A 72,089-nucleotide genomic window follows, 5' to 3' on the forward strand; every position below is an offset into this window, starting at 1 on the left:
TGAGCTTTGTGGCTCCTTAATGGCAGAATAATATGGAAGTGATGCTGTGCCAGTTTCCAGGTCCAGACTTTAAGAAACTCTTTCTTCTTCCTGCTTCTTGGAACCCAGCCACCATGGTGTGAGGAAGCCAAGCAGCCTGCAGAAAGGCCCAGGTGGAGAGGAATTAAGGTCCCCCAGCTCTCAGCCCTGGCTGAGACCCCGCTGCCGGCCAGCACCCACATGCCAGCCAGGGGCCTGGGTCATCCAAGGAATCGACCCTCCAGCCCCAGTCAAGCTGGCCCAGCTGACGCCGACCTTAATTGCGAGCCGTCCCCACATTGCAGATTTGTGAGCTAAGTAACCAACTGTTGTTACTTTAAGCCACTAAGCCTTGGAGTGGTTTGTTCAACAGCAGTGGATAACTATAATAATGACATACTGGCTCTGTAACCCTGGGCAAATTATTCAATATCTCTGACCCTTTGGAGGAAAACAGTGTTTTGCCTGTGGTCACAAATGCCTGAACTTGAATTTCAATCCAGGCTTGCCAAGGTCTAAAACCCTCGCTCTTCCCCCTAAAAATAATCAAGCAGATTCCTTCTGACCTCAACATTTCATGATTTCCCACCAATGAACGCATGCAGAGATACAATATCAGGAACAAACAAGGTCAAAGTCTTCAGATTCCTGCGAGTACCTTCACCACACCTAAATCCGTGCTCCGCCAGCCCCACAGTGGGCAGTCTGTAAACACTGGCTTCCTGGACAAATCACTGCATTGCAGCCCAAGAGGCTTCATGCTTCTGTTGGTGCTGGGAAATTTCAGAGCACAATTCCTGCCCGTTTCTCCCCTTTGCAGTTTGGCTTATAATGTAGCATCCTGGGAACGGTGCTTCCCTCCTTGCTGCACATGGATGTTGCAGAAGCCTGACTTACGGGTTTCTTAGCAAAGTTTTCTGAAATGTTCGTTCTTTTTCATAGTCATTAAAAGCACAAGATTTAGAGTCAAACAGATCTAGGATCAAGCCCTGAGTCTACAACTGACTAGCTTGGTTGCCTCATCCGTGAATTGGTGTTATTTCTAAATCTTACCTAGCTTTCCAGCTGTGACTCGAGTTTAATAGTTTCATCTTCACTGGGAAGACTTTTCCATCCTTCATTCTTCCAAACTTGTATGCAGGTCAGGCCAACAAACGCACAGGAAACCTGCTCTGTGCCAGGCCCCATCGCAGATGTACCAGAGGGGCATCCTGGTACAGAGTAGGTGCCCCCAGCATCCACCATGGGACCTGGCACAGAGCAGGTGCTCCCAGCATCCACCATGGGACCTGGCACAGAGCAGGTGTCACCTTATAATAATTTCAGTTCTCTGATCCATGACTTAGAGGGGAGATGCCAAAACCTGAGGGGGGTTGTATCAAATCCAGATGTTACCTTGAAGGAACCTGCTTTTCTTATTCAACAGCTGAAGGAGGAGTACAGAAGTCAGATATTTCACACACACACACATAAATACACACAGCAAAGATCCACACTCTCTTCCTCAATGTGGGGCCACTGCTTGGAGACAGCTGAGCAAGGGGCTACATTTCCACCCTCTTGCCTCCAGCCAGTGATGCATTTCACTTGTGGGCTGGGATTCTTAGGAAGCTGATGTACCGTCCCCACTATCTCTTTCCCTACTCCCAGGCTAAATTCAGAACATCATAAACCTCAGTGGACTGAGAGCCACACGACCAAAGGAGCCTAGATCCCAGAGGAAAACGATTTATGCGTCCTAGGGCAGGGACATCAGACCTTTTCCGTAAAGATCCAGACAGTAAACGGGAGAGATGAGACTCAAATCCCAGTGCATCTGACACAGAAGTCTGTGCTTTCCCCCAAAACCAGGCCATCTCCCTCTGTCATTTCATGTCACCGAATGACACACCTGCAACCCTGGCTGCCTGCCCTGCCTGTGAGGTTAATTTCTCTACAGCTCAGGGCCCGGCTGGAGGAATTCCCCACCTGCTCCAGTGACCTGTAAGGGCACAAGGAGGCTCCAAGTCCTATTAACTGCATCGGCTTCCTCTCTGGGGTTGAGAGAACTTTATCAACCAAGCGTCAAGTAGGGGACAACAGCCAGTGGAAAAAGGAGAGAGTCATAAGGGACGATCACTGAATAAGAAGGGGGCAACACAGAGGAACCTGGCCTCATTTATGTCCTCAAAAGATGCTGCTTTCTCGGCTAAGATTTTCCTGAGCAAATATGGAAAAACAGTTTGGAGCCCATGCAGGGAAATTACTACTAGGTTCCCACAGCTCTTTGCAGGTTCAGCTACGTGATGAGCCTGAAGAGAGAGGCTGGATGTCTCCCTGTTTCGACTCTCTCCACCTGGCCTCGAGGAGACTTGCCCCCAAAGGTGAAAGGAATTGGAAAATAAACTTACTAAGAGCCAGACAGTGATTTCAGAAAACAACCACCAAACCAAAGTGAGCGGGCGATGGTGGGTGGGGGCCATGGGGCAGGCAGAAGGGGCTAAGAGAGGCGCGGAGATGAAGCCCAGGGTCCTGCTCTCCGGTTCCTCTTTGCTCTTGCTCCCCACACACCTGCTTCTCTGCTGACTGCAACATGACGGCAATGGTTATCTCACTTCAAAGCACACGGATAGCTCCGTGAGTTCACAGCACCATCTCTAGAATCAGAGGAGCTGAGTTTGACCCTGGCTCCATCAAGTACTAGCTATATTTTGAGAAAAGTTCTTTATCTTGCTAAGCCTCATTTTTTCTGTTCTCCAAATGGAAGGCATAATACGCATATTTGCAGGGCTGGTCTAAAGAGGGAAGGAAATAGCATTAAGTGAAAGTTCAGGGCCTTTGCTCTTATTGTTCCCTCTGCCTTTCTGTGTGGCTTCCTCCTGCACTTCCTTCAATTCTCCTGAACAGAGAGACCCTTTCTGACCACCTAACTGAAAATGCAACTCCCATCACTCTCTGACCCCCTTCTTGCCTTGATTTTTTTTGTCACAGCTTCATAATCAACTATTAGATATTTATCTGTTTGTCTATAATCACACACACACACACACACACACACACACACACACACACATGTAAGCTCCTTGAAGATAGTGCCTTTGTTTGCTCATCACTGTGTTGCCAGTGCCAAAAGGAGTCACTGGATGCAGTCTGCATGCAATAAATACATTGATGTAATAAAAAAAATTGAATATATACTCTGAGCATTATGCTGGCCCAGAATGCTGCTTCCTTTTCACTTCCAGCTACTTGTTTCAAGGAAATAGGAAGGCAAGGAAGCCGACCAGTACTTACAGAAGAGCCATCCAATTTGGATACTGAAGTCCAGGCAACCCTCCTGCCAGCCAGCTCTAAGGGCACAGGTGCCTGCAAGAATGATGCCTGTGTGCCTGGAGTACCCCACTCTCACTGGCCTTGGGTGTGAAACAAGTTGCATTGATATTTACACATAATTTTTTTCTTAGCTACTGAATTTAATTTTAAATTTCCTGAGAACTGTATTACATCAGCTGTTCTCAAGCTCCACCAAGCCCTAGATTTCCCCAGTCGCCAGGTAGCTGCAGAGGGGGAGAGAGGGACCCACCACGGGGAGCTCCCACGAGCCCTGCTTCCACCACGAGGAAGTGGCAGAGTCCAGATGAGAACACAGCCCAGTCTGACCCCAGAGCCCACAGTCTTTCCTCAGTACCTCCTCCCTAGGGGTTGGCTTTCCTAAAACCAAACCTGATCAATTAACTGAGAACTTGTTTCATTATTCTAGCGGCTTCAGTACTGAATAGGTAAGATCTGTTCCTCAAAGCTACTCATATAGTTTCCTGATGAAAGGAGCAAGTGGGAAATGCAGGCGTAAGAAAAGATGGGAAGGGTCTCCAATCACGTACAACAGAGACCCCAGGCCCAAGGCAAGCTGGGGAGCCCAGGATAGCAAAAAGGAACTGAGGTGGGAATCAAACTTTCTGAGCTCCTAATCTCTAAATAGGAATAATGCTTGCCCTTCCTGTCTCTGGGGATGTTATGTGAATCAGTGAATAGTGGATTTGCAGGCTCTTTGAAAACTTTAAAGTACACTCCAGGAAGACCTTATTATCTTGCTTCCATGACTGATAGTCTAGTGATTACTGCAGAATTTCAATAAAGGGAGAGCCTAGGGGATGGCAGGCTCAGTGGGGCCCTGGGGATGGCCTTGAAGTTGTACTTGAATAACAAGAAAATTGATTTTGTTTATACTGTAGGTTTTTCGGAGGTATCTTGAGGGAGCAGATAGAGATGAAGGGGAACTCAAACCCCAAACATCCCTTGACAGCCCTACTCTATGTGAGTTTAAGCAAATCGGTTGAATGCTGCGTGCCTCAGTTTCCTCACTTGAGAAATGGATTGATATTTAAAGCCACAATGACTCTGTAAAAGAGGTTTTGAAAGAAAAAAAATGAGATAACAAGTTAAGAAAACTGAAGAAAGGGTTGGGTTTTATTGGAGTCAGGGCTCCTTACTCTAGATGGGGTCTCTCTTTGGTCGGTGACTTTTTTCCATTCACCGCCTTCTGCGTGGTTTTGGATATGTGCTTGTTAGTTTCCAGTGTTGGTATAAACCAGAAGCCAAATAGCCCAGGTTCTCAGTCATCTCCAGAAGAGCCACTCACCTGCCCCTGCTACTTCTCTGGCTTTTCTCTGGGTAGAACACAAAGATCCCATCATGCCCAGGAACTTGGGACTGGTGGCAAATGCGTGTTGAATCTCATTGTGGAACAGGGACCCCAAATTCAAGGATCACAGCTTCTCTGAACCATAAGGAGAGGGCAGAGATCCACTATCAGCTGAACTGGGAAGAGAAGAAACAGGGGTTGTCACAGGCTATAAAATGACTCATATCCCACATATGTACCCTAGGAGTGACCCATGGGATTAGATCTCCATGGAGGTTTGAAGCACTCAGACAACAAAGGAAAGAAGATAATAAATCATTTAAAACTCTGTCCCACAGAGTGTGCAAAAGCTCCATGGGATTCCCAAGTTTGTAGACCAGCTGGACAAACACCAGTGGAAGATGAAGGGCCAAACAAGGAAGGTTCCATACCAGCTAGACTCTTTGTCAAGGTCTCTGGCTCTAGCTGCTCTGGAAGACGGTGAAATGAAATCTCAAGGATTCCAGATCAACCAAGGATGCAATGAGGTCTTCCTCTACTAGGTTGGGTCAGATACTTCCCCCCACTTATCTGCCCTTTATCCCCAGGTGGGGAAAATCTACAATGGGAACAATGGACATTACTGAGTAGCCACTCTGGGCCAGGCTATGTGCAATCCAGGTGTGAAACACGCAGCCTCAATCCTCGAGGAACTCATGGTCCCTCAGAGGCCGTGACTAAGGATGACTTTTGCCTTGAATGTGTGTCCAATTGCCTTCCTTCCAAAGAACTTCCTCCAGAGCATCTGATGATTATTTACAGGCTGAGCAATCTTTTTTCCCCTTAAAGTAAATATGGCATCATTGCACTATAAGGCAAAGGGAACATCAGGCGAGGTGAGTGCCCACTCTGTTGGACTGTCGGAGGCAGCTGAGCCAAAGTTAACAGGGCCCTGTAGACGACTGGCCCTTTAACATACCTAGAACGCATGAGATCATTCCCCTTGATTTCATATGACTTGGGTCCAACCTTAATGTTTCAGGTGCAGACATCTTATCTTCCCAACTAAACAATAAAACTCCTTGATAACAGGGCCAAGTCTTTTATTTTCACTTGATCTCACAGAGCCTAGCATGGTGTAGCCCAGTGTAAAAACATCATAGACTTGGACTTGAATCCCGCTTAAGCCTCTCCAAGGGTGTGCAACCTTGGAGAAGTCCATCTGTCTGAGACAGTGTCCTCATCTCTAAAGTTAGGAAAATAGTACTACCTGACAAGGATGTGACTAGAGGTCAATGAAGTAACAGAGAAGAAGGGTCCACTCACCTAACAGGCGATGCTGGATGGTTACATAAAACTTGGGGCTGCTCTAGACAGGGAGGGTATTGAGCAGTATTGTACCTACGTCCCTGTTCAGTGGGAAAAATCTTTTCCAGCTCTGACCCTATTGGACCCATTCTGACAGAGATTCTTACTCCCCAAAAGTACAAAGCAAAAGACCCTCTTCTGCACTGACATATAAGGCTAATCAAAAGCAACTAGGAAGAGAACCTTAATTCAAAAAGACACCTGCACCCCAGTGTTCATAGCAGCACTATTTACAGTAGCCAAGTCTCAAAAACAGCCTAAATGTCCATCAACAGATGACGGGGTAAAGAAGTTGTGGTGTATTTACACAATGGAATACTACTCAGCCATAAAAAAGAATAAAATAATGCCATTTGCAGCAACATGGATGGACCTGAAGAATGTCAGTCTAAGTGAAGTAAGCCAGAGAAAGAAAAATACCATATGATATCACCTATATGTGGAATCTTAAAAAAAAAAAAAAAAAAGACAAACCTATTTACAAAACAGAAACAGACTCACAATCATAGAAAATAAACTTATGGTTACCAGGGAGGGAAGGGGGTGGGAAGGGATAAATTGGGAGTTCAAGATTTGCAGATACTAATATATAGATAATAGATAAACAACAAGTCTATACTGTGTAGCACAGGGAAATATATTCCATATCTCATAGTAACTTATGGTGCAGAAGAATGTGAAAACAATATATGTATGTTCCTATATGACTGAAGCATTGTGCTGTACACCAGAAACTGACACAACATTGTAAACTGACTATACTTCAATAAAAATATATAATAAGTAAAAGATAAATAAGCAGCTAGGAAGACCACCTTGCCAGCAGCCCGAGGACATTCAGGAGGAAAGAACAAGCTAGAGGACTGAGGAAACAGACAGGTGCCAAACTTCTGCTCTCAGATCCAGTCCCCACGGGTTTCTGTCACTCCCTCCCTCCCCTCTCACCTTCTAGAACATTTTATTTCTCTTCTGCCAGTAATACTCTGCCTTTACAATGTAAACCAATCTAGCCATGCTGGTTTCTTAAGCTTTGTCACTCTATTTGCTGTCCTGGTTTGACAGCACGGAAGTCCAAAAGTGAGCAATTCAAGGCAGAATTCTCCTCTGTGATGGGCGGGGGGTGGTAATAAAAGAGGCTTTGAATGATCGTATTCCTTTTATTCTCCTCTTGCCCTGAGGAATCAAATATCCCAGCCCAAAAACCAGGACAGACAGAAGAGGATCAGCAGAACCAACTCTCTGATAAAGGAAGAGGAACACAGACGAGGGTGAAAAGCTGAGGGCCTTCGCCATTCCCCTGAGAGGAAGTTTGGAATCACTACTTGTACTTATAATTCTTGTGTGTCATTATGAAGCAGTATGTGGAGCTGTATATCACTCTTATTCTACAACAGAGACTCAATCTTGTCAAAATGAGGTTTTTTGGCTTGAACAGTATCCAGAAACGAAGTCTGGTCTAGTATTTTGGGCAGGTATTTTTTTAATGCATTTTTCTCGTGAAATAATTCAAATTTACTTAAATTTACACACAAGGAGGAACATAATACAATGATGCCTTTGTACCCATGACCTACCTTGATCAGATGTTAACCCTTGGCAGTTGTTACGGACTGAATGCTTGTGTCTCACCAAAATTCACATGTTAAATCCTAATGTCCCATGTAATGGTACTAGGAGGTGGGGGCTTTGGGAGGTAATTTGGTCAGGAGGATGCAGCCCTAATGAATGGGATTAGTGCCCTTATAAAAGGGGTTCCAGACAGCTCTCTTGTCCCCTTTCTGTCATTTGAAGATACAATGAGAATTTGGCAGTCTGCAACTTGGAAGAGGGTCCTCATCAGAACCCAGCTGTGCTGGCTCCCTGATCTCAGACTTCCAGTCTCCAGAGCTGTCAGAAATTATTTTCTGTTGTTTACATAACACCTAGTCAATGGCATTCTGTCACAGCAGCCTGAACTGAGACAGCAATGTTTATTTAAGATCTTCTTTTTTGCAAAAATGCTAATAGATGATAGGTCAGTAGATTAGATAGATAGATAGACAGACAGACAGACAGATTTTTTTTTAAAAAAGCAGATATAGTTGAGGCCCTCTGTTTATCCATTTTCAATCCCATCACCTCCACTCCCACCTCAGAACTAACCAGTATCATGAATTCAGTATTATCTCGCTCATGCATGATTTATACCATTTGTTATCCATATGCAGTACATCGTTTTGTTTTGCATTTCTTTAAAATATATATAGATGGTATCCAACTCCATATATCACTTGATAATTTGCTTTTTTCATAGAACATTGCTTTTTATTTTTTTTATGCTATATTTTCATTTCTAGTTTCATTCATTTTCATTGCTATGTATATTCTGTTGCATGGGGGGAAATGGCATAATTTACTGTCATTCTCTTGCTGGGCATTTGTTTCTGGTTTTTCACTCTTCTTAACAACAAACATTGTTGTGCACATCTTCAAAAGGCCATCTTAAGGGAGTGGTTCTCAACTTGTGGTCCCACCAACAGTAGCAGCAGCACCTGGGAACGTGTTAGAACACAAATTCTCAGCTCCTTCCCCACACCCACTGGATTGGAAACACTGGGAGTGGGGCCCAGTGACGTGTGATTTAACAAGACCACCAGGTGATTCTGAGACAAGCTGTTCTGGGGTGTATACCTAAATGGGCATCTTCCACATCACTGAATAATACTAAATTACTCTCTAAAGGGGCTGGGGTTGCCCCAACTCTGTTCCCACCGGCAGTGTCTGAGAGTTACGATATTTCTCATACAAAGCCAGCCCTGGGTGACACAGCCTCTGACAGTTTTGACCATCTGAGGATTAGCATCACATCAAACGTTATTGACCGCATGGGTTTCCTTTCCTGTGCATGGCATCCCTTCACTCTTCTGTTGAGTTGCTTCTCTTTTTTAATAATTTGTAGAAATTCTGTGTTTTCTAAACATGCATCCTTTTTGCTATACAGTCAACATTTTCCCAGTGTTTATAACTTGGCTTATGCAGCATCTTTAACTTGTATGTAATGAAAAGTACCTCTCTTCCCCTGTGCACTTTGTGCTTTTGTACCTCAACTAAAATGTATTCTCAAAGAGTCTAGGTTTTGCTTTCTACACTTAGGTCTTTAACACAACTGGATTCAATCTTTGTGTATGCTATGAAGACAGATCTAGTTTTAGTTTTTTCCCATATTCATAATGTCCTTCTGCATTAATTGATAATGTCCCTTCTGTCATATATCCAGAGTAAACATTCAAAACATTTAACAACATCAGGGGTGTTAACCAAGGGTTCTCTTTTCTTAATATTACTTACTTATGTATTTTCCCTTTATTTCTGGATAAGTTTTGCTGAGGATTTACCAATTTCATTATTTTCCTTTTTTTTTTTTTTCAAAGAACAAGCTTTTGGTTTTGTGTCCTCACTAATTTTCTGTTTAATTAATTTCTTCTCTTGTATTTATTATTTCCCTTCTGCTTCTTCATAAGTTACTTTATTGTTCTTTTTATCTATTTTTTAGTTGAATACAACTCACTTATTTTCATTTTTCTCATTTATATAAATGCAGTTAAGCTCTTATTTCCCTCTAGACACCATTTTAGCTACATGAGGCAATTTTTTTATTTTAGTACATTTATTATTGTTCAGCTATAAATATTTTATTATTATGGCTTTTACATTATCTTTATTCAGAGTTATTCAGAGTTGCATTCTTAAGTTTCCCAATTAAGTTTCCCATTAAGTTTCCCAATGTGTGGAAAGAGAGAGAAAGCAATGGTGTTAAATTACTATTTATTATTTAAATTACTTCCTAATTTAATTATGTGATGAAATATTGTAGTCAATATGATATAAATTATTTGAAATTATTGAGATTCCTTTTTTGACCTCATAATCAAATTTTACAAAGATTCTATCTATACCTGAAAAGAATATATATGCACTTGTTGTGCACAAAGTTTTTAGATACATATATGCACATTTTAGATCACACTTGCTAATTTAATATTCCAAGTTGCTATATCATTTCTAATTCTCTAACCATAAAGCAAGCAGACAAAAATTAGAAATGATATAGTAACTCTGAATAACTGTACTGCATTTCGAGAGAGTTCCTATATTCTATCTTCCAGTTCTATAATTCTTTCTTTTCCTCTGTCTGGTCCAGAGTTCATCTCATTCATTACATTTCTTTTAATTTGTTTTTAAATAAGTAATACACTCATATGGTTCAAATCCAAGGTTGCACAGGATAAACAATGAGAAGTTACCCTCCCCTTTCTGCCTCCTTGCCACCACCCAGTTCCCTTTCTCAGAGGCAGCCCATGTCTTCCAATACTTTTATTCTTTCTGATATATATACTCTATTCATATATGTGGAAATGCATGCACACATGAGAGTGTTTTTTCCTCCCTTTTATACACAAATATTGGCACACTATGCACACTTTTCTCTACTTTGCCTTCGTTCACTTGAGAAAATATTGTGAGGACTGTTTCATATCAGTATACGATGAGCATCTCCATCTACTAAAGGGCTTCATAGTGTTTCATGGTATGGATGAGCATGATTAATTCACAAGTCCCTGTAAAGGTTGTTTCTGTTCTTTTGCCATTAAAATAATTCTGTAAAATCAACACGTTGTATACCTTAAACTTGCACAATGTTACATGTAAACTAAATCTCAACAAAGCTGGAATAAGCTATTTATTTATCTGTTAAATAACCTTGTGTACATCATTTTGAACATGCGAGGTTTTATCTGTAGGATATATTCCCACAGGTAAAATTATTGCTTCTAGACATGTGCATTTATAATCCTGCTCGTTTGAATTAAATGCTTAGGGAATGGTTTATTTTTATTTCATTAAACTTTGAGTAGATAATACATGCACGTAACAAAATTCAAAAGGAACGAAATAGTAAATACCAGATTATTATAGATCCTTCTACAGTCACTGCATGCATTTGTAGGCATATACATATGTATAGGAAGATTTCTCTTATTCAGTCCAATTAATATTTTCTTCTGCATTAAAGTCCATAGAAATCAGAAGGCTTTTGCCATGCTGCTGATAAAAAGACACACCAGCCTTTAGTGTCATCACTCCTATTAGGGCATATTTCTTTTTTGTCTTATCTTTCAGTCTCAGCCATAAAGACTCATCACTGTGGTTATTACCAGTAAAAGTGAAGTTTCCTTTGGCTTTGAGATAGGCATTGTGCTTGGTCACAGATTTTCAGACCTCCTCGAATCTTGACTGCCTTTCTCACTTTTCCTGGTAAATAGTCATCCCTCTCAGATCTACCCTTGGGGTCTCCATCACATCAGTTTAAGGGTTGCCTTCATCTCCCCTCTGGGTTGGTTTCCCATGTCTCATTTAGTTCCCTTCCTTGGTTTACACCTTCATCTTGTAGAGCACATCCTTCCATAGCTTCCTATGAAATGGCACATGAAAAACTTTTTTATATTTTAGATTTTTTCCTTTTTTTTTTTGAGTTTATGAAAAATCACAATCTGTTGATAGGTTGACTGGATGTAGAATTCTACATTCTTTTCCTTTAAAATGTATGAAATACTGTTCCATTCTCCTGTGTTCTTCTTGAGATACTGAAGACTTTATGATTCCTGGTCCTTTGAGACATGGTCTTTTTCCTCTGAAACATGTTAAGATCTTTACTTTTTCCCTATTTTCTGAAATTACACAAGGATATGCCTTGATGTAGATTTATTACCCATTCTGATGGGCATTTGGTGAGCCCTTTCAATCTTAAAATTCGTGTCCTTTAATCTGGGAAATTTTCCTGAATTATTTTATTTTATTCATTTTTTTCCCATCCATTTCTTCTGTTCTCTCCCTCTAGAACTACTATTATTCATATCTTAAATTTCCTGGACTGGCCCTTCAACTTTTTTATAAATCTTTTCTCTCTTATTTTTCTTTCTATGTATTTTTGTTCTAATTTCTAGGCAAATTCCTTAACTTCATCTTCCAGCACTTTCACTGAGGTTTTTTCATTTTCTGCCATCATGTTTTTAATTTCCAAATGTTCTTTTTAAAAAATTAGTCTGAATTTTTACACATTCTATTTCATAAATACAGTATCTCATTATCTCTCTAACAATATTGATTTCACTTTTTTTTTTACTCCTATCCCCTCCTGTTGTCTCCACTACCTCCAAGTTGTTTTTTTTCTGTCTGTTCATTGTGTTCAAGTTTCTAGTAATCTCAGATTATCTCCTTGGGATTAAGAGTAAACAGGATTAAAAAGTAGTGTGGAAGTTCTGAGCAGATAAATGATCTTCTCTGCGGTAGATTTTCTCTATGGTGATCTAAGTAGGTAACTTCTTGGGGAAATCCCTCCACTAGGGTCTATATCTTTAGGACTTTCCTCTTAGACTGATCCTATTCCTCATAGTAGAAACTTCCAAACTCCCCCTGGGGGTCGACATCAGCATTCTGAGAGCCAAGAGGAAAGGGCCTGAGAGTCTCAGGACTCCATATTCTTTATGCACATGGTCACTTAATTCCCCTGCTTTCTGTCTGGTAGTCCCACCCTTAACCATGCCTAGTGTACACAGACACACATGCTCCGTTTTACCGTTTCAGAATACTCCTTGGATGAGAGAGGGACAGTTGTCTAGCACCATGGGTGGGACAGAAGATCGAGATGTAATTGTTGTTCAAACAGCCTTCACTCAGTCCTTTTGCTTTAGCCTCTACTTTTGCTCCAGGCCCAGAGGTCTCTGGACTTGCTCGTTCTTGAGGCTTAGAGGGCTGTCAACATGAACTGGACTTTTTTTCCAGCTTTCTGAGACCATAATGACTTAAAGGTCTGGCTGTCCGGGTTTACTAATCTGCTCCCACTCATTCATCTCCCCTCCAGATTCCAAAACACTGTTGTCATTGTCCCTTCACCTGTTCTCCCCATTCTTGTTTATTTCTTTCTCTTTTCTTTCCTTAATCTCTTTACTGTAACATTACTATGCTTTAGAAAGGCAGTGAAATTAGGTATAAATAACCAAACTGCCATCATAACTCATAGCCCCACATGACTACTTTTTTAATGCTCGAATATCCTTATTGGTCCTTTTTCATATCTCTCCATTCTTTTTTTCAGCCTATTTTTATTATTATAATGGAAGGTTTTATTTCATTTATTTCTTTGAAATAATCAATATATTAACTTTAAAACCTTGTTGGACAGTTCTGTAAAATCAATTCATCGGAAGTGAATTTATTTTCTGATTGTTGGTTTATCAACTGCTTTTCTTAGTATTAGCTTTTATTCAACCATTTTTTAATTTGATTTACAATCTCATTTGGAATATGAAGTGGTATGTTTGTTTCAGTTCTCTCTCTCTCACTCTCCCCTCCCGTCTCCTTTACCTCCAAATTCAAATGTCCTGTTTAGCAGACGTGGGGGGTCCCCAATTCAAATCTGGTTCAAGCAGTTAGAGGGGCTGCCCTGCAAAGCCACTGGGCTGTGGCAGATCTAAGGTAGGTCAAGGGAAACTTGACTCAGCTCATAGTCACAAGGCTGTGTCTCATCCTTCTCTCCCAGCCTGGAGCTGGATATGAGCCATTGCTCCTTCAGCATTTGGCAGCAGGTTTCTATCTAGCCTCCTTCCATGAGGGTGGAGGATGAGAAATGAAAACCGCCCCAGCCCTGGGCTTCACTCAGTCAGCCTGCCTCTGCTTCCCCATTTCACAGGGAATGCTCTTGACTCATTCGCCACCACTAGCTGCCTCTGCATCCAGAACCCAGCAAGTCCACCCACCCCTTCAGCCCTGATCGCGGTGTGTGCTCCTGTGCCAGCTTGGATCTTCCAAATGCTTGCCTGATATTTAAGCCTGACCCTGCCTTCTTCTGTTTTCTTTCTTTGTGGTTGGTTGATTGGTTTTATCCAGTACTTGCTTTGTTTGTGGAGCAGAGGGGATTCTTGAAGCATGTACTCCATCTTGATCTGGCTGTCAGTTAATATTCTTAAAGCTGGATATTTGGACTGTGTACATCTTCACTGTGGTCAGAATTCCATGCCCAGTGTGGCCAGACCAGGTCAGCTGTGGTCCTGAATGCAGCCTTAGCAAGGCATAATTTTGTCTCCAACTTTGCATATTACTGACTCATCAGGCACATATGAGGCAGTCCACAGTAAATATTCACTGAATCTATTCTGATTACTCCAGATTCAAACATTAATACAGTAAAACTGAATGGAATTGTAATAAAGACTTGAAGGTAATTCATCTTAGAAAAATTTATTCCGAGGATATTCAGCTATAGAGCCCCACACGGCGGGAGGGAGGATTCAATGGGTGGTATGTGCAGGGCACTCAGTACATTGCCCAGCATGCCTTAAGTCTATTAGGATACACCTGGTATTAGAACACACTGCCAAGGGGCCAGAGGACCCAGTGGGTACAGAGGTCTTTAGAGGATCAACAGGAAGAGAGAAACAAAAGAGAAAAGGAAATGATTCTCCAGCCAACAGGGGAAAAGATTAAAACAGAAAAAGATGATTATCACCAATGAAATGAAGTTTTCCTCCCTTCCAGTAAGTAACCTGCTCCCCATACACAGTAAATAAGAAATGGTTAACATAGATACACAGGCTTTGTAAATCCAGAGCAACCACCAGGAGGACGGCAAAGCTCCTAGACCCTCTGGAATGCGTTAGTACATCCTTTGAGGGTTGGGGTTTACCTGTGTTGTTTATAGCTTTCTGCCTGGGACGTAGTGAGCGTTTAATAACTGCGGAATGAATGAACAGATTAAAGGTGCTTAGAAAGGATTTGCTGTAGCAGATCCCAATGCAAGCAATTGTGAGAATGAATTTCTTTTGTGGATACAGAGAGGCAGCAAATCAGCCGAGGGTATAATTTTCTCAGCCTCCAAGGTTCAAGGTTAACTTGAGTGCAAAAAGGAGAGTGTCAAACGAGATAACAGTGCGTCCAACGTTGGCCATGGGGAGGATCAGAGGAGGAGGAGCACTCAGGGACGTCCCTTCACAGCAGGGAAATGGAGAAGTCTGAATCGTGAGCTAGCCCACCCCACAGGAGTTCACACATGAGTAAAGCACCACTGATTAAATATTTGGGGTGTTCATGTGTGTGTGTGACATAGTAGTCTCTGTCAAATAAACACATGCATTCATTTGAATGGTAAGAATGCTTGCCCTGGATTTCAGATGTTCCTAGAAGTCCTAGAAAATAAGAATAGGACGAGGAATAGCCTTCAGAAACAATTACAAAGGGATTCAGGAACGAATTGCACCGATTTCAGGGCTCCCTGTGCAGCCCCCATGCACTCAGGCTGTAGCCGGTTCCCCAGCTCCGAGGTTCTTCACAGGTGGGTGGCTGAGATGATGAGTGCCATCAGGGATGTCTCTTTTCCTTCTATGGTCCTCAGGTTCTTTATCTATAAAATGAGACCTTGCCTATCCAGTAACAGAACGTTGCCTGCAAACAAGAGAAAAACCAACTCCAGCTCTCTTAATGAGGAATTCCGATTTGTAAGTCTTCAGAGAAAGACAAATCCTGTATGACATCACTCATATGTGGAACGTAAAAAATACAACAAACTAGTGAATATAACAAAAAAGAAGCAGACTCACAGATACAGAGAACAAGCTAGTGGTACCCAGTGGGGAGAGGGGAGGGGAGGGGCAACGTGGGTGTAGGAGGTTAAGAGGTGCAAACTCCTGTGTATAAAATAAGCTACAAGGATGTATCGTACAACACAGGGAAGACAGCCAGTACTTTATAATACCATAAATGGAGCATAACCTTCAAAAGTTGTGAATCGCTATATTGTACACCCATAACATATATTATTGTACATCAAGTGTATGTCAATTTAAAAAAAAGAATTCCAACTTCGGGGGTTGGATAACTGAAAAGACCCCAAGGCCAACTTTCTCCATCCTTCTGTTCTGTCCACTTCTGTGTTGGCTTCACTCTCAAGAAGGGACTGCCAGCAGCTCCAGATGTATAACCTCACACACGTAAGTCCACACCTCTCCCACAGTCTAAGTGGAGGTCGTGGGATAGCATCTCGCCAACTCCAGAGGGGTCAGGTGACCACCAGGGCCAGAGGGACGTGACATTCTTATTGCCCTCATCTGACAGTCATGCTCACCCCCGGCTTTCCCCACCAAGTTGCCACCAGACTGTCCCACCCAGAATCCCAGGTTGCGTTATGCGTTAGAGCAAAGTCTTGGGGTTCAAAAGCTTCTTACAGAAATGCGTGACAGACCAGAGAGGAAATGGACAGGCTTCCCAGACTGAACCTGGGAAAGGGTGTTGTAACTGATTAGCAACGTCTGCCAAAGAGACCCAGCCCAGGCAGTGATTCACGACGAACAGATGCTTGCCATCCCTAGAAGAGGCCATCCAGGCCCTTATTCTTGGGGCCAGAGGACAGAAAGGACACCACCTGTGCTTCTGTAACCCCTGAGGCTTGGAGAACTCGGTGCTTCTGTGTCTGACGTGGGAGGGAGAAGAGAAGCCTCGGGGAAAATTTCACGGAGAAAGTAGAATTGGAATAATTCTTGAAGGAAGGTAGGCATTATGTTTATGTTTTATTAAAAAGAAAACAAAATCAGAATAAATGTGGGTTCAAACTCCAGATATATCTCCGAATAACTGTTTGAAAGCAGAGATCTTAATTAATATACCCCAAAACCTAGCCCACTGTCTGGCAGATCGGAAATGCTCAGTAATGGTATACAGAGGAAGTGTTAATCAGTGAGCGCATCACCACATCCTCTCTGCACTTCAGTTTTCTTATTTGTAAGAGACTTAAGAGCACTTCCCGACAGAATTGTCATGAAGGGGTCCGTGGGGTTTTGCATGTACAGTGATCAGCGTGTAGTGGAAACTCATGAAGGTACCTTAACACCTCCGTAAGAGTTGCTGCTCTAAGACATCCAGCAGGAGGAATGCTTCCTGGTGCTTACTGCGTACTCAGCACCTGGGAATCGGGGGGATGGGGACAGGAGCTATCAGGAAGAGGGGACATAGGCTGTAAGCTTGGAGATGCCATAGCAGATCATAAGGCGGTCTCTGCAGCAACTTCTCGTTCAGTCGTGACTGCGGAAGTCAGGAGAGGGCAGCAAAGAGCCATGGGGCTAGAAGGAACCCAGACATCATGGGAAGATGACCCTTCATCTCTGACAGGGTCTAACCCCCCAACCACACCCAAGGACCTGGTCTGAAACAAAGCCAGGAATCAGGACCCTCACACTGGCATCCTGCTTCAGCCACATACTCGCTGTGTGACCTGAGACAAGGCACATAACCTCTCTAGTCTTCATTTCCCAGTCTCTAAAAATAAAGATATTTGGGTCTCATGGCTGTTGAAAAGACTAAAAGAATTAGAATCGTTGCTGACTTCTGCAGTAGGGTTGCCTCAGGGCAAAGGCGGAGATCACACATGCCCTAAATCAGAAGCAGGAGACAAGTAGAGAGCTGACTCAAGAAACTGCTTTTTTTTTTTTTTAATTTAAATAGTAAAGCCTATGTCATAATCAAATATAAACACAATTCCATGATGGTACCTACACTCCCTTTGACCCTCACACACATGCATCCTGAAAAGTGATTGAGTCGAAGGTCATGCTTTTTGTTCACCAAATCCCTCCTTCCTGGGAACAGGGAAGATTGATTCTGGCCAATAATACGTGAGGGAAAGAGATGACTGTCACTCCCAGGCTGAAGCAATGGAAAGTCCCTATGTGCCCCTCCAGCCTTTCTCCTCTTCTGCCAAGGAACCAGAAACACCAATTAGCCTGAGCCCTTCCGAGTAGAGAGAGTGTCTTGGGGAATCCAGCATGTCAGTTGGGTCACATGGTGCCAATAGTAAGATAAAAACTGAATCACCATTGGATTTAGTGACACAGAGGCTATTAAAGGCCTGGAAAAGAGCTGTTTCCAGTGGAGTGATGAGAGTGAAAGCTTACTGGAATGGGGTCAAGGGAGAATGAGAGAAGAATTAAAGACCATGAGTAAGGACTTCTATTTAGAGAAATGTGGCTGTAAACTCGTATTTAAAAAATACATAGGGCAATAGCTGGAGGGAAGGGGGAAGTGGGATCAAAAAAAGGGTGGGGTTTTGCTTTGTTTTGTTTTGTTTCTGGCTAGGAGAAGTGATCAAATGTTTATATGCCTTCTGCATGTTTGTTTCTCCTTGAATGTATAGTGAAAGACTCTGCCTGTTTCCATCCCTTGGTTCCCAGACCTGTTCCCACACAGAGAGTAAAAGAACGTGATAAGCTCATGATGGCTTCAAAGAAGACACCACATTCCGCGTGACTAAGCTTCAGGCACGCAGCTGTCTCCAAGCCCTCGCTGTTAGCACCACGCCAGGAGGCGAACCAATTACACATGAGGTGGAATGTATGAGAGCACCACCCCATTAGCATACTGCTTTTAATTTAATTATTTTTTTAAATTATCAAAGCACTTCATTATGCAGCTTAAAGGGTCAACCAGCACCTCGAGGCTCAGAACAAGAAAAGGCTTCCCGGCTCCAATCCCTCCCTCTGCCCAGTCTCCACACCCTAGAGCAATGCTTTCAACTCCTTTGTTTGTTTCTTATCCTGTTTACTGTGTATTTCTAGATCACAAGCCTACAGGTTTGTTTGTTTTTTTTTTTCCATTTCAAGATTTTAACTCTTGACTTCCTAAATTGGAAAACAAGGATTTCACTCTTTTAAGCCACACGCCCCACCCATATCTCCATTATCCCTTCTACATTCTTCTCTCAACAAAGTTACATCAAGATTTTTTGTTAAATTGATATTTGAGGCTCACATTATTGTCTATAAAAAATGCAATTCATAGCTGAGTCATTTGACATGTTACGGTCACAAACCCTTTCTTATACGACTTTTTGTTTTTCCTAAACTGAAACTGCTTTAGTGTTTCCTTTGTTTAGTTTTTTATATACCTACAGTCGACACATACTCAAATCATCCCTGAAGCATTTCCAAACAGAACCAAAAGCCCATCTCCACACAAATACATCAGGCAAACCATGAGTTCAAGGTATGTGTCTCTCAAAGACACATCTCCTGAGCTCATACATACTCTTGCCTCTCTCTGGACTGGTTGCCCTTTTTAAGCTGATGCATAACTGTCACCCTAAGACATCCTAAGACCCTAAAAAAAATAAATAAAGGGGATTTTTTTCCCCTCACTCCTCTTTGGATTCTCTCTTGCTGTATCCTGTATCTTCCTCTCTCTTGGTTTATTTCCTAATTTTGCCACTTTCTCTGTAACTTCCTGAGACCAGTTGCTTGCATGAGAGGTATATTTTTATGACCTGCCATATCTGAGCAATTCCTTATTTTACCACCACGTTAGTTTAATACTTTGTCTAAGTGTAGGATTCAAGACTGGAGATCACCTGCTTTTAGTCTTTGAACGTGTTACCCCACTGTTTTCCAGAGTTGCTGTTGAGAAGTCCAGTGCCATTCTGATACTTGTCTTTTACTCATGGTTTCTTTTACTCCCTGGAAGCTTTATAGGATCTTATTATTATCGCTGCAATCTGACATTTCATGATTGTGTGCCTTGAGACAAGTCTGTTGCATTTATTTTCCCAGACACTCAGAGAACTTGAATTCTGAAAACGTCTTTCAATTGTGGCAATTTTTCTTTACCATTTCTGTGCCAAATTTTTCCCCTCCAATTTCTCTATTCTTTTTTCCTTTGGAATTTCTATTAGTCAGACTTTAAAATTCTTTGCCTCATCTTCCAATTTTCGTCTTTTTTTAAATTATTTTTCATTCTTTCATTCTCTATTTGAGGATATTTTCTTAGTTTTATTTTTCAAATCTTCTATTGAATTTTTAAATTTTCTTATCACACTATTAATATTTTCATATCTTTTCTGCTCTTCACTGCTCCTTTTTTTTGGCTCATAACTTATTGTGTTTCTTTTTTTAACTTTTTTATTGATTTATAATAAATTTACAATGTTGTGTCAAATTTCAGTGTAGAGCACAATTTTTCAGTTATACATGAACATATATATATTCATTGTCTTCACTGCTCCTTTTTTACAGTACCCTGTTCTTGTTTATGAATACAGTTTTTATCCATTCAATTAACCATCTTGTGCCAGTCATGAGCACTGGTAATAGAAAAATGAACAAAACAGAGTCTTTGCTCTCATAGAGCTTAGTAATCAACTAGCAGTAACAGAGAGTAAACAACATATACTATATAATGTCAGGAGATAATGGAGCTACAATAAAAAAAGGTTTAAACAAGAAATGGATATGGAAAGTGATGGGGAGTGGCATCCTCTCACATCTCTCATATGATACTAATTATAGGGTTGTGAAGCTGACACCTAACCTCTGTATTCTGTTTCCCCAAGTTCCTTTTCTGTTTGTTGACTTTTATCTTTTATTCTAGTGTTTTTCTCCCAGAAGCCTTGGCTGTCCACTCATATTTAAGAGTGAGGCACAGTTCAGCACGCGTGGGCATCTTGGCTTGCAGGCATCCGCAAAGGGCAGTTTAAAGGAGTGCTGGCCTTTGGTGGGGGGAGGGTTAGGGCAGCCTTCTTCTCCTAGTTGGCGGTCTTCCCAGAGAGGATTGCTCTGTGTCCCTGCTTGGGAGCTGTGAGCCCAGCGGCCAGGATCCTGGGAGCCCAATAGACATAAGTAGGCTCAGGAAGCCTCTTGTAGATATTCATTAATCCCCATTTCCAGTGTGGTACCTGACTCCTGCCCTCAATTCTACATGCTATCCCCCAATCTTCTGGGGGCAATGTAAGGAATCTGGTGTGGAACCACTCTTCATTCAGCCTTTCAGTTATCTTCCTGTTTTTAGTCCCAGCCTACCCCCTGCCTCTAGAGATATCTGTGTTCCCAGCTCCTGAGTCTTTAAGGACTTCTGCAGCGAGGCTCAACTAATGTCTTATTAGCATCTCCCGGCTCCTTTGCAAGGGCTTAAGAACTAGCTTTATCTCTCAACTGCTCTGCTCACCCTTCAGGCTCTATTTATCCTCATGGATTCTTACCTTTTATTTTTCTTTTGCTGACATTTTAGGGGCATCATGGAAGGAAACACACATGAAATCATATCCTCAATCCCCCATGTTTCACCAGAATAATTCCTTTGTGGTAACTACCCCAAAACTGCTGCTGATAAAATTTTCTTAACATAACAATTTCTGATTCATGGTGAGTGTGAATTAGTCTGGATTCACTGCCAGGCAAAGCAGGGAAAATCTGATCCAACGCAGAGGAATTCAACCCTGTGGGATGGGGTCTTCAGACTAACTGTCAAAAATAACTCAGAGACAATTGGCCTAAGGCTTGAGGGTTTCATGGTAAAGGATACACTAAGCCAGCTTCATGAGCAGATGACCTGCACAACCCCACCTGAACTGACAAGACAGGACCCCATGCTTGGAGGGCCCCATGTTTGATTTAAAATTCCACGGTTCCTCACAAATATGGAGAACAAACTAGTGGTTACCGGGGGGAGAGGTGGGGAAGGGGCAATGTAGGGGTGAAGGAGTGGGAGGTACGAACTACTGGGTGTAAGATGGCCTCAAGGATGTATTATACAACACAGGGAATACAGCCAATATTTTGTAATAACTGTAAATGGAGTGTAACCTTTTAAGAAATTTAAAAATAAACAAAAAATAAATTTGAAATTCTAAAAACAAGACTATATATATATATATAGTCTGAAAGTATATTCAGAGGGCAAACCATTCAACCTCTGAATCTTGCAGCCTCGTATATAATGTATATATGTATTTCTGAGTTTTAATGGACAGGAGTTGAAAACTAAATGTGGAATGGGGAGGAGACTATGTTACTTTACAATCTATGCAGAAGAATTATAAGACCATTTTTTTAATCGATTCAAAACTCTTCAAAATAAAAATTGTAATAGTTGTAAAAAAATCCAATAACTTATTTTGTTTTAATTTTTTTTGATTTAAGTATAGTCGGTTTACAATGTCATGTTAATTTCTGGTGTACAGCAGAGTGACTCAGTTATACACACATATATTCCTTTTCATATTCTTTTTCATTATAGGCTATTACAAGATATTGAATATAGTTTCCTGTGCTACACAGTAGGACCTTGTTGGTCTATTTTATATGTAGTAGTTAATATCCACAAATACCCAATAATGTTTAAATCCTTAATAATTTTGGGGGGGGGAGGGCTGCTTATTGCCACAGTTTTATTATCATTTTTTTTTTTAGTGTGAGAAATAAACTTCCATTGTCTTTAGTCTGGTATTGAGTTTTTGGTCACATGAGGATGAAGCTGATTCAACTGATCCTTCTTTTAGCTTAGCTAATGCTCTTGTTTTGTGAAGCACATCCTCTTAGTCATGGCTTAGTCAGGAAATAGAAATGATTCTATATATTTCAGGTACAAAGAATCCTTAATAATTTTTAAACAAGAGGTCCCACATTTTCATTTTTGCCTAGGCCCCACAAGTCACGTAGTTGGTCCTGGGTAAGTGTGAGGTACAGGAACCTTTAGGAAGACAGTCTTACCAACCAAAGGCAACAGCAGGGCGTGTAAAGGCAAAAGCCACCAAGTTTACAAGAAAGACAATTGTCTGATTTAAATAATTCATTATCTTGTCGGTTCAGGATTGACCTGTACTGGAGCTCAGCTCAGGCCAATTATTGAACGTCCAAGTCCATTACTAGGTTTTTAGGAACTGTGTTGACCCATCAGTTCATTAGGTTGGAAACAAATAAGATACCACAAATTCACCATCAGGGATGTTCCTCTGCTGATTCTGATCAGTTTCCTGAGAAGCAGTTGCTCTGGTTTCTTTGTCTGTAGTCTGACCACCTGTTATCTACCTACCTGTCTAGCAATCTCTCACACTCTCAGACTCAGGGTGTTGCAAGGGCAAGTCTACAAGCACGTGCCCAAGGCTCAGGAAAAATCTTCTCTGCTGCGGCTCAATATCTCTTCCTCCTCTTCTTTACTTCCCGAAAACTGATATTTTGTGTGTGTGTGTGTGTGTGTGTGTGGCAGCAACATGCCCAGCTCAGAACTTTATGTCCCACCCTCTCGGGTAGCCCTGAGCTCTGACCAATGCATGTCAAGTACGTTGAGCTACAGATTTCAACCCATTGGCTATGGGTTTTCCAGGAATTCTTTTTTTAATGTAGGTACTGGGGACTGAATCCAAGACCTGGTGCATGCTAAGCATACACTCTACCACTGAGCTATTTCCCTCCCCTGGGAATGTTTCATTATCTTGGCATAGGGGTTATCCTTTCTTCTGTGTCTTGTCCTCTTTCCTGCAGCCTGTAGCTCTGAAGTGATAGCTGGAGCCACAACAAGTCACTCGACAAACATTTCATTACTGAGTATTTGCTCTGTGCCAAGTACTCTTCCAAGCCACAGAGCAACAACAGTAACAAAACAGCTCTCTCTGTCCTTGTGGGGTGCACACTTTAGTGGACCATCTTGCAACTCAAAGGAAGGAAAGCAAAGAGAATCACATGGGCCTCAGCTTTGACATTTCTGAGCAGCTGAACCAAAGACAGGAACTTACTTGAGAAAAATGGATTTTACTCAGCCCCTTAGGGCTAGCTAATTGGTATAAAGAATGTAAGAAATAACTTTGACTGGAGAAATTAGAGTCATGATTTATTTTGGATATGTGATATGTGATTTATTTTGGAAGCACAATTAAGAATAAAATTAAAAGATTGGCAGATACAAATTACTATGTACAGAATAGATAAACAACAAGGTCTTAGAGTATAGCACAGGGAACTATATTCGGTGGCTTATAGTAACCTGTAATGAAAAGGAACACGAAAAAGAGTATTTATATATACAACTGAATCACTATCCTGTACACCAGAAACTAATACAATATTGTAAATTTTACTTCAATAAAAAATAAATTGAATTAAAATGTTAAAGATATACATGCATATATGTTTATAATTGATGCATGTATGCGTGCATATATATGTGTATATATTTTTAATAGAGAAAAAAAAATAGAGAAAGCAAATGAGGAAAGATGTTATCCTGAATCCGAGTGAAGGATATGGAAGTATTATATTATTCCATCAATTTTTCTAAATAAGAAGGGAACGAGAATCTGTGATTTGCTTGGATCATATAGGAAGGCTCCTGGCATTCCTATGAATAAAGTATTTTTTAAAAATTAAGGCGAGCCCATCAGTCCACGTTGGGAGGGGATGCTTGAGCTCTGAGGCCCCTGGGGCCCATTTCTCTCCACTCTGTAGAGGAGTTTGCCAATCCTGTTGTAAAAAAGTACTTGCTCTGGAGCGAGCCCTTCGAGCCAGCACTGGCTGGTCCGCCGGAGCCAGAGCCCCCTTCCGAGCTCCAGGCCAGCTGTTGGCGCCTGCTCCGCAGTGTGGCCGCGCAGCTGCCGGCACTGGGTCTGGGACTCGCTCTCACGCCGACCGTCCAGCCTCCGGCCGGCAGCCAGGTTGTGTGGGTGGAGATGCAGAAGGCCCCCGCCACCACCTGCTCCCAGCACCAGTCACCAACATAATTCGACGCTCACGTCATGTCGGTTGGCAGCAAGAGGCCACCAACTGTGGAATGCGCGCCTCAAAGCCAGAGAGGCGTGCGGGGGTGTGATGCAGGGGAAAGCGGCAGGTTGCGGGACGGGAATTCAGGATGATCCTACTTGTGCAAGGAAGAAAGGAGGGACAGACGGAGAGGGAGAGGGAAGGGGAGGGGAAGTGAGGAGGGGGAAGACAGGCCGGAAAGGGAAGGGAAGGAAAGAGCCTAAAACGAAGAGAAAACCTCTGTTTGGATGTCTGTATTTATGTACTCATCATGTGTACACACACGGAAAATCTGGAAAGATACACATTAACAGTGATAATTCTATCATATTAAGTGAGGTAAGTCAGACAAAGACAGATATCATAAGATACCACTTATATGTGGAATCTAAAAAAATGATACAAATGAACTTACTTGCAAACCGGAAATAAACTCACAAACATTGAAACCAAACTACGGTTCCCAAAGGGGAAAGGATGGGGCAGGGGGTATAAATTAGGAGTTTGGGATTAACAGATACACATTACTATATATAAAATAGATAAACAACAAGGGCCTACTGTATAGCACAGGGAAATATATTCATTTTCATGTAATAAGCTAAAACGGAAAAGAATCTTAAAAAAATATATGTATGTATATGTATAACTGAATTGTTTTGCTGTACACCTGAAACTAACGTTGTAAATCGACTACACTTCAATAAAAAGTAAAATTTAAAAATAAATTAATTAAATTTTATGGTAGCCATATTCTAAAAGTAAGAAGAAACAGATGAGTTTAACAGTGTATTTTATTTAAGCCAGTATGTCAAATTTTCATTTCAACACATAATCAATATTAAAAAATTATTGAGTTTTTTTTTAAGTGTTTTTTTTTTAACAGTGGTTATTCTTAGGGTATATTTGAGGGGGTAAAAGTTAAATTTTCACTTTTTTCCTACTCTCTCCCATCTATTGTATAAGTTTTCTGAATTAGTCTTAATTTGATTTATTTTCCTAATGAAGAAAAATTAAGGAAAGGACCATTTAACCAGGGGGGTGCTCTCCCCTCAAAGGAAAAGTGTCGCTGCTTCCACTTGGAAGCAAATAAAGCCAATGTCAGTCAAGAACAAAGGCCAGCAAACTACAGCATCGGGGGCCAGCCATAGCCGACCTCCTGTTTTTGTTTTTGGAGGAGAAGGGGTTGTTGTTGCTTTTTTTAATTGAAGGGCGGCCAGTTTACACTGTTAGCCTCTGGCGTACAGCGAAGTGATTCAGCTACACATATACAAGCATACATGCTTTCTTTTCACATTCTGGACGGGACCAGGGCCTCATGCATGCTAAGCATGCGCTCTACCCCTGAGCTGCACCCTCACACACCTCCTGTTTTGTAAGTAAAGCCATATCAGGACACAGGCTCCTCCATCCATGTACACATCGTCCTGGCTGCCTCTGTGCTGCAGACAGCAGAGCTGTGTCCTTGTGACAGAGACTCTGGTCCACGAGGCCAAAACTACTCACTGGCCCTTCAGAAAGCAGTTTGCCAGTCCCTGGTCTAGACTCCTAGTCCCTCTGCAACGAGAGCCGGACAGTCTTCACAGTCTACATTCGAACCCTGACTCAAAAATTCAGACTCTGAAAGGGAAGGGTAAATTGCAAATTGCTTTGTGAACTTGAGGGTTTGAATCTGCAAGTGTCACCTCATCATAAAGGCCTTCCTTAGTCACTCAAGTCGAGAGCTCCTAACACAGCCCTGCCTGTCAATGGCGTCGACTTTCTGTCCCTCCCCCATCCTAATGTGAGGGCCATGAGAGCAGCAGTCTTCTCTGTCTTGTTTGCCCCTCTGTCCCCAGTGCCTAGAACACTGCCTGGCACCAAGTGAGTGTTTGGGAAACACTGAATGAATGAATGAATGAATGAATGAATGAATCACAATTCAGTGGCAAAATTTTCATACCAGAGTGAAGAGACAGAAAACACAGTCAGTGGTAACAAGAACCAGAGTCCAACAACCAAGAGAAAGAGCAATCGATGAACCATCCGTGGACATAAAATAAGTTTTTTAATAATATTTTTAAATCTCTTTAAAATAAAGATATGAACAGTAACGTTTAGTAATTGTATACGTGTGTCTCTTCTGTTTTTCAGTTGAAGTCAAAACTAACATGGAGCCGAATGCCTGCCTAGGGGGAAAGACTACAGTGAAATGCAAGTGTCAGGAGTGGGAGCGGTGCTGCGTTATTATGGTTTGTGTGTCTAAGGCAAGGCCCAGGTGAAAAGATAAAAAGATACGGGACAGACATCCAAGGATGCTCCTTTGGGGTTTGGGAACTGTCAGTGACTCGGAAGACAAGGGAAGAGGCAGAGGGTCCAAACTGGAAATTCCACCCTTTCTCTTATTCCTTTTGAACCCTAAAGCTATCTGGTGAGACCCAGAAAATCCCCAAGCACAGTCCACTCCCCTAAATACACAGTGCACAGAGCGGGGTGAACTGGAAAACAGTGTCCAGGAGGGGCCTGAGTCCATGGGACTCCCAGTCCTGGGGCGGTGGGTGGCTCTTCCTTTACTCCATTCATACCTCAGAGCCAGCTGGATACTCAGATGCCTGCAGGTGGATTACCAATTACAGCCGTTCCCCACTCCCTACCTCCCATCTAAGAGGAAAGGATCCTAAGGCGGGCCCTTCGTTTGCCAGGCCGAGGAGCAGATGGGAGGTTGAGCAAGGGCAGTCTTTGAAAGGGACTGGAATGTTTTGCTTAGGAACACAGAGAAAAGAGACAAAAGAAATGTGAAACTTTCCCCTTTGGAAGGAAAGCATATATGACTAATAGGGATTTTTATTAGGTTTTGTCATAGATCAGAACTATCTCCCCAGGCTTTACAGAGCTTTTCAGTCTCTCCCAAGGCGTGTTCAGTAGAATCGTCATAATTCATTAATCCTTTGTCACATTGGATTTGCTTTCTGGGAAATGATAACAAAGTTCCCACTTCGAGGTGGATGTGGGGTCAAGACCAGAGGCTGCTGGTGGTGCCCAGTCACATCGGAGTTGCAAGAATAGCTTATTGTTTCCTACAGCCCTGGAGTTCTTATCTCTGCCCAGACGAAATGCAGAAAAATGTGCAACCTTGAAAGACAGAGACTCATTCACCCTCCTAGGTGAAACCAGAAAAAAACCTCCTATTGTTTCAGAAACAAATTAACTCCCAGTTGGCTAGCAAACACCAGAGGAAGACAACAATCCATTTAAAGGTGAATCAATCCTCTGTACAAATAACCCAACTTGAATACCAGGGCTAATGTGAACCCACATACCCATTTAAAATTTCTGCAAACTTGGTGCAGCGTGCCCCCGTTCTCTCCGTTGAACGATATAATGATTTGTCTAAAACAGCCCACATCTCTAATCCCAGGATCCTGTATTTTTCATGAACTGTTTCACTACAGCTTCTTCTCCAGGTCGATACGCTTCACCCAATTAATTTCACCTCCAACCAGAAAAATGAAAAAGTTATACATTCAAATGTACAGTTTATGATTTTAAAGGAATCCAATTCAGAAATTCCTATTTTTATCGTTGCTAAGTCTGTGCTTTTTCCCGCAGAACCGACGTCTCTCATCTACAGCTTTTCCCCGCGGGTAATGTGATATTGTATAACATCTCAATTACTGATTTGAACCTTCAGGAAATTCACAAAAAAAAAAAAATGTACAGATTTACCTTTTCCCTCAGAGCCGGCACTGCCTAATCTCTGTTTCTGTTCAGATTCTGCAGCTTCCATTTCAGAGCTTCATCTGGATTCAGACCAGACTTTGCCAGCCTCTGCTCCGTATGTTCAACAACTACCTCCCTCCCCGCAACGGGAGGCAAGTGGTCTTTGGCCTTCCCTCCTCTGTGTGGCTGGAAATGAGAGGAATGGAGTAGAAGGGTGGCAGAGCGCACACCTGAGAGCCAAAACAAGTTCAGGTGTACAAAAGCGGATGCAGTGCAAGCCCCATCTCTCTCCCCGGCCCCAGTGGCACAGGAAACAATGTGGGGCATCAGGGGACGGCCAGGTCCCAGGTCTCGGAGGGTCCTTGGCTTCACGTAGGAAAGAATTCAGGAGCGAGCCATAGTTGAGTAAAAGCAGATTATTCAGAGAGATGCACACTCTGTAGGCCAAATGCAGGCCATCTCACAAGGCCAGAGGGGCCATGGGGGGTGGGGGGAGCAGGGGTGGTTAAAGTAAAGTAGACACACACTCCAAGGACAGAGTACACAGACAGCGAGCATCTTGGAGTGTAAGGGTGCAAAAGGCCACGAGGCGCAGTGGTGCTCATTTTCGTGCTCAGCTATTTCATACGCTAACAAGTAGTATTAACAAGTATTCTAACTCCTTTGGGGAAGAGGTGGGTGTTCCCAGGAACTGGGCCGCCGCCCTCTCTTTGATCTTTCAAGGTCAGCCTCAGAACTGTCATGACACCTGTGGGAGTGCCGTTTACCATGCTAATATACTATAACGAGCATATAAAGAAGTTCAAGGTCTACTGGAGGTCAAATATCCCACCATCTTGGGCCTCAAGGTCTGTTGGGAGCTGACTTTTCTGCCATCTTGGTGCTAATTACTGTGTCATTCCTTTAATGGTTGTGCCCTGCCCTCTTCCTTCCTGTCTCACTGGAATAACCACTGTGGACATTTTGGCATATATTCTTGCAGACCCTCAGATATATATGGTTTGTGCGCACACACACACACACACACACACACAAAGGACCATATTGGATGTTTGTTTATGCAAGTTGCTTTTTTTTCACTTGCTCTATACATTCACTCAATCCTCACACATTTAATGAGCATCTATTCTGTTCCAGTGTCCTCTAGGCCATGGGAACACATCGGTGAGCAAAATAGACAATAACTTCTGTCCTCGCAGAAATTACATTCTCGTGGAGAAAGCAGACTAGAAAAAATAAGCAAGGATATGCTAATGCAGATGGTAATAAGAGCTATAAAAAAAAGAGAGAGAGGGCGGGAGATTAGCTAGGGAGTTGGGTATTGCCACTTAAGTAAGATCAGAAAAGGTAACTCTAATTAAGATGACATTTGAGCAGAAATCTGGGGTTTGAGTCAGACAAGTCAGACCTCCATCCCACCTTAAAAAAATGTGTAAAGTACCCTCACAAATCACTATACCATCCACCACCTATGACTCGTCTGCAGCCCTCGGCTTCTCCCCTCATTTTGTAAAGATTGTTAGCTCTTGGCTCAAGATCAGTCTTTTGGTGATTCTGAGGTCCCTGCATCTCAGAGGTCCTCAATCCTGGCTGCACATTTGAATCACCTAGGGAAATTATTTTTTAATAAAAATTTTTAAAAAATACCTATAATAATGGGATTTCACCCACAGAGATTCTGCTTAATTTGGTCTAAGAAGGAACAAGGCATCAGTTTTCTCTAATTCCCCAGGTGATGATACTGTGCAGCCAAGGCTGAGAACAAGGTCATAACTGACCCTTCTAATATCCTGAGCTTCCTCACCTCCTTCTCATTTCCCATCTGTCTCAGCCATCCATTGCCATGATCATGATTCAGGTAATAGGTCTTTTTAGATTGTTTCTGAATGTTGGCCAAAACTCCAGGCAAAAAACAATTAGCAGTAAGTTATCTCCAAACTCTAAGATCTACGAAACACATTCCTTCATGACTTTTTCAAAGTTGGCCTATGAGCATTTCCCAATCACCCAGCACTAAGCTAGCTAAAGAGTAAACACTTGAGAGTTTTAGACTCATTAGAGTTGAAGAGTTCTTTGGAACTCCTTCGGGGTGAGTGCTCTGGGGAATGTGTTTCTTGGGACTCGTATTCACCTAAGCCAATGAGGAAGACTCGGAGAGAAACCTGCATGGAGATCTCCATTCCATGCTATGGCTTAGAGGACGGAATTCAGTGGGAAATCGCCTTGGTGCAACAGCAGCACCACCAGCGAGGTTTCGGAGCAGAAAGCCTCGTGGACCAAATTAAGATGCTCGAGCCAGATAGCTTATTAAGTCAGTAACAGACATACAGCGAGAAACATGAGGAAAGGGGCTGGTGCAGGAACAGTTCAAGCAGGCTGCGAGAATCACACGGCCGGATCCTGTGTTACACAATGTGTGTGTGTCTGCGTGAGTCTGTGTGTGTGCACGCACACCTCCATCTCTCACTCCGTCTCTGTCTCACTCCCTCTGCCACATCAGTTTTCCTACTGACATATGGTCCTGAGAACGTTGAGTTGAGGGTAAACAGAGTGTCAGAGGACAGAGGGTGCCTGGAGCCAGCAGGTGTCCCATCAGAAAGATGCAGGAGCGAGGAAGCCTCGCCAGTAGCTCTAGCTCATCTGTGACTTGCTAAGCAGTTGTGGCTTTTATCTCCATGTCTTGAGCAGAGAACAAGTGGGACCACAAGTGGGCATCACCCAACGGTGCCAATTTAAGACCTCATGAATACTGAGTGCTTTGTGAAGCTGCCTCACTGCTTCATAAGTATGAGCGGCCTCTTGGTCCTTTCATGCCTTCCTATAAATATTCATCACACACACTCTCTAATTCCTTTCTTGCAAGCTCCCTGGCTCTGTACTTTCTTTCTCTTCCTGCTGTAGAATTATTCTTAAATAATACAAGCACGCATTGCAGTTCCTTCTATCAGAAGGATGCTCAGCCTGAGCCTCGAGAGAGAAAGGAAAGAGCTGTCACATCCCAGGGCCACTCAGGCATGACTCAGATATCTGTAGCCAAAGAGAAAGAAACAGGAACTGAAGCCACAGAAAGTCACGGGGAGGAAAATGTGGGATATCACAAGTGACAAGAGACAGGTTCAGGAGCAGCAGCCAAGTCTTCTTGGTGACAGGGCCACCGTGGGACAAGCAGTCAGTATCACTGGAGACTTCCAGGAGGTGACAATCATAAAAAATGAAGTGTGAACGAGGTGCCCTGAAGCTGTGAGATGTGGCACTGAGCCAGAAGTGGATGAAAAATGAGGAGAAATGCCGGCAGAGAGCACATGGGGGAAAGTGACACTTGGGGGGCCACACTGCTGACACCCGTTTGAGATTCAGTAACAGATTCCATGTCCAATGACAAACAGGATCCCAGCCCTGCAGGGGACACAGTTCTGGAGGGATCTTCTTAGAACATGCTGCTAACGAGCAGGGAAGGAATCTTACCAAGGACAGTGGGGCTGTGGCATGGAGTATGACGTTGAATGTGCTCATGCCTCTCCTGAAAAACATTTTGGGTTATTTCTCTAAACTAGACCAGTAATATCAAGTAACTCCAAGATGACTGAACTCCTAGAGGCTGGCAGCTGTGGGGGGAAGCAAAGATCGAAGGTTAGAAGAGCCTGGCTCTGGTCCTGACGGCGCCGCTTACTGGCTCTGACCTTGGACTGGTCACGTCACTCCTCTGAGCCTCTGTTTCCTCCTCCATAACATGTAGACAATGATGTTTGCTGAGCAGACCTGTGAGGATTTGTACAAAGATAAAATGAAGTAACACACATGCAAGCTGTTGCTAAATTATACCAATGTCAGTTGCTGTTATTGCCACCAGTGATTTGCTGTGCGATCCAGAATTTAAAAATATAAAATAATTAGTGAGTCTTATGGGGTCTCAGGTTTGTCTTATGAGAAAGAGGGAAAAGATCACTAACAACCTCTCTGCTGTTAATGAGAGAAAAAAGTTAATGGCCCCAGGCCCCTAGGAAGATGATGCTGTGTGAGTGCTCCGTGATGGGTTTCTGTGTGATGCTACCTCCCTGGAGTCTCACACTCATTAAACTCAAGTTAGAGGCCCTCAGGGGAGAGACTTGGTAAATGATAAGGGTCAGCCCTGTGCCAGGAGCTCCAGAGGTTTCCAGACCTCACGCAATAGGATCTCCATCTCCAGGCATCATTCCCTGTGTGTCCTGGACCACCAATCATTGGCTTCCTGCTCAGCCCCTGGGACAATCTAAAATGATGCAATTCGCACAGGCCCAGACAGAAAGGCCAGGTAAGAGCTCGGCCAGAAGCCTTCCCAGGAAGGAGGGAGCCAAAGGTCGGCCAGGACTGTCTGAGAGCGCCCACGCCTGGCGCTGGTCAGAGGCAGCCAGCACCCCCGGGAGGGAGCGTCACTCCCAGGGGTCTCCGGAAACTGGACTCAGAGGGAGATGGTCCCTGCTTTTCCTCAGGTCAGTGCGCTCACCACTGATCCCTGCCCCCTTCTCCTGTGCTCCTCTTCTTTCCACTCATCCTCCAGCCCCCTTTTAGAATAAATAGCAAGCACTGAACACAGAGCTTCCTTGATTGACAGTAAGGTTATGTCCCAATGAACCCACCGTAAGTGGAAAATATCATGTCAAAAATGCATTTCATACACCCAACCTCCTGATCATCATAGCTTAGCCCAGCCCACCTCAAATGTGCTCAGAACACTTAGCCTACAGTTCGGAAAAATCATCTAAAACTAAGCCTATTTTATAATCAAGTGTTGAATATCTCATGTAATGTATTGAATACTGAACTGACGGTGAAAAACAGTGGTTATCTGGGTACAGAACAGTTGTAACTGTAATGGTTATTTACCCTCGTGTTTGCTGCCTCTGCCCAGAATCATGCGAGAGTAACTTATGAGGGTATCTTACAAGGAATTGCTAGCCCGAGAAAAAAAATCAAAATTCAAAACACGAAGTACAGTTTCCACTGAATGCGTATCACTTTTGCACCATGGTAAAGTTCAAAACTCTGAAACTGAACCATCGTAAGTCAGGGACTTGTGTGTGTTTACTCTCTGCCAAACACGCTGACAAATGCATCACCTCATTTACTCCTCACAGCAACCCTAAGGGTAGGTACTATTATTCCCACTTTGCAGAATTCGAAACTGAGTGAGATTTAATCACTTTCCCAGGGTCACAGAACTAGTAAGGGCTGGCACTGGGATTCAGATCCAGATCTGGCCAATCCCAAAGCCCATGCTCTTAACTGCTAGGCAGTTATGCTTCCCAGAAACAAGCCACTAGCCCCAGGCTCCCCAGCAGTGAAAGGTTCCCCTATTCGGTGGTGCATTTGCAATAGTGCGGGTGAGGGGTGGGGATGGTGCAGGAAGAGTGGTGTAGAATCTCTCTGTCCCCAAGCTGTTCTAGGCCACTCAGATGTCTGCCATTACTCCATGGCGCTGTGTTCTCAACACCAGACGTTCAAAGTGTGTGTGTCCTCCAGGACGCTAGGACTCTGGACCATAACTTGTCCTCTGACATCCCATTAGTGAGGAAGCCCCTAGGCTCAGTTTTTAAATTCAATACTTCTCTTCCACTCACTTATATAAAAATACATTTTTTTGAAAAGCTAGTTCAGTCAACTGCTGATTGCTGTTCTTTGGGCACACATATGAACTAAAAATTTCCATGAGGAGGACAGTGAGTTTTCCTCCTGTGCAAGGGCAGAGACCCTCCCATGGCCAGCGTTCTCTGTGACATCCCTGCATCCAGGCTAGAAGGAGAATGTCTAGTTCTTGGGGGTCTTCGCCTCTGGCAAATCCACTACGTTCACGACACTGCCCTCATCAGCCTTCCCAAGTCACTTTCGATGTTCGTGCCCAATGTGCGGTCACTTTCCAGATCAGCCTCAACGCAGAGTCTTACAAATAGGGATCAGGAGCCTCCTCATCTCTGTCCCTCTCCACGGGCATCCGACTGGCACAAGAGCTGAATCCACTCAGGCTGCTAGTCAGAGTGTCTCAGACACTAACCAGAATAGGAATCAGCTGTGGAGCTTGTTAGACCGCAGCTCTGCTGCAGGGGGAGGTCTGTAAGGAACCAGAGTCTGCATTTCTAAGGAGAGCCCAGTGATGCTGCAGGGGTGGAATCTCTCTTTGGTAACCAGGTGCTAAAGAGCAGCGACCACAGCTTGTGAACAACTGTCCCATCTGGCCAGGAGGGAAGAAGAAAAAGAAGCAAATGAAAGCCAGGCAGGGCCCCTCTGAGAACCATAAATTTTCTTCCCCTCCCCACCTCCCCCCCCCCCGCAAAAAAAAGGAAAATGTCAAAAAGTCCAGCAAGGCTGGGAGCTCTCTGCATGAAAACTAAGTCAGAGGCTGCACGCTAATATTTTTATTGCAGATTTCATGGCTCTAGATTCCAAATTGCTCTAACCCAAAGTTGCTTTAAGATAGGTGCTGTGGGTAATTGTGAAAGACGGGCAACGACTTATAAACATGCCTCCTAGGAGACAGCTTACACAGGATATTCATAACATGTCTTTTGGGGGAAAAAATGGGCAGCACTTAATTACTGACATGGAAAGATCTCCAAGATACATTGTTTTAAAAAAAAAAGAAAAACAAGGTGCAGAACAATGTGTATAGTTTGCTACTATTTGTATCTTTTAAAAGAGAAACGAGAACGTATACACGTATGTGTTGCTTATATAAGCAATGACTAACCATGCGAAGGTACATGAGAAATGGGTAGCTTCTGAGGAAGACAGGGAAGTAGCTGGGTAATCAGAAGGCAGATGATGAAAGGACTTGCTTTCACTGTAGTCCCTTCTGAATTCTGTACCAGAGAAACACATTTCCATCCAAAACAGAAATCAAAACTAATACTGAAAGACAATCCTCTTTCTTCTTCCTATACCTCCATCTACCCAAACATTCAGTGAAATTGAGTCGCGCTACATTTTCAAGTCCCCTCTTGGTGAGTCCCCTGCAGAGTTCGTTCTTGGAACAGGGATCAGAATAGCATTGCCTTGTGTCATTGCTGGGGAAACCCCAAAATGTGTGTGCTCAGAGTCTGGATGCTCTGGGGGTCCTGGTTTCCCTTGTGGGGTCCAAGAGACCTGCGGCTGTGGGCAAGAACTGCCAGTCTGAGTACTCTGCAGACAGAAGAAGTTCTGTACACCTGGGTCACCCTTGGAGGCTGGCTGAATGGTGAAAGTTTAGGATCTTTGCAACTGGACGGCTGAGCTAGACTCTGTGACCGGAAACTTCAGGTGGGAGAACCATTACTTCCCTTAAAAGGTCTTCTTGTGAGGACCTCATATTCTCAGGACACATTCTGAGTTACTTCTGTTTAGACACCTGGCTTAGGCTGGCTGAATTACTGGGTTTTACTGTTCTTCTCTGGTCACCCTATATTATCGCTTGGTTCTCATTAAGGAATTTCCCGAGCTTCTGTTATGTATTTTCTTTCCTGAGGCTGTGATCCCTGCCCATTACAGGGGGAATTATGTCACATGCTCGTCCAGGCTCCAACGTCAGTTCATCCATTTGGGACTTCAGGCAGGTTCCTCACCTCTCAGATGAGGTCAGGATGCAGGGGAGCACGCAGCCTGGAGGGGAGCACGCAGCCTGGAGAACAGCACAGAGCAGAGGTTCAACAAAGATCTGTCTCCTCCATCATAGCATTTCTTCCTCCCTCCACCACCACCCAGGCTTATTATAAGCACCTCACTCTTTTCAAAGTACCTCTGTTTTTACCGTCTCTGTCCTCTCCCGAATCCCAAAAGCCCAGCCAGGAGTTGTCCTCTGCACTTTGCAAATGAGTACAGAGGAGTCGGCTTTCTCCAAATGACTTGTCAGTGTCACGGCACCCAGCATAGAAGAACTGGAACCACACCCCGTAGCTCCCAAGAGAACTCCCTGAATCCCACTCCTCAGAGAATTAAGGTCCCCGGTCCTGAGGCTTCTTCCTGTTTCTTCCTCTCAGTACACTCAGATCCTCAGGTGTTTGAGCTCCCACCATGTGCCACGTTACACGTGACTTTTTTTAACGTCCAGATCTTTTGTGCATGAAAAGGATTGTCTAAAACTGTTTGTTAATTGATTATAATATCTTAAGTTGCGAATTTAGAACTTAGTTTTTCTTAAGCCGCTAAATGCAATTTCCAAATATAAGAAATGTCATTATATATCTAATAATGTTTGTGAAAATGGAAAGCAATCACATTTGATCTTTGGTTAATGTCCCCTTTGCCCCAAAATCTAACAGATTAAATTCCCCCAAATAATTTGTGCTGTTTACAATCAAATTCTCTTAAACGATTCAAAGTAACGTCGCAAGCACACAAAAGCTATTAGAAGTAAGTTCTCCTGAACATTTAAACACTATTTATCAACATGATTAATTAAATGCTCTTAAACTTTTTAAACTACAATCACAAATTTAATGTACCTGATTTCCCAAGCTCTCCAATTACCTTCATAAACATTTAAACATCTCCTGAAAATTACTGAATCAAACAATTTTTATTGAAATGTAGACAATTTATAATGTGCTAATTCCTGTGCACAGCATGGTGATTCACAAAAGGTTCATTTTTGATAAATCAAATGGTTTTCTGCATTTTAGGAGAGTCAAATCAAACACGGATTTAGTTAATTCAATTTAGCTAATCACCCTCCGTATTTCAAGTCCAATTAAGCAGTTACTCTTAATTGCTCCGCGCACCTCAAATAGTTATGCATATGCAACACGCATATATTCAAATTTGTATTCAAGTTCATATTAAAATGGTACAATTGTTGCAAAAATTTGTCATCTTGTAAATAGATCTCTCAAAATTATCAGTGTAGGATACAAAGTGTACACCCATCTTCAAAGACTCGTTCTGAGGCCTCCACGGCAACTGAAATTACAGGTTAATGATTGTCTAAGATTCAAGATGAGGCTTGTGGATTCAGTGATTCAAGCCTAAAACTTCAGGACTGGAAGAGGGGACATGGGTGTCCCTCCCCAGAGGACTCAGCCCACCATGCACGTAAACCAGATGAACCCCCTCCTACAGTCAAGTCCTGCTGCTATAACAAGACACTCCAGGTCTTGGCCTCCAGCCAGTACTGAGTTCCACAACACAATGCATCGTCTTTCAAGACCGCTCTTATCTGATTATCTTCTTTTTTAAATTTTTTATTTTAGTTTTAAAACTTTAGACTTAGGAGTTATGAACATAGTACAGTGAGAGTTCCTGTCTACCTTTCTCTAAATGACCATGGTACAATTATTGAAAATTAGAAATTAGGGGGAGGGTATAGCTCAGTGGTAGAGCACATGCTTAGCATGCACAAGGTCCTGGGGATTAATGACCTCTATTAAAAAATAAATAAATAAATGAACATAAGAAAGAAAGAAAGAAAGAAAGAAAGAAAGAAAGAAAGAAAGAAAGAAAGAAAGAAAGAAAGAAAGAAAGAAAGAAAGAAAGAAAGAAAGAAAGAAAGAAAGAAAGAAAGAAAGAAAGAAAGAAAGGGAGGGAGGGAGGGAGGAAGGAAGGAAGGAAGGGAAAGGAAGGAAGGAAGGAAGGGAAAGGAAGGAAGGGAAAGGAAGGAAGGAAGGAAGGGAAAGGAAGGAAGGGAAAGGAAGGAAGGGGAAGGAAGGAAGGAAGGGAAAGGAAGGAAGGAAGGAAGGAAGGAAGGAAGGAAGGAAGGAAGGAAGGAAGGAAGGAAGGAAGGAAAGGAAGGAAGGAAGGAAAGAGAAAAGAAGAAATTAAAATCAGCATGATACTGTGAACTAAACTACAGGCTTATTTAAGATCTCATCAGTTTTTTCCGCTGATGTCCCTTTTTATAGTTGTTTCAGCCTCTAATCCAGGAAACCATATTGTCTCTAGTTGTTAGATTTTCTTAGTCTCCTCCAGTCCGTGGCACTTTCTCAGTCATTCCTTGTCTTTTTCACTGTTGACACTTTTGAGACATACTGGTCAAGTATTTTGCAGAAGGTCTCCCAGTTTGGGTTTGTCTGATGTTTTCTCATGATTGAGTTGAAGTTATGGATTTTTTACCCAGTTCTTACCATAACGTTCTCCAGTGTTTACCACCTGATTTGGGCAAGTGGAATTCTAAACTCTCCCGCCTCCTAACTGTCCTCTTTGCAGCCTGATTTGCCTCTATGGCTCTTGGCATCTTCTTTATAACTTCCATTCACCCACTCGACAAGTATTTGTTGAGGGCCAACTATGTACCAGTCACTGGAGATACAGCAATGGACAAAACTGACAACAGTGCCTGACTTCACGGTTCACGCATCCTAATGTCAGGAAGGAGACAATAAACTAACTTAATAAGTCATGTGTCTACAGCATGTTAGAAGAGAATCAGTCCCATGAGGAAAAAATTAAACTGAGAGGAGGGCTAGTGAGCGCTGGGGGAGGAGAGGGTTTCGTTTAAATAGGATGCTTAGGGAGGGCTGCGCAAGCAGGTGACGTTTGAGCCAAAGCTTAAAAGAGCCGAGGGAAGGAGGCAGATGACTAACTGAAGCAAAGCGTGTTCTGAGGGCAAGGGACAGTGAGCGCGGGGGTCCTGGATCACGCCTTGGGGGTCCTCAGAGGAGCAGGGAGACACATGTAGCTGGAGCAGAGTAAGCGACGGTGAGAAGCGGACGAAGAGGACAGAGGGGTAAAGAGAGTTACTTTCCTGGGTGAACAGAATCACCCTGGCTGCTCCTCATAAGAAGGAAACAGACAGCACCTAAAAGCAGTTGCCAACAACCCAAGCAAGATAGGATGGTGCCTCGCAAAGAAAGGGTGGGAAGTCAGTGTGCATTCTGAAGGCAGAGCCAACACAGTTTGCTGAGGGATTCAATGAGGGGTCGTGGAGGAGCGAAAGGGGTGAAAAATGGCTAGGCGGATTGAAAGGATTGGGTTCCAGTTACCATTGCAAGTGAGGAAGACTCTCTTATCTAACTGATAATTACTCTGTATTCATTCAATGACATGAGGCACTGTGATAGATATCAGGGCACAAATTATTGAGATATTAAGTGACTCTCCTCCTCCTAGGAATAAGAAAATCCAAGAGGAAAATTGAGTGGGCATTTTTCAATGTTAAAAGATGGCGTCATTAATTCAACTTAAAGTACCTGTGAAATTTGGGGGAGAGGGGACAGGGATAGACCGCTAAACCTGGTTTGGAGAGACCAAAGGACATTCCAAGAGGAAAACATAGAATTTGTAAAGACAAAGACATTTGCAATAACATGATATGTTTGTAGAAGTAAGTTGTTCAGAATTGCTAGAGGGTAAACTGAGAGTGGGGTACATCGAGGTGTTGCATAGAGGACATCTGGCAGGTTAAAGGATTTAGACATTATCCCAAGGGGGACAGGGGGACAGTTAGCACATAAGCATGACTGTGACCTGCTGGGACTGATGTGGGATTTGGGGAGCCGTCTGCCACTCAGAGATGGATGTGACTTTTCAGTTGCAGTGGCCGTTAAAGGCTACCTCTCTGATGAGAATGTTAACTTTCTTGTTTCTCCTCCTGTTCCTCATTGTCTTGAAAACAGCAGCAGAATGGCCTTGGGACAGAATCACACCACAGTGACGAAGTTCATCCTGCTGGGCCTCACAGACCAGGCAGACCAAAAACAACTCCTCTTTGCCGTCTTCCTGCTGATCTATGCGGTGACTATGGTGGGGAACCTGGGCCTGATAGATGTGATCCGCGCCAGCTCCACCCTCCACACCCCCATGTACTTCCTCCTGAGCGCGCTCTCCTTCCTTGACATCTGCAATTCCTCTGTGTTCACCCCCAGGCTGCTGGTCAGCTTCCTCTCCGCCGACCAGTCCATCTCCTTCGTGGGCTGTGTGGTCCAGATGGCCCTCATGGCCCTCCACGGCACAGGGGAGTGTCTGCTCCTGGCCATCATGGCCTATGACCGATTCGTGGCCGTCTGCCACCCTCTTCTCTACCACACCATCATGTCCAAGCGCTTGTGTGTCCGGCTGGTGGTGGTTACCTATGCTGTGGGGGTGTTCATTTCAACACTGCAGACGGGGAACGCCTTCATCTTGCCCTACTGTGGCCCCAACATCATTGATCACTACTTCTGTGACATCCCCCCCGTGCTCCAGCTGGCCTGCTCAGACACCACTGTGGCCAATGTCATCCTGCTCTTCTTTTCTGCCCTGATCACTGTCCCCACAATCTCAGTCATCTTGGTCTCTTATGCCTACATCCTGGTCACAATCTGCAGGATGAGGTCCCTGGAGGCCCAGCGTAAGGCCTTCTCCACCTGTGCCTCCCACCTGACAGCCCTCTCCCTTTTCTATGGGTCCGTGTTCCTTGTATATGTCCAACCCAACCCTGAAACTGCTTCAGCCTATAACAAGATCCTCTCTGTGTTCTACACCATCGTGATTCCCATGCTGAACCCGCTGGTCTACAGCCTGAGGAATAAAGATGTTAAAGCCGCTGTGCAAGTTAGGGCTCTCAACCTAAGCAGGAAAGGGATTTGTTAGAAAGGTATCCGGGAGCCTGTAAGATAGAAGAGAAGCCTAGAGGGCCCCGCCAGGACAGGAACCAGCAGCACAGCTCTTCTACATCTCTTGATACACTCACCACATCCAGCGTGGACATCCCACATGCACTGATCTCCTGCATCCACACTTCTATCTTACAGAGCCCTGGGAAGCAGAAATAAGACCTCCTCTTGGATAAATTTGGGAGTCTGAGATTTGCAAATGTTAGCCACTATATATAAAAATAGATTTAAAAAAAAAAACAAATTTCTTCTGTATAGCACAGGGAACTATATTTAATATCTTGCAATAACCTTTAATGAAAAAGAATACGAAAACGAATATATGTATGTATATGCATGACTGGGACATGGTGCTGCACGCCAGAAATGGACACATTGTAACTGACTGCACTTCAATTAAAAAAAAAAAAGAAACTACAACTAACAAGACAGCGTGATACAGGCATCAAGACAGACAAACAGATCACGAAGGACGGAGAGTTCACAAGGAGACCCACGCACAGACGGTCAGTTGTTCTCAGTAAGTTTACGTGACCAGGCCATCTGATGGTGCTAGAAAAATCGGCCATCCTATGCCGAAACAAACAAAACAAATGTAAATAGAGAGAAAGAAAGAAGCTACAGATACACACCAAACAAACCATGAGTGAATCTCCAAAAAGGCTGAATAAAAGAAGCTAAGCAAAGAGTCCACGCTATATGGTTCTATAAGTAGAAGATTCTTGAAAATTTGCATACCCAGAAAGTAGACCCATGGTTTACTTCGGGAAATAAACTTCTGGGGAGAAGGCTAAGAGGGAGGGATTACAAAGTGGGATGGATATGGTCATTTTATTAGTTTTGGTGATGATTTCATGGGTAAATATGTCAAATTCACCTAATCATAGATTTTAAATATGCAGTTTATTGTATGTTAATTACACCTCAATAAAGCTGCTGAAATTTGGACACAGAAATTTTTTTTTTAAAGCCCTCCTTCCATTCAGAAATGAGAGCTAGATTCTACCTTCCTCTTGTCTTGAGAGTTCCCCAAAATAGAAAGGATCATTGAATGCCAAACCGGGAAAATGACATAGTTCAACCAGAGCAATCTTCCCTACGAGGTTCTACAGGGAACGTTGCCCTTCTGAATACGAGGTACTGGAGAAAGAATCCAGGTGGTGTTTGAGTGTAGGAAGGAGATGGTAGCCATTTGACTTAGTGGGAGAGAATGGAGCCCCCTGTGCAGAAATCTCCACTATGATTAGCCAGGGACCAGAGTTGGGCTTTAAAGCAATAATGAGCTATCATTTCCATACAAATGGCTAATTTAAACAAAATAAAAAGCTGAAAGCCCATATAACTTTTTTTCAATCAAAATCAAATTACCTTTGTGTTTTTAGACAAAACCTTTTTACTGTAACAGAAATCAGCCTTAATAATTTAAGAGAAGGGAAAAGGGGTGGAATTTACTGTGAAACCCAGACATCAACTGAGGTTCAGTATCTTTTTGAGATTCAAATAAAATTGGCTTAAACCCCCTCCATGTGTGGTAGATGCCCCGCATCCCTGACAATCTGTCTGGGGAATCTGATGTAGCAGGAGACGGGCTGTACATGGCTTGTGCTTTACCTGGTTACTTCTAACTCCGAGTTCTTTAACCCACTGAATTAATCAGCTTATGAGTCACCTGGGCAGGGGATAAGCATGGGGTTAGGAATGAAGATGATATAAATGAGGAAGAGGAGAAAACAAACCTTGATCATTGTAGGTCCTGATGGGGAAGGAAAACGGGGAGATTTAGGCAGGTTGGGTTGAGGTAACACAGCTGGGCTTGAGCCCTGTGGAGAAGACAAAGAAGCAATTGCATGGCCATCATTAAAAAGTCCACAAACAATAAATGCTGGAGAGGGCATGGAGAAAAGGGAACCCTCCTACACTGCTGGTGTGAATGTAGTCTGGTACAGCCATCATGGAAAACTAAAAATAGACTTACACTATGATCCAGCAATCACACTCTTGGGCATATATCTGGAGAAAATTCTAATTTGAAAAAACACATGCATAGCAGCACTACTTACAATAGCCAAGACATAGAAGCAACCTAAATGTCCATCAACAGATGACTGGATAAAGAAGCTGTGGTATATATACACAGTGGAATACTACTCAGCCATAAAAAAGAATAAATTAATATCATTTGCAGCAAAATGGATGGACCTGGAGATTGTCATACTAACTGAAGTAAGCCAGAAAGAGAAAGGAAAATACTGTATCATATCACTTATATGTGGAACCTAAAAAAAAAATATGACACAAGTGAACTTATTTACAAAACAGAAACAGACTCACAGACATAGAAAACAAACTTGTGGTTACCAAGGGGGAGAAATTAGGAGTTCAAGATTTACTAATACCACTACATATAAAATAGATAAGCAGATTTCTACTGTATGTAACAGGGAACTATATTCAATACCTTGCAATGGCATATTATGAAAAGGAATAAATATATGTATAACCAAATTACCACGCTGTACACCAGAAATTAACACAATATTGTAAACTGACTATACTTCAATTTTAAAAAAAGAAGCAAGTGCATCTCTGCTGGACAAAACCTCCACGTTCACCTGAAACTTCACAGATGTCAAAGTGAAATGTTTTCTTAGAAAACTAACTGATCCGTGGGTGAACCTGTTGATCAGTGCTCAGTGATTATATTGGAACCATCTCCCGGCTTGATGTACAGGTTTGAGGTCATTTTTCTCATCATACTGTATTAGTCAGGCTTCTCCAGAGAAGCAGAACCAGCGGGATATATATAGACGGATAGATATAAAAGGAGATTTATTATAGGAATTGGCTCACACAGTTATGGAGGCTGAGCAGTCCCACAGTCTGCCGTCTGCAAGCTGGAGCACCAGGAAAGACAGTGCTGCAATTCAGTCTGAATCTAAAAGCCTGAAAACCAGGGGTCTGAAGATCTGAGAATGAAAAACACCAACGTCTAAGAGCAGGAGAAGTTCAAGGTCCCAGCTCAAGCCAAAAGACCAAAGCCACCCCTTCTCGGCCTTTCTGTTCTATTCAGGCCCTCAACTGCCTGGGTGATGCCCACCCACATTGGTGGGGGTGAATTTCTCCACTCAGTCTACTGATTCAAACGTTAATCTCTTCTGGAAAACCCTCACGCACACACACACACACCCAAAAATGTTTCACCAGCTATCTGAGCATCCTTTGCTCAGACAAACTGACACAAAAAATTATCACACATTCTAAGAATATGGAAGTCTGCAGCCGGTCCCCTATCCCCACCCAAACTCTCCATCTCAGACTCAGGAGGCTAGGGACCGCAGTCTTTTCATAAAAATAAGCCATTTGCTTAACGAGAACATTTTCTTTGAGTAATAATTTCCCTCAGGGCCAAGGAGACACAGAGAACCAGGAAACAGAGAAGAGCGTGCTCGTTCCTCCTTCATCGCCCTGGTAACTCAGACTCTGCTTCCCAGCTTCACCAGTTCCTGAGCATATGTTGTGCCCTGCAGCCCTGGGCAACCTAGTCACAGGCTAAGAAGTAAACAGGTTCCCAGAAATGTTGGGTGAGTAGCCTCAGAGGAATGGAGGGAAGGCAGGGCAGAGGGGTGGATGCAGGAGCAGCAGGTGACAGGGCAAAGTCTGCCCCGAGAGACAAGGCATCCAACTTGTTCAACCCTACACACACTGCCCTCTCCTGCCCATCCCTTCACCTAAAACCATCTGGCACAGAACCCAGTAAGAGTCATCAGAGTGTTGACTGGAAGTTAAATCAATGTGTTACCTCTCTCAAGAGCATTTGAATTAAACGCATTTAAATTTTTATTTACTCATGTCTTAAGAGCATCCAGAGCCCACCCAGTACCTGAAGATCTAGAACTTTCCATTGGGTGGAAATGAAGCCAAAGGTAGGGGCAGCTCCAGCCATAGGTGCTAAAAGAGAGACCAGTCTGTGGTCCCAGCCAGGCAGGAAAAGCACTGGGCAACAAGGGCTCGCAGTCCCAGCAAGCAGTCAAGGTTGGATGCGTGGTTACTGTTGTCAGAGACAGGCTCCATCACCTGAGAGAAGCTGGTCAGCCTTGCTGGGCTTAGGTCTGTGTGTGGAATAGAAATGACCCCGAAAGTCTCCTGTTTACAGATGGAAAGGGGGGGTGAATCATTTTGAATCTCCTGGATGGTAATCTTGTTCTCCAGGGTCTTAAACTAACCCTAAAGGTCCTTGAGGGTGGAGACATTGTAATGAAGTGGGGAGTCAGCCCTGACATTGGGATCTTCAGTGGAAAACTCAAGCTCTCCAGCGGCTGACAGCTTCATTCACCAGGTGCGCTGTCTCTCCAGATACCACTTCCAGGGACAACTTGGGGCACGATGGAAGGAGTCAGAATTAGGTAAGAAAGGGGTCTGCCCTTGGAGAAAGAATCCAAGACAGTCGAGGGCGTCTTCCGCTGGAGCTGATCAGAGGCAACTAGTATCACAAGGAAAGGCGATGGGCAGATAATCTTCATAAGATTCATGGTTCCTGCCAGGGAGTGGTCACACTGCCTTCTCCACAGGATACTTAACCCTGTCCGCACCCCCCACCAGTTGTCACAGACCCAGTTTCATCCCTGCCTTCTCTGGGACCTCAAAGACCCTGGGCCACCAGTCCCAAGAAGCCGAGTTAGACAGGAAGCAAGCCTGGCTCACAGGCAGTGTATGGATAAGCTCTGTAAAGATGGATTTGCTCAATGGAAGGGTACCAGTCAATCTCAGACCCCATTCCTCTAGTCTAAGACATTGATACAGTCTGATGTTTGATCACGTGAGAGACTGAGGTTTCAAGGCCAGCGCTGCAGTCATTATCATCCAGAAAACTCCACGCCCACAGACCTGTGAAGTGCTAACCAATACAGTGTGTCTGAAGCAGAACCTCAGGGTCTGAACAGGGCGGCTTCCCCTGGATGTGACTGCTGCATCCAACAGAATATGTGTTCTACTCACACGCGCTTGTATGCTCAAAACTGCAGTTCTTTATAAAAATGAACCAATCGCTCAATTTACAAAATTGCCAGTAAACAAGAGATATGAACGGGGCTGGCAGGCTCTGAAATTGTGCCCTAGGAAGACCAGAGAAAGACTTGAGGACCTATGCACAGGATGGGATCCTTCGAAATTTTCTTAGGGGTTCCCATCTGACATCTCTGCCTTCGTGCCTCCCCCTCTTCTGACTTCCGCAGTCACAAGAGTTGTGCTCAGACATCTGGCCCAAATGTGGGTCACTGCCCTGGCTGCCCCGGCAGCAAGTCCCCACAGCAGAGCTCCTCAGGGAAGCCAGAGTTCTCACTCAGTGGGGCCATCACAACCCATGGTTAAATCCAACTCACATATTAGCTAAAGGCTCCCAATCCACCGGAGACCAGTGGTTCCGGCTCATGGGCTGCCCTTCTGCCACGGGGCTGCCAGCTGCTCACACATGTGATAAAGGCGGAAGAACCCACCTCAGGGCTGCAGTCGAGCTGCTTCCTCATTCCTTCCCATTGCTCAAGCTGGTTCTGCATTTCAAGGAAGAATCTTCCCTCTGCAGGAAGCACAAGTCAGAAGCCTCCTGCTAGCATTTTTCCTAGAAGCCCCCATGTCTCAGCCTCCACTTCTTCAACCCAGTATCTGCTTCATGGTACACGCTGCAGCTTTTCTTTATGTTCCTTCCTGGGGGCCCATCCTCTGTGCGACACAATTCTCAGATTATGGGGTCCCAGCGCAGCGAAAACCTTGGGGAAGTATTAAAACTGTGCAAATATTCCACAATGTGAAGGTAATTTCTAATGTGCTCACATCACACGTGTGTGTTGGCTTGTTTCTGGGGCAAGTAGTGAGGAACGCTGACCAACTGGGCGATGCTATGCTAGGATAGTAATAGAAGTGGTGCTCACCTTGGATGTGATCCCTGATAGACAGCGAAGGGTTAAAGCAAGTGCTCTCTGCTCTTTGCTCTCTGACCAGATAGGACAGGTATATCACCCAGATCTTCACTTGAAATCCTGCCCGAATGATAGCTAACAACTTGGAGCATGTTGTTTCCATCTTCTCATAAAATCCTGCCAACGACCCTCATGAGGCTCAGACTACTAATAGCCCCATTTTTTTCCTTTTTTCGGTCCATGAGGAAATTTTATTTTTTGTATTGAAGTATAGTCAGTTTACAATGTCATGTCAATTTCTAGCATACAGCATGTTTCAGTCATACATATATTTGTTTTCATATTCTTTTTTGTTGTAGGCTACTATAAGATATTGACTATAGTTCCCTGTGCTGTACAGTAGGTCTTTGTTGTTTATCTATTTTATATGTAATAGTTAGTATCCCATCAAGACCGGGATGAAGGGACGTCTCTTCCCCCTCCCCTTGGATCTGGACTAGTCTTGTGACTAGGAACGCCAGATTTAGCAGATCAAAATACAGATGCCTAGTGAAAACTAAACATCAGATAAAGAATGAAAAGCTTTTTAGCATAAGTTTGCCTTAATATTGTACAGGACACACTTGTACCAAAAATTATTTATTGTCTACCTGAAATTCAGATTTACTTGGGCACCACGTGTTTTACCTGCCAACTCCACTTGTGACTCGCTCTGGCCGACCGCATACAGCAGAAGTGACGATGTGCCAGTTCCAAGCCTCATGTTAAAGAGGACGATTGGTTTCCACTTCCTCCATCTTGGAAGCCCACCGTAAGACCACCATGCTCTGAGGAAGCCCAGCGAGCCATGTGAAAAGGCCACATGGGGAAGCACGAAGCATCCGACACAGAGTAAGGCCTGAGCCTTCCAGGACAGCCTGGCTGCCAGCTGCATGCAGCTGAGCAAGTGACCTCAGTCTACACCATGTGACGGGGAACAGTCATGTCCTCCAAGCTCTACCCAGACTTCTAACCCACAGAATGCTGAGAAACACTGAATTGTTATATTTTTTAAGATATTGCACCTTAGGACGTTTTTTTAATACAGCAAGAGATAACCAAAACAAACCCTAATAGATCACCTTTGATTTGTGTTGCACTGAGTCCCCAGACCTTGTGGGGTCCTCTGCGGTGGCCACCAATCTTGGTTCCTACGCTGTGCAGTCTTGTCCAGCCTCACCATTAGTTTTCCTTAGGGAGGCAGTGCATCCTTGAGGTTTGGAGGATGGGATTCGGAGCCAGCCAGTCCTGGGGCTGGATTCCAGCTCCATCATCCAAAGCTCTATGACCTTGGGCTCTTTGTCTGAAAAATGAGTGTGTCAGTATTAATTACCTCCTAAGGTGGTCTGTGAGGATTGAAGGAGATTTAACATCTATAAGGTGCTTAGAACAGTGCCAGATTCTTAATTAGTGTTCAGCACATATTAGCTATCCTTACACTGAATAATTTCTCTAACCTGTGTCTTCCTGTTATTTTATCTTCCTTATTATTTCTATCCAGTGGAGAAAGATTAATGAAGCCACAAATCACATAACAATGAGGGTGGCAGGGTCTACCACCAAAGAACCATAGTTTTCCACGAGGAGAGTCTCCCAGGCCTGGAGAAATACAGTGCAGTGTCCAGCTGTTCTAAGCCCTCATTCTACCATGCTAGTCCCTCACTTCCCTTTTTCCCAGGCCCAGCTGTCACTGAGAAATCACATGCCCCTAAATACAGCCCAGACCCACTGGGTAATTACCACCTCCTAGGCCACCTGGTCTTTCTCCCAGATTCCCTTATTTCTCTTCCCCCATGAACCAGAAATGCTGAGACAGAAAAATGTAGATTCATGAGAGCATAAGATGAAACAGAGGTTACACGGGTTACAGAATCAGACAGGACTGGTGTCTAAGTCTGGTTTTGCAACGTACAATCTAGCACAATTTGTAAACAAGAAAGTTGTGTGAAGATTAAATACTTATACGGCCAAATGCTTAGCGTACAGCATGGTTTATAGTAGACGATCATTTGAAACCAGTTTCCCCACTTCTGCTAGGATTATCCAGTCTGGGCACTAAAAGGGCATTGGCTGCTGCTATTGGTGATGTGGCCGTGCAGAAAGGCATCTTCATTTTGCCTTCCTCTGCCCCGGCATCATCGATCATTACTTCTGTGACCTCTGTCTCTCTGCCCAACCTCCAACTTACCTGCGCTGACATTGCCAGGGCGAAGGCCATCCTCTTCCTTTGTTCTGACCACTCTTTTTATTGTCGCTGTCCTCCTAGTCACACACGGAAGGACACAATCCCTGAAAGCCCAGAGCAAAGCTCTCCTATCTTTGCCTCGTGTCTTACTGTCATCTCCCTCTTCCGTGGCACCGTCGTCCCGAAGCAGGTTCAGACCGGTTTCAAGAGAGAACAAACAGTGATTCATCGATTGAATCAAAAATTCTGGACTTGCAGAAGGAATGACGTTGCTTAAAATAGCCAACTTTAGCATCTCTCCCCAAAATCAGAGAAGGGTCTGTTGTCACAGAGACTCAATCTTTCCTTGTGCAAAAGGAGGTATTTGGAAAATATTGTCACTTCCAGTAATGACATTCACATGAAATCTGAACCCTCTTGGCAGTACCAGTGAACCCAGGTACTGACAAAACATTTACTGATGAGGAAACCTCCCTTAGAGACAAGGTAACTCTGCTTTGATTCCCAATTATCAGGTGGCTGAAACACGAAGCAACCCGCCCCCCCCAAAAAAGGAAGCAAAATGCTGCCAAGTAGCCCTGGGTGAAGAATGGTTTGTCAACTGATGACTCTGAAACATCACCAGGAAACCCGTTCCTCAACCAAAGCTAAGTTTGTTAGACCTACTGTAGTAAGACAGAAGAATCTTAGCAGTTCTTAAAAGGAAGAAATCAATAGAAGATATTTATAGGATTTGGCGGTCTGCATCCAAGTGGTTTAAGGTAGATTTTCCAAATCAGGGAGTGGATCAGGATTGGACAAAGTTTGTGACAATATAGTTTAGGATTGACAGATACAGGGAGGGAAGAGCCTGAAAACAAATCTTGATACTCAAAGTATTGTTTGTTGAGAAAATTGTTTACCCAGGTGAGTGATCTATTGTCTTAATAGGAGAGATGTTTGCCTAGAGGATCAAACTGTGTGTTCAGATAAATTGGCTTGCAGGAACTCCACGAAGCCAATAGTGAAGTTATTTATTGGTTTACAGTCGTACCTTCCTAGGTCTGAATTTGGGGGAACAATTAGCCAAGTCATGTCGCCATAGGAAATCTCAGCTTTCAGTCTTAATAGTTAGGCTATGTGGGTGTAGATGATCCCCAAGCTCAAGTTCAGCTTATTTTTTTTTAACCACTGTGAGAGGCTATTCTGTTGCCATGGAAAGAGAACTTCACCTCACTTCCTCCCATCAATGACATTAAGCCTGGGCAACCATGTTCCCATCCCACCCCCCAAAGTGAGCAGAGATGGAGAAATAGTTTCAGCTGGAGAAGAGCTCATTGCCATGTGCAGAGAGTCTACCTGTGCCCTTAGATGGTTAATGAACATCAGCATTTATCCAAAAGGGTCTAACTGGGAACAGGAGTACATCACTACGGTAGTGCTGAGTCATTTTATGAAATATTTTTTATTCAGAAAGCCCAGGTCTGCAGCCCCAGACTTCACCGGCTGTGTATAACTTCTGGCAAGCACCTTCCCCTCTATGGACCTCTTCCCATTCCCAAAAATTTGAGCTAGATGTTCCCCAAGGGTTCTTTCGACCCCGATTTTCTGGAGTTCTTTGACTTGGCCCTAATGTATATCCACTCTTGATCAAAAAAAAATGCAAAGACAGTAAGGACATCCACGTGGCTGCGTACATAGTCTTCATATAGGCTTCCCTGTCGGGCTAGCCTTCAAAAGCATGTCTAAGACCATGGACCTAGACTGCTTAGAAAAGAACCTACCAGCGTGCCTTACACAAGCACACACTAAAAGCTCGTAGCAGGTTAATGTCTTTCCCATTTACCACCCAGCAGTAAGAATGCATAGCCCTTTGGTTCTGCATCTCAGCTTCCAGGAGGATCCTGCCAGCTGATATATCTGGTATAAGAACATCAATATTTCACTTCCGAATGAGCTTTTCATGAAGAATTTTCTAGTCGGTGTACCTGAGGAGAGAGAGAAGGACTCTCCCAAATTACAGACTCATTTTTTGGCTGCATGTGCTTGCTTAGTAACAAGTTAGTTTGGCAGAATTTGTACATTTGGTAAAATTTGGTCCAAGGCTTTTTTTTTTTTTTCCAAATTCTTTTTTTTTTTTTTTTTTGAGGGGGGAGGTAATTAGGTTTATTTATTTATTTTTAGTAGAGGTCCTGGGTTCAATCTCCAGGACCTCGTGCATGCTAAGCATGTGCTCTACCACTGAGCTATATTCTCCCCTAAAGTCTTTCTTTCATTGCAACATATCACCTGTCAGTCAGGCTTGAAGGAATGGGGTCATACAGAACCTGCCACTAACAACCAGAAACTTCTCATACTAAAAAACTGGGCAGGGGGATGGTGTAGCTCAGTGGTAGAGCACATGCTTAGCATGCACGAGGTCCTGGGTTCAATCCCCAGTACTTCTGTTAAAAAAAAGAAAAGGAAAGAAAAGAAAAAGAAATAAACAAATAAACTGAATTACCTTCCCCGCCAAAAATATAGATGTATTTTAAAAACTGAACTGCCATAAATTACTGATGGGGATGTAATATACAGTATGGTACAGTATGGTGACTATAGTTAAAAATACTGTATTGCATATTTGAAAGCTGCTAAGAGAGTAGATCTTAAAAGTTCTCATCGCAAGAAAAAAAATTGTAACTATGTATGGGAAAGGATGTTAACCAGACTTACGGTAGCGATCATTTCTCAGTATATTCAAATATCAAATCATTATGTTGTACAACTGAAACTAATATGTTATATACCAATTATATCTCAATTAAAAATATTTTAAAATAAAATTCAAAACATTTTTTAAAAAAAGAATTGCCTTAGATCAATTACCTAGATGTAGGCTCAGTAAATGAGAAGAAAGGGCTTCTCAGAGGAGACAGGAAGGAGCCTGGCCTCAGAAGCCTGGAAGATCTGAGTCAGGTGAGATGAAATAGAACAGGGGTCAGAGCCAGAGAGGACCTGCCCTTGAAGAATACATCAGACAGCCGGGGCTGCTGTGTTAACAGACAGCATCCAAATCGCATTGGCTTACAAGGGCAGAAAGCTCATTTCTCACTCATAATTCATGTCCATCATAAGTCAGTGGTGAGTCTCCTTTTCACCCGAAGACTCAGGCTAACCTAAGAGGAGACCCTAGATCTTGGATGGGGCCAAACCCAGTCACGTGGCCAGGCTTAATTTAAGCAAGGAAAGAGAATGGGTAAGAATTCTTTCCTGAGAGCTGCAGGGAGGAGCGCTGACTCTCAGGCATCGTAATAAAATCTGCCACAATGAAGGAGGCCACTGCATGTTCCTGGGTAGAGGACCAACCGCATGAAGAGGGCATTTGCGGGGAAGATGCATCAGACTCCTCGTGCAACTTGGGGTGCAGCGAGAAGGTCAGAGGACTTGGCGCTGTTTCAGTCCTACAGGTGAGATTCAGTAGATCTCTCCCCAGTGAATAAAGCCCCTCTTACCTGCAGGAACCATGGGCAATCCAGTCTGTCATCTGCTGAGACACTCTCCCAGATCAGTAGTCTAGGGACTGAATTTCTTTTACCTCAACAAGTCATTTGCCTAGCAAGGCCCCTGGTGATTTCGCCTGGGATTGTGGAAACCCAAGATGCAGGCTCCCCAAGGAGTGAGCCAGTATCTTCCTTCCTGGGCTGGGAAAAGCAGTCCCTCTGCAGCCTCTTCTCAAGGACTTGCTCCTCCAGGGCCCGTACCTGGGGGTGTCCGTCAGAGTTGCTTACAACAGTGAGAAGTTGGAAATAGCTTACTGTCAACCAAGAGGGACCAGTTAAGTAAATGATGGCACACATACACAACAGAAAAATCTGCAGCCATTAAATATGAGTATGTACACTGTTACTTTTTGATTGACACAGGGAAATGTCCATGGCATGAGTGAGAAAGTAAATGACAGAACAGCTTGTGTGGCATGATTCTGTTTGACCCCCGCTTATGGAAAATTTTAGTCATGGGTGCATTAAGAGATTTATAACGTGAGCGCTCACCAATGCCCTTTTTCTGTGGTGGCAGGAATTCAGACGATGTTCTCCTTTCTTGGTTCTTTTCTGTGTTGCTCAAATTTTTTAGAACCTAGCACGTGCTATTTTTACAAAGACAGCAGAGCTATTTTGTAGGGGGGAAGAATTATGATGGTTTGGGTGGTTTTTTGAGGTGGAGAGACGTATTTTCAGTATTGTTAAGTGAATATAACAATTATGATATAATCCCATGACTGTATATTTATAGCAAAAAAAATATATATATATATATATATATACACACACACACACACATATATATCATCAAGCATGTTTCCCAAGGTTATTCTGAAGATCGAAGGAAATAACAATTGGGAAAGCCACATCGTGACCTTCAAAGAGCCCACGTATGCTGATGTCATGAGCACATTCAGTCACTGCCTGTGAGACCTGGGGATTTTGTTGACATGTGTTCCCGTGTACATCTCGGCTTTTTGAGTCTCAATAACCTGAAAGGAGTGGCCCACCGGGGATGGACACCGTAAGTGAAGAGGTTCTGTCCTCAGGGCTCCCAGACAACCCTCCCCAAGATCTCTCTAGCCCTCCTTAGAGACCACCTCCAGTTCCGAGGCTGCTCCTGGGAGAGCTACTCACAAATTCCCACTGGCATATTTCTGAACTCTAGGGTTCAGGATTTTAAGAAGCCAAATGAAAGGCAGGAGCCTTCCCAGCAATAAGGAATCTCAAAGCTTTGTTACCACTGTCTGAGAAGTTCTCTTGAGAAAGCTGGACAGAGGCAATCAATGAAAAGGGGAGAGGAACACCCCCAAGAGTCTTCAAAAAACAAGGCTCATGGATGGATGGTCTCTGCTCAACCACAGGTAAGTGGGCTGAGAGGTGGAACCCTAATACCAGTAAAGGCTTACCCTCCTTTATCCTCGCTTTCTCATAAACCATACTCACACTATTCAGATCTGATCAACAGCCCCAGCACCTAAGTGAGCGGGGAAAAATCAGAGCTCAGAAGTAGTGTGCAGGAAATTTGCAATTAATTTCCTTAGAGTTCTACCATGGGGCCTCTTGGCTTTTACAGCTCACACTCTCCTTGGCACATTCTGTCCCCTCTTAGCTTCAAGTATCAGCTTTACTTTGCACACCAGAGACCTGGGAGTTCACCTGACACTGCTCTCCTCCTCACACTGGCACCTTCAGTCCATCACCAAATCCTGACATGTTTATAGGCAGACATCTGTCATATCCATTTACCTCTGTCTGTCTCCACTACCCACCCCCAACTCTGGTTTAAGCTGTCAGTCCCTCCTTGACGACTTCAGTGTCCTCCCCAACAGTCTCACTGCTCTGCTGAGCCTCCTCCCATCATTTCCCCACAACTGTATGTAGAATGATCTTGTCAAAATGCAAATGTGGCCATGTCATCTCCCTGGTGAACATTCTTTAATGGCATCCCCTAAAAAGAGAAAATCCTTAACATGGTCTAGGCTGCTAGATAATAATAATAATGTAGTTCTAGAACCTGACCACGTGAACTCAGACCCCAGCACTGCCACCTGCCAGCTGAGCCTTTGCACAAGTCCCTTAACTTCTTCGTGCCTGGATTTCCTCCTGCGTAAAATAGAGATTTCAATAGTATATCTCATAAGGTTGGTGAGAGGATTAAATAAATTAATAGTGTTTGGAACAGTGCTTGACACACAGGAAGCATCCAATGAACGTTACAAAACACTGCCTGCCTGCTGGCCTCAGCTTGCACACTCTCCCTCCTTGCCCTCTACCAGCACTGGCCCTTTATTCAGCTCCTCTTCCTCTCTGGGCTCTCTCAGACCTCAGGGCCTTTGCATAGGTTGTCCTCACTCTTCTTTCCTATGGAAAACTCCTCCGGGGGAAAATCCTCCTTAGTCGCCTTGAGTCAAAGTTCCAGGCTTATAGCATTAAGTACCTCTACATTGGAGTTCTTGTACCAGTTGCAATTTTTCAATAATTTGTGTGATTATATCATAAATGTTTGTCTTCCCCTCTAAACTCTATAAACTCCACAAGAATGGGCACCACGTCTGTTCTTTCCTTACCACTGGATCCTCACTTCCCACACAGTGCCGGGCACACAGTGATGCACAATGACTATATTCTGAATGACTGAACACATCCCTTGACTCTCAAACCTCCATCTCCTACACAGAACTCCCTCCTAAGCTTCAAAATGGAATACCCACCTGTCTCCTGGACCCGTGTCCTTGGCTCTCCCAAACTCCATCGCAAATGGAACTCACCACATCCCTCCCTCCAACCTGTTTACCTGTCAGAATGAGTGACATGACATTTTTCACCCCATTACCCAAACCAGGAAACTGGTCGTCATCTAGACTCTCCTTCAGCCCATGTATCCAATTCGTGAGCAAGTAAATAAATAAATCCATCTCCTGACTATTTCCCTAATCTTTCCAATCTCTCTGAGAGCAAGGAACTCACCTACCTTGACCACCACTGTGTCTCCAGTACTAACAATAGGACTCGATTATTTGTCAATCAGTAAATAACACTGCCCCAGCCAAGGCCACTATGATCAGCTGCTTAATGTAGCTCCCTGCCTCCCCTCTAACTTCCCCTGAATTCATTTTAGCAGCTTAGTCTGACCATGTCACCATCCTGCTTGAAATCCTTCAACAGTTCCCCACTTACAGGACTCTGCTCTCAACGCCAGTCCTCCAGAAGCTGGACAGTATTTCCTTATAGTTAACAATGACCAGTATTGGTTAGTAAGTGTTTATTTTTAAAAAGCAAAGAATGAATAGTGCCTGGGCTAACCTGAGGGTCTGAAAACTCCAGTTTCTTCGCCCTTTCACCGCAGCTCATTCTATCAAAAGAAAATGTATTTGTGAAATTAGCTGAGACTACAAACTGCTAATCACTGTACTTTACACACAAATATCAAGCAATTAAAGCTATAGCCAAAAGTGGCAAGTTCCCATCCTGTGCCCAAGGAAAGAGCAGAGCTGTCAGAGAGGGAACTGGTACCCATCCACGGCTCTGTAAGATGTCCACAGGAACGGGAGATCTTCAGACGCTCTTAGGGACTCTCCCATCTTGAGATGGCCTCCACCTTCATAAGCAGCCCCTCTTCTGACTTTGATTAAGCCTCCTCTTTTCTTTCATGTCAGGACACTTGAACATTCTTATGCATTCTCATGGCCGTAGCAGCCCCTCATCAACTTCCCAGCAGAGGAACTGGAGGTGGCTGTCTTCTCTCATCCAGGAATTATTCCTGTGAATCCAGGGTCCTCCAAAGTTCACTGACACCCAGTGTTTTGGCCAACGCACACTTTCACTCAACTCCATCAGTGTGCCAGAGACCTGTGAGCCAGGTTCATGGGATCACTGAAGAGACAGGCCAAGCAAAGCTCCCCTGCCAGCGTCCTTCGCGCTTTCTCTGTGCTGAGGTCTTTAAGGACCACAGGGACCAGCATCCCTCCTCTCTATGCAAATTCTGAACCAGTTAAGATAGAAAAGGTAGAAGCGAGGCAGAGAGAGAGCAAAGCTCCACCTGCGTCACTGACACCACCTGGTGCTGCAGGACATGATCCATGCCTGTAAGTGGTCCTCTTAAAAATGAGACGGGCTTCATGACCTAGTTTTAAGACCTACATTACAGAGGAGCAGAGCACTACTGTGCTTCCAATGAGCAAAGAAGAGAGCAAAACAGAACTACACACATCCAGTGCCTTAACCCAAACTCACTGATCACAAAAGGCCTCCCTCCTGCAGGACAATAGGGGTCAGGAGTGTTACGCCGTGGATATCCGTCTTTGGGGAAGGAAACACGTGGAGCAGAGGTGAGGCATCCCCAGTGGTGCTCCCCACAGGTAAAGTCCATACGTATTTTTTACATTTCAGGAGGCCAAGTGTTGTCAATAGATGTCGATAGCACAAAGCCACATTACCGGCTTTGATCAGAGGCCACCTATCTCTGGCTGTCCTGAGATACTCTCAAAGGGGCCCTGCCTTATGCCTCATTCAGACAATACAGAATTCCAAGCATTAATAACCAGCATGCCTTGGGCACCAATCAATCAGGACAGATGCTCCAACACCCAGAACCTACGCTCAACCAATCAGAACTGACGTCCAACCAATTAGAGCAGATCCTGGCCCGTATCCCATACAAGGGCTTCCCCTCACGATAGCAGCGTCGGTTATTTGAAAGCCCAGACAGTGAGGATCCCTGAAGGCAAATTCTTGGGGGCACGACAGGAGCCGAGAGAACCTACATAAACATGAGATCCGTTCTGGGGAGGTTAAGGAGGTAGGCGAGAACTCGCCGACCTGTGCTCTCTGGTTAGAAAGCTCACCTCCAGCTCTGTCTTGAGAACTGCACCCTGCCCTGGACTCCAGTGCCACAAATCTGGCGTGTCCTACTGCCTTCATTCACTGTTTGTAGCCAAAGCACAAGACATTCGTCGTGGTTTTGTCAGACTAGAGTTGTCATATTTACTGTAGCTGCCTATTCTCCCAAGTAAATATTTTTCTTAGTAGTAAATAATAAAACAGACTTTGTTTTAATTTATTTCATTTCATTTTCTCTCCTTGGATGATTAGCTCTGTTACTATAGAGAGACCAGAAAGCTCCATCTCCTGACAACTCAGAAGACCTCCATCAATAGCCAGGCGTGTCCCCTGCTGGGTGCATTAGTGTCGTGGGGAGGCTGTAACGAAGTACCACAAACTGTGGGGCTTAAAGCAAGAAGAGGGAGGACGCAGCTCAGTGATAGAGCCATGCTTAGCATGCACAAGGTCCTGGGCTCAGTCCCCATTAAATAAATAATCCATTAAATAAACAAACCTAATTACCTCCCCCACCCCCAATGCAAAAAAAAAAAGAAAAGAAAATCAATTATACTTCAATTTAAAAACAAAAAACATGAAAAATATACTCCCTGTAGTTCTGGCAGCCAGAAGTCCAAAATTAAGATATTGGCAGAGCCGTGCTCCCACAGAAGACTCAAGGGAGCAATTCCTTCCTTCCTCGCCTCTTCCAGCTTCCAGGGGCACAAGGCCCTCCCTGGCTCGTGGCAGCGTCGCTCCGATCTCTGCCTCTGTCCTCACGTGGCCCCACCTTCCCCCTCTGCCTGTGTCTTCTCACGGCATTGTCCTCTCTGTATCTCCGTTTTCTCCTCTTATAAGGACACCAGTCCCACTGGATTAAGGACCGACCCTAATGGAGTGCGACTCGACTTGATGGCTTCTGCAAAGACCCCGTTTCCAATAAGGTCACGTTCACTGGTCCCAGGCATTAGCACTTCAGCCAATCTTTTATGGGAGAAACAATTCAACCCACAGCACTGAGGGAATGACTGCTCTACTGAGTCACCTTGTATTCTGATGACTTTAGGCCTATTTTCTGTGTCCCTGGCCTTGGGGACTGGCACTGTTGGAGCCTCGGCCCCCAAATAAATTCCAAATTCATCTTTTCATATATTCCCTCTCTCGGCCAACACACCACCCCCCCAAAACGTGCTAAGGATGCCAGTTCCCCACGGAACAGGGAACTTGGAGGCAGAAAATAATTACAACTATATAACAAGCGTATGATTATGAACTGGACTGAGTTCTAATCCCACTTTCTTTATGAACTAGCTCTCTTACCTTGGGCAAACGGGTAATCTCACTAAATATAAAGGGCATTAATATTTAAATGTGAAAGCATGTATGAAGTTTCAACAGCTGTTTAGGAAATGAGTGAACACGTGACTTGTAGTAGGTGTTCAGTTCACGCCAGTATCCCCTCCCCTTCCCGTGGGGCTGCCTGCTCTGAGGGCGTTAAAAGAGCTTCAGGCACTGACCCCAGGTCTGCCTCCAGGGTACAAGTAGATCTTATTTGGTGTCTCTGCAGTGGCACGTGCCCCACAGTGGAGAACTGCACCCCAGTCACCCGGTTCCTCCTGCTGGGGCTCACAGAGCAGGCAAGGCTCAAGGGCATCCTGTTTGTGCCCTTCCTGTTCGTCTACTTGGTCACCCTCACCGGCAACCTGGCCATGATCACTCTGATCCACACAGACCCACAGCTCCACACGCCCATGTACTTCTTCCTGAATGTCCTCTCCTTCATAGACTCCTCCTTCTCCACGGTGAACACCCCCAGGCTGCTGGAGAGCTTCCTCACCTCAGGCCAGTCCATCTTCTTTGCAGGCTGTGTGGTCCAGATGGCCCTCATGACTCTGAACGGTACGGCCAAGTGTCTGCTCCTGGCCACCATGGCATATGACCGATTCGCTGCCATCTGCCACCCTCTCCTCTACCACACCATCATGTCCCAAAGTCTGTGTGTCCAGCTGGTGGCAGCCACCTATACGGCTTCTGCTGCCATTTCAGCTTTGCTGACTGGGTACATCTTCAAGCTGCCCTACTGTGGTCCCAACATCATTAACCACTACTTCTGTGACCTCCCCACTGTGCTTCAACTTGCCTGTGCAGACACTGCTGAGGTTGAATTCATCATCTTCTCATCTTCTGCCACGATTATCCTCTTTACCATCACCATTATCCTGGTCTCCTATGCCTACATGCTGGTGACTATCTGCAGGATGCATTCCCTTAAGGCTCAGAGCAAAGCGCTCTCCACCTGTGCCTCCCACCTCACCGTCATCTGTCTCTTCTATGGCACCATCACCTTCACGTATACTCAGCCACGCTCTCCCAGTTCCATGGAACAGAACAAGGTTGTGTCTGTCTTCTACACTGTGGTCATCCCCATGCTGGACCCTCTGATCTACAGCCTGAGGAATAAAGATGTGAAGGCTGCATTAAAGAGGAGATGATTTGGCATGCTGCCTTCCTAACTGAGGGTGGGACATTCTATCCCAAGCCATAACATGGTGGACACAACATAAAGCATGGATAATATTAACACTTGGATAGAGGGAAATATGTGCCAACATTATTTTAAATGCCTTACACATATCATAAAGAAGTTGTGGTGTATATATATACATACATATATTTATGTATGTATGTATATATATATATGTGTGTGTACAATGGAATACTACTCAGCCATAAAAAGAATGAGATAATGTTATTTGCAGCAACATGGATGAACCTAGAGATTATCATACTAAGTGAAGTAAATCAGAAAGAGAAAGACAAATACTGTATGATATCATTTACATGTAGAATCTAAAATATGATACAAATGAACTTATTTACAAAACAGAAACTGACTCACAGACATAGAAAATAAACTTATGGTTACCAAAGAGGAAAGGGAGTAGGGGAGGGATAAATTAGGAGTTTGGAATTAGCAGATACAAATTACTATATATATAATAGATAAACAACAAGGTCCTAAGTATGGCACAGGGAATTATATTCAGTATCTGGTAATAAACCATAATGGAAAAGAATATGAAAAAGAATATACACACACACACACACATATATGTAACTGAATCACTTTGCTGTACACCAGAAACTAACACAACATTGTAAATCAACTATACTTCAATCTTTTTAAATAAATAAATGTCTTACACATATCAACTCATTTAATCTTCACAACAAGCACTTGAAATGGACAATATTATTATCCCTTAGAAATCTGAAGCACAGAGAGGCTGAGTAACTGGCCCAAGGTCACACAGATAATAAGAAACAGAGCCAGAATTTGAATCCAGGCAGTCTGGTTCCAGAAACCATGTTCTCAAACTATACACTATATTGCCTTTTTCTGATGAATGCATCTCACAGACAATAAGCACAGTTTTTCCTATCCTTCACTTTAATGTTTGAAGAAGAAAGCTGGAGGAATTGGGGAAAGTGCCAGCTATCTATCCCCTATTTGTAGCCTTTTCAGTAACACCCAAGCACAGCCATTGGCCTCTCATTGGCCAGAACTTAGTCACACGGGAGCCATATGACTTGACCAAGCTGGGAAATACGATTATTAGCGGGGCACATGCCACCTTGACTATCTTGGGATTCTGTTTTTAAAAAGGAAGAGGAGAATGAATACCAGATAGGCGTCTAGCAGTCCTGGCCACCCCTCTCCTGCTGCCTACGGCCTGGAGCAGAGCCTGGCAGAGGGCTGATGACTCACCCACCACGCGGATGCACCCTGCCCACAGGTTGTGTGTGGACAGCATCTAGCAAGTTTCAATTTTCCAGCCCACACAAAAAATTTTTGATGAGACCACATTTTTAAAACCCATGTTCCCAGTTTCCCTGGGAAGAAAAACTGAATGAGCACACTCCACTAGTCCTGTTCCCAGCATAGCCAATCGTCTGGCGCCGAGTCAGAGATGCCCTTTTAAGCAGGCCCCAGGTTCTCCAATTCTCCCCGCTCCCATTTTTCCCCACCACTCTTCTTAGAGTATCTGTTGCCTGTTTGTCATGCCCTGAGTTTCTCATAATAGTAGAGAAAATGTAATATTCATATGTCTAGCAAAACTGAGAAAAGAAAACAAAGGCCTAGGTCCACACGTGTCAAAACAAGTAGGCAGTGCCGGGAAGACACTCGGTGGGCACTCTTTGAATGAATGACAATAACATCTGTTTTCTGAATGGGAAGAATGTCCCTACAGGGGTACTGTTAACCCCTCCCTCCCCAAAAAAAGTGTGTCCATGGAGAAAGAATACATTTTTCACTCACGTAAGTTGTCTGAGTGGTCCTTGTAGGCATGTGAGTTTGCAACCCTTGGCCCACGGAGAAAATTCTCAACTTCTTAGTATTATCTTTACAAGCCTGTCCCAATCTAATTTCTAGGGAGCACCCCTACTGTTCCCACCAAACACCTACCCCGCGGCCACAACCAGTCAGCTGGCCTGGCCTGAACACGTCATGCATCTGTGCATACTTCTTCCTTTGCTCATGTTCCCCCCGCTGGAGCCTGGAATGTGCTTCCCCAGGCCTTTGTCAGCCGGACAGATCTTTGGTTATCATTCTAGTCCCAGCCTTAATGCAACCTCTTCTGGGGAACTTCTCTGACTCCTACAGAGAGAATTCCCCATTGCTTCCTCTGTGCTCTGGTTTGTCTTCGTTAAAGAAAAAAATGCTAAACTACCAGAAACCAAAGACTGAGTGCTGAAAGTGAAAAAAAGAAAGTAAGAGAGAGAGAGAGAGAGAGAGAGAGAGAGAGAGCACACAAGGGCAGGCGGGAGGGAGGGAGGAAGGAAGGAAGAAAAATTTGCTTTAAGTAAGCCCAGCCCAGCCCAGCCTAGGAACACCTCAGACCTGAGGATGTGGGAGGAGAAACAGCGTTGTTTTATAAAGCCAGAAGGCCACGAACTGTCCCTTCCTCAGGTTAGGAAATCAAGGTCCCTGAGTGTTCCTGACAGCTGCTAACACCTGGGTTTTTTTGTTTTGTTTTGTTTTTATTGAAGTATAGTTGATTTATAATGCTGTGTGAGTTTCCAGTGTACAGTATGGTGGTTCAGTCATACACATGTAAACATACTCTTTTTCAAATTCTTTTTCATTATAAGTTATCACAAGATATTGAAGATAGTTCCCTGTGCTGTATTGTGGGACCTTGTTTATCTATTTTATATATACAGTAGTTTGTATCTGCTAATCCCAAACTCCTAACTTATTCCTCTCCCTTCCTCCTTCCCTCTTTGGTAACCATAAGTGTGTTTTCTATGTCCATGAGTCTGTTTGTGGAGCAGAGAACAGAGTCTCATTTATCTCCTAGACTTTATTGCAGCCTTCATTTCGTGGAGAAGGTCACGTAGCTGGGAAATTGCAGCCTCAGGATGCAGCCGAAACCGGCGGGGTCCAGAGCTCAGGCTCTCTCCACAGCTCTGGACAGCTCTGTCATCACTCTGAACTCTGGCTGTCTGTGCCTTTAAAGCCTCTGGAACCCCCAAGTCCCCTTTAAAGACATTTATAATCGTTTTAAGCGTGCAGACTTTGTGTCCCCAGCCAGACTGTAAAATCCCTGAGGGCAGGGCGTGTGTCTTACAGAGCTGGGGTTTGGAATTAGGGCGCCAAGAAATCTGGTGGGAAAGGGGGAGGGTATGGCTCAGTGGTAGAGCGCTTGCTTAGCATTCATCAAGGTCCTGGGTTCAATCCCCAGTACCTACATTAAAAAATAAATAGGTAAACCTAATTACCCCCAACAAACAAACAAAAAAGAAATCTGGTGGAAAAGTTACAGGACAGACCTGTCCAAGCACCAGCAATGCTCCTCCCAGCTGCAGACACTGGAGACCTGGATTTGTGCAAGAAATCCGCAGGCAAAGTAAATTTTTATTCTCTCTGATAAAATGCTATCAGCTTCCACCAGCTTCCTTCTCAGCCCAACAATTCTGGTAGAGTCAGGTCTGACCAGGAGCTTCTGGTGAGCTCAGGGCAGCTGCAGAGGGAGTTGGGAATGGTGGGGGGGGGGGGAGTAGACCAGCAAGGTAAGGGGAAGAGAGTGGGCAAATAACCACATCCCCTCTGGACCCACCTCCCCTCTAGCCCTCTCTCCCAGTGGGCTTATTTCCTGCAGGGAGAGGTCTCCACCTGAGGCTTGGGGCATGTGCGTCACACTTGGGAAGGAGAGCCTCTCAGGATGAGTTCAGGCAGGCTTGGAGTTCGGGGGAAGGGCCATGCGTCACTGATGATCAAGAAATAGCCAGGGAACGGGAGAGGGTGGGGCAGGCTCCTCTGCTGTGTCAGTGTGCACATCTCCCCTCCTGCCGTTTGCCCAGGGATATCCAAAGCCTTTCCCAGGCAAGTCAGGGTCTCTTAACCTTGACACTATTAACGTTGGGGGCTGGATAATTCTTTTTTGTGGGGGGCTGTCCTGTGCACTGTAGAATGTTCCACAGCATCCCTGGCCCTAAGATGCCAGCAGCACCCCTGCTGCACCCAGTGGGATAACCAAAGATGTCTTCAGTGTTTCCGAATGTCCCCTGGGGGCAGGGAGGAATGAGCCTGGTGGAGATGACCAGCCTTAGTGGGCCTGCTGGCCCTCCTTCCCTTCCTCCTGCAGAAGGCTGGGCTGGAGCTCAATCCCCCTGATCTCCTCTCCTGTAGCTGCCTCTTCCCAGCCACTCCTGCAGGTTATCCCCTTATTATATCAACGGCCTTAGGCTGCTTCTCTTAGGGCTGTGGATGAGAAGGAGTAAGTAATGATTGTGGAGAAGTAATCAAGTTCCAGAGCCTAGAGAGGGAAGAAAGAACCAGGAAGGGATCCAGGAGTCCCCTGGGTGACTAAAAGTCCCAATAGACTGAGCCAGCACCAACCAACAGAATCATAATGCAGAAGCCACAGATACAAGCCGAACATGTAATTTAAATTTTCTAGTAGTTAGTTACATTTTTTTTAAATTAAAAGAAACTGATAAAATTAATTTTTTAAATGTACTTTCTTTAACCCAATATGTCAAAAATATAGTCACTTCAACTTGGAATCAATATTTTAAAATTAGTAATGAGATATATTCCATTCTTTTTTTTTCATCCTAAGTCTTCGGCATCCAAAGTGTATCTTTCACTTACAACATACCTCAAGTTGGACCTTCCGCATTTCAAGAGCTCAGTAGCCACATGTGCCTCGTGGCTACCATGTTGAACATGGAAGGACTGAGTTTTCTTACAGAGGAGGGGGTTCACCCTGCCCTTCTCCCGGCACCAAGTGGCTTCCAGATGCCACAATCTTAGCTACACAGTGAGGCAGTCTAATCTCCGAGAAGACAATGTGCAACTCAGAGGACAAGATACTCATTTCAAGTGGCCCCTGCCCCACACAAAACAATGCCCACTCCTGGACACATAAACAAAGCAGCTGCGTGTTGTTTATTGGGTCCTTTTCAGATATTTGGACCTTAAACATTCCACGCCACACCCCATGTCAGGAAGAAAGTTATAAACCCTCAGGATGTAAATTAGCCTAACCCCACCTAACACGTTAGACTTTCTCCCAAGAGTCAGGTACTTTACACACCCTGCTTCCTCCCCTGGAACTCAGTGAGCTCACGGCTTGCCTAATGCAAGAGTGCCGATCCATGAGCCCTGCGGACCCTTCCCCGTGTGCTATTATTAATTCACCAATGCTTCATCCCAATCTGCTTCCTGGAAGACAGAGATCATGCTCTGTCGAGCACCTCTGTTTGATGAATTCTCAAGCCTTTCAGACAAATTCCTAGTTAAGGCACCAGACCTGGGATTGGGGCCCCTGATGGAGATTTATAACCTCTCATTATGGACGGGATCCTCCCCTGTCCTTGTTCTGCCAGGATGTGCATCCTGAAATCAACTTATCCTGGTTCAAACAAAGGTCCTGCAGGGGCTCAGATAGAAAAAGATAGAAAAATGCTGAGGCTGAGACCAGCTGAGGGAAGAAATTACAAAACTTTCTAAATTTTTTCTCATTGGATATGTTCCCAGATAATCATTCAGCAGCTTTAACGTTTAAAAAGAAAAATCTTTATACCCCTAGTACACGAGCCCGTGCATACAGTGGGATCTCAATAAATATGCATATGAATTTGTAGACAGCAAATGCAGCCCACACCTCGGGAGAAAAAGGATTTTCTAAGAGGTCTCCGTGTTTGAAGCTCAGGAAGGAATGACCCTTCTGCACAGTTTTCCAGTGTCCTGACCCTTTATCCACAGAGGCCTGAGTAGATGACTGGATTTATGACGCCTGCATTCTGCCTGTGCCAAGCCTGCAGCCCAGACTCCCCTCCCTGTGTGGCCAGTCAAGCCCCAGCCCCAACTGTGAAGACCCTTATCCAGTCTTCTTCCCCTTGGGGCCACTGTTCAAGTTCCACTCACTTTTCTGGCTTCTAGGAGTTCCGGCTCTTAGGAAATTTCCTTTCCTTCGATTTGAGCCCAACCATATCTTTCAAATTATTTTGTTATTAATGGTTTTTTTTTTTTCTGCACGTGTATGTTTCAGATGGAAGGGAGTTCCAGTTTCCTCTGTTAAAGTAACCACGTTAGGCCAAGATGAAATCATGCTGAGCCCCATGTCAGCAAACCAAAACTTAACTAAATTTCTTTGCTCTCCCCGAAAAGGAAGACATAGGCCAACCAATCAGCACTTGCCTGCTCAGCGCAAGTACCTGACCAGAATCCAAGACTTCCCTTTATGCCATATAAGGAAAGCAACCCTGCTTCACCCAATCAGCAAATGCCCAGCTTAAGTCCCTTGTTCTCGCTCACATTGGTTTGTAAGAACCTCTCACCTTGTACAGCTCTTCACATCTCCTTTCTATCTGCTAGATTGAATGCTGTCTGAATCATGAATCGCTGAATAAAAGCCTAGTAGGTCACTAAATCGCCTGTGGAAATTTTTCTTTTAACATAGCTATGTCTCCCATACTGACTGAAAGTGTCAGGCTGATGTACTGATGCAAACCTGATCTGATCGTCTAAATTCCCTGCTACAGACCCCTCGCTGAGTCCCCATTTCCTTCGGGGTAGAGTCCAGAGACCATAGCATGGCTTGCAAGGTCCCTCAGGATCTGACCCAGGTTGAATCCCTGGGTTGCTTCCCAGGCAATCCCATCCTCACACCCTTCACACCAACATCTCTGAAGTATTTGCTGTGCCCCCCAAGTCAGCCATGGTCTTTTACACCTCCTCCCTTTACACATGCTACCTATCTGCCTGGAACTTTCTACCCCCCTCACTCCCACTCACCCAAATGTCACTTTCCACAGCAAGCGTTCCCTCACAGCTACTCTGCAAGCTTGAGTCAATCCCCCACTTCCACATTCGTGCACTCTTAGTCTGCCCAAATCTCTTCCCACAGTATATTGCAATTCTCTATCCTCAGAGAATTTTTTTCATTTCCTCAGGAAACACCCACCTCATCCACCAGGTTAAGTCTCCAGCAACCATTCTGTTCTACAAGACTCTGCTCAGAGGCAAATTTTCCAGCAAGGTGACAAACCAAGGCTTCAGGGCTCCTTCCTGGCCAGGACTTTTCCAAGACCCTGGGAAGGCCAGAGCTATATGTTCACATAGTCAGATTTTTTTTTTTTTGTAAAATTTTAGAAAGAAGGTATTTTAATCACAATTGGTTAAAACCACTGCATCTTTCCACCTTGATTTCCCCTCCATCCCCCTACCCTCCTGCAGTCCAGCTAAGGGGTAGTTGAGGTGAGAATACACAATGCTTGGGTTTATTGCATATATTTATATGATTTGTAAATAGCTAGGCATTCAGTTCAGTTATTGGTAACTGAACAGTGGAGAATGGATGTGGAAGCACTAGTATCACCCACTGTACCGACCCACCCCAGTATCACGCATGGACGTGCAGAGCCAGAACTCGGATCATTGCACTCATGTGGCCGACAGCACTCAGGTGCATGTGGGTTTGACATGGACGGAGCCAGGAGATAGCCAATGGAAACCTCTCTCAACCTTCAGAGTTAACGAATACAAATACCAAGCAATTTTTTTATTTTGTAATGTTTTGGTATTTGTCAGCTGTAGAACATTTTTAATTTGTTGTGATCTATTTTCTCACCTAATCCAAAGAATCATTTTTTGTATGTAATCTTGTGTTCTTTTTCTCAATAAGTGCCCCCACCAAAATAAAATCTCTAAGCCCCATGAAACTTGGATTTGTCCCTATACCTATTCTCTTGCCACAGCTGACCCAAGGTGGACCCCACATTCTCTCACTCAGAAATTTGGAATTGGTCCTCAAAAAACTAAAAATGGACTTACCACATGATCCAGCAATCCCACTCCTGAGCATATATCTGGAGGGAACTCTAATTCAAAAAGATACATGCTCCCAAATGTTCATAGCAGCACTATTTACAATAGCCAAGACATGGAAGTAACCTAAATGTCCATCAACAAATGACTGGATAAAGAAGTTGTGGTATATTTATACAATGGAATACTACTCAGCCATAAAAAGAATAAAATAATGCCATTTGCAGCAACATGGATGGACATGGAGATTGTCATTCTAAGTGAAGTAAGCCAGAAAGAAAAAGAAAAATACCATATGATATCACTCATCTGTGGAATCTGAAAAAAAGAAAAAGAAGAAAGAAAGAAAGAAAAAGGAAAGAAGAAAAAAGAGGACATTAATGAACTCATCTACAAAACAGAAACAGACTCACAGACATAGTAAACAATTTTATAGTTTACCAGGGGAAAGCAGGTGGAAAGAGATAAATTTAGGAGTTTGAGATTTGCAAAGGTTAACCACTATATATAAAAATAGATAAAAAAACAAATTTCTTCTGTATAGCACAGGGAACTATATTCATTATCTTGTAATAACCTTTAATGAAAAGGAATATGAAAACATATATATATGCACGACTGGGACATTACGCTGTATGCTAGAAATTGACACATTGTAACTGACTATACTTGAATAAAAATAAATAAATAGATAAATTTAAAAATTAAATTAAAAAAAAGAAATTTGGAGTTCGGATTTCTGTGTTACTGGAACTGTAACATGTAAACTCAGGAGCGATGGGGTAATCATGTTTATCCCTTTGGATGAGATACTGGAGAACGCCAGTAGACAGAGTAGCGAGAGGCAGAGGGTTCTGCGTACTTTCCTGCCTACTGATTCCTTCCTTTTCCCTTCCTGCAGGGTCTGTTTTAGTGATCCACTGCAGCATAAAAATTACCCCAATAGTTAGTAGCTCAAAACAGCAAGCATTCATTTTCTCACCATTTCTGCGGGGCAGGAATTCCAGAGCAGTTGAGCCAAGTGGTTCTGCTCAGGGTTTCTCAAGAGGCTGCAGTCAAGATGTCAGCTGGAACCCTTGTGCCTCCTTGGTGGGAGTGTAAATTGGTGCAGCCATTATGGAAAGCATATGGTGGTTCCTCAAATAATTAAAAATAGAAATATCTTCTTACCCAGCAATCCCTTTTCTGGATATATATCCAAAGGAAAAAATGTCAGGATCTCAAAGAGGTATCTGCACTCCCATGTCTACTGCTGCATTATCCACAATAGCCAAGATATGGAAATAATCTAAATGTCAACAACTGAATGGATAAGGAAAATGCTATATACCTGCATATGTGTGTGTGTATGTGTGTACACACATACATGCAAATAAACACAATGGAATATTATTCAGCCTTAAAAAAGAAGGAAATCTTGCCATTTGCAATTACATGGATGAACCTGAAGGACATTATACTGAGTGAGATACGCCAGACATAGAAAGATAACTGCTGCATGGTCTCACTTATATGTGGGATCTAAAAAAGTCAAACCCATAGAAGCAGAGAGTAGAATGCTGGTTACCAAGGGCCAGGGGAAGCAGGAAATGGGAGATGTTGGTCAAGGAGAAGCACAAAGATTCAGTTATCCAAAATGAGTAGGTTTTGCAGCTCTAATGCACAACATTGTGACTGTAGTTAACAAACTGTATTGTATACTTGAAATTTGCTAAGAAAGTAATCTTAAATGTTCTCATCACTGAGGTGATGATTATGTTAATTAGCTTGATCACAGTGATTATATCACAGTGTACATCAAATCATCAAGTTATACATCTTAAATGTACACAATTTTTGATTGTCAATTATACCTCAGTAAAGCTGGAGGGAAAAGATGTCAATGAGAGCTTCAGTCATCTCAAGGCTCGACTGGGGCTGGAGGAGCTGCCTTCAGTGGGCTCATTCACCTGCTCATTGGCAGGAGCCTTGGTTCCCTGCCAAGTAGATCTTGCCATATGTCCTCTTGAGTGTTCTCATAACATGGCAACTGGATTCCTTCAGAGACAGTGACCCAAGAGAGAAAGCAGGGAAGAAGCCACAAAGCCTTTTATGATTGCTTTGGGTAGAATGGTGTCCAACCCAAAATTCATAGTTTGAAGTCCTAACCCTCAGTACCTCTGAATGTGACCTTATCTGGAGATAAGGTCTTTTCAGAGGTAATCACATTAAAATGAGGTCATTAAGGGGGGCCTTAATCCAAGGTGAGTGAGTGAGTGATGCCCTTATAAAGGGGGGAGCTTTGTACGCAATGACAGACAAGCATAAAGAGAAAATGCTGTGTGACCATGAAGGCAGAGGTGGGGAGAACACCAAAAGATTGCCAGTAAATCTGGAACAGAGTCTTGCTCATGGTCCTCAGAAGGAAAAAATCCTACTGTCACCTTGATCCCAGACTTCCAGCCTCCAGAACTATGAGACAATAGTTTGTGTTAAGTCATCCAGTTCCTGGTAACTTGTTACAGCAGCCCTGGGAAACTAACACAATGACCAAGTCTCAGAAGTCACCCGCCATCACCCCTTCCACACTCCATGCAGTAGAAGTGAGTCACTAAGTCAAACTCATGCTCCAGGGGAGGGGAATTAAGCTGCACATCTTGAAAGATGAACAATCAGAGAATTTGTGGACGTCTTTCAAAAACACCACCAGTTCCATGAAACACCTCTGTAAACTTAGGATAAATTCTCCTCTTTTGCTTAAGCTGGCTCAAATTGGATTCCTCAGTTCTGCACTGAAATGTCTGTATTGAGAATGTATTTATAGCTCAATAAAAAAAATAAAAAATAATAATTGAAAAAAAAAGAAAAAGAAAAAAAAGAATGTATTTATGTGTCACTCCTCTCTAATAAGTTCGTAAGGATATATTTTGTAACTGCCTCCCAGGGACCTAATCTAAGGCTGGAAATATTTGTTCCAAAAATTGATTATTCCATTAGTTATGTCAAAAGTAACAACACACCACACTTGTATAGCACTTAAGACGTCACATGGCACTTTTGCTGTAGATACCTACTTCAGAAACCTGAGGTAGATACCAAGTGAGAGAATGGCTGTGAAGTTTCCAAAAGCATGAAATGATATGATTTTCTCTAGGTGAGAAGTATGCAATAGATAACTGGTATTTGGTTTTTATGCCCTTACATAAGCATAGAAAACTTTTTATATAACTTCATACATTCATCAAATTCAACAAATGGATATGGTCTACTCTGTACCTTATGCTGGACTAAGTCCTGGAGATAGTGTGATGAATAAGAAAACCCCTGCCCTCAAGGAATGTTTAGTCTTCCATTAAAATCCTTGTCAGACTACGTGTCCCAACTACCCTTGGGTGTCTCTTCTCCCGGGTAACCATCAGCCTCTCCAACCGGGGTCTCACTTACTGAGCGTCCCCCTTTCCTGGGCACTGGATGGAACATTGAGGCCAAGAGCCCCTGTCTTTGAGAAGTGGCTGTTTTACCAGGGACCAGATGGTCAGAGAAACACAGTTGCCTGAAGTTTAATTTTAATGTTCTGTGAATACTTTTTCCCCTTGAATGCTGCAGGGGATCTGGGCCAAAGACTGTGAGTGGGTGAAGAGGAATAGAGAAATGAAAAACTAAAAATGACAAACAAGGGAAGCAATGATACATTCTCACTTGAGAAATAACTGAGACGAGATTGCAGGGGGTGGATGTGGGTGTATGCAAATAATATGTAAATATGACATCCATCCCAGCTCAAATGATCACAGTCCTTTTATTTTACATAGTTGAGTGCTGGTCACTGGAAATATTCTCCTGGGACCTACTGTGTAAAATTATTGACTGCTAATCTCACTCATCCTCACTATGTATTTTTTTTCTCACTACGTATTTAATCAGTTGATTAGGGTGAAATATTTTTCCAATCTAGCCCTTAGCATCTCCTTTTACATGACAGAGTTAGATATGTAATCTTCCAGGTTTCTTCCTTACTTACATATGTCCTTAGAACAGAGAGTGAGGATTTTCTTTGCCCTCGTTATTTCCAAGGAAACTACCCCAGGAGTTGAACATTTCTAGAAAAGCTAAATCATGTGAATAGATGGGGAGGAAAGGAGAAAATAGGAAAATAAAATTGTGAGAAAGAGTTAATCATAAAGGGAAGTATAAGAGAAGGTAGAAAAATAGAGAGGAACCTGACAAAAGTTTGCAAAAAACTCCCCCACAGCTCCCTAGTATCTACAGAAATGCATCTGTTCCTTCCCAGCAAGAGCGCCTGCCACAATGCTAGATATATATAAAGTTCTCAAATTTTTGAAATTGTTGAACTGAGCCAAACTGAATTCCATTTCATTGAATTGATCGTCTCTGTGGCTAGCAAAGTCTCCCGGACTATAACATTCTCGGTAGAGGTTTGATGCCTGTCTGATGAGGATGTTGAAAAGGTGAGTCATACGTCAGCCAATGCCTTTTGGAATGACCCCTGAT

General features: G+C 43.7%; 2 protein-coding genes and 1 long non-coding RNA gene across 3 annotated transcripts; 2 read left to right on the top strand and 1 right to left on the bottom strand.

Annotated features, from left to right (window-relative positions):
* Positions 1-34,648: 34,648 nt before the first annotated feature.
* On the bottom strand, positions 34,649-48,030 carry LOC135322567 (uncharacterized). Its single transcript, XR_010383232.1, has 3 exons — positions 47,833-48,030; positions 42,536-42,619; positions 34,649-35,893 (listed from the first exon to the last, which is right to left on the bottom strand). It is a non-coding gene; the product is annotated as an uncharacterized LOC135322567 (long non-coding RNA).
* LOC105101241 (olfactory receptor 5G9) lies at positions 39,829-40,776 on the top strand. Its single transcript, XM_031460702.2, has one exon. It carries the CDS (start codon positions 39,829-39,831, stop codon positions 40,774-40,776), a length of 948 nt encoding a protein of 315 aa, XP_031316562.2.
* Positions 48,031-53,773: 5,743 nt separating the features above from the next.
* Positions 53,774-59,751, top strand: LOC105101242 (olfactory receptor 5P55). The gene is made up of 2 exons (XM_064491871.1): positions 53,774-53,802; positions 58,794-59,751. The coding sequence occupies exons 1-2, from the start codon at positions 53,774-53,776 to the stop codon at positions 59,749-59,751; spliced, it is 987 nt and encodes a 328-aa protein (XP_064347941.1).
* Positions 59,752-72,089: the final 12,338 nt, after the last annotated feature.

This window comes from Camelus dromedarius, chromosome 12 (genome assembly GCF_036321535.1).
Source record: "Camelus dromedarius isolate mCamDro1 chromosome 12, mCamDro1.pat, whole genome shotgun sequence".
Classification (NCBI taxonomy): domain Eukaryota; kingdom Metazoa; phylum Chordata; class Mammalia; order Artiodactyla; family Camelidae; genus Camelus; species Camelus dromedarius.

What these genes read in the sequence shown, in the direction of transcription:
- LOC105101241 (XM_031460702.2), top strand. Translation starts at nt 39,829, where the DNA reads ATGGCCTTGGGACAGAATCACACCACAGTGACGAAGTTCATCCTGCTG.
- LOC105101242 (XM_064491871.1), top strand. Translation starts at nt 53,774, where the DNA reads ATGGATGGATGGTCTCTGCTCAACCACAG. An exon ending in TGGTCTCTGCTCAACCACAG is followed by an intron (nt 53,803 to 58,793) that starts GTAAGTGGGCTG and finishes GTCTGCCTCCAG; the next exon opens with GGTACAAGTAGATCTTATTT.